Below are 72,089 nucleotides of genomic sequence, written 5' to 3' on the forward strand. Positions count from 1 at the left end.
CAACTTACCTCGGTATACAAAAAGTGGACGACTATTTGGATTTAGCCTACTTGCTTGGCCTTTCCCTAGTCTAGGTTCAGATTTCGTATTTCTTGATCTAGAATGATAAAAATTCACTAATTTAAATATCATATTAATCAATGCATTTCATAATTCATAATTTGGAAAAAATGATCATTTTGCCCCTAGACTTTCACAAAATTACTATTTTACCCATAAGCTCGTAAATCAATTTTTATTGAATTTTCTCACTACCCAAGATTAGCTGAATTCTTTTTATACTAGAAGCAACTCAAAATTCTCATTATTTCACACATTTACCACATAATTTATAACTTATGCAAAATGGTCCTTAGTTAGGGTTTCCATGAAAACTACTTCACAAAAGTTGTTTGTTTAACAACCAAGATTCATTTTCTTCCATAAAAATTCAGAAATCAACATGAATACTCTCATGGAAAAAACCTAGACTCCCAACCATTTTGCAAAATAGTCCCCTCTTTAGTTAGCTTATGCTACAAGGGTCCCAAAAGTACAAAAATTATCAATAAAAGTCATCAAAATCACTTACTTATGAGAGAACTTAATAGCTGAAAATTTCAAGCTTTCAAGACCCCTTCCTTGTTGAAACTTTTGGTGGAGAAGAGAAGAAGAGAAAAAAAGATGATAGCTTTTCTTTATTTTATTTTATACCAGTCAAATTGGTCACCAAATTTCACCTAATTTTGACCTTTTTGATTTTCTTGTCCCTATGGTCGGCCATGCCATTAATAAAGGCCTATTTGCTCTTTAAAAACCCTTAATTTTGATTTTTTAGCTATTTGACACCTTTAGCTAATGAAATTAAACTTTTTTCCCTTATGCGATTTAGTCTTTTTTCGCAATTGAGCATGCAATCGCTAAAATTATTTCACCAAAATTTTCATGCACTCATATAATCATGCTATAACACATAAAATAATATTAAAAATAATTTCTCCGACCTCGGGTTAGTGGTTCCGAAACCACTATTCTGACTAGGCCCAAATTCGGGTTGTTACATCAAGTATATTAACAATAACATGGATAATAGGCTTATTTAGTCACTTACCTCGAATACAAAAACGGCTAATTATTCCATTTTTGTCCTAAACCACGTACTTTCTCGATTTAAATCTGAATCTCGATTTTCTTGATCTAAAATAATAAAATTTACTCATTTAATCATCACATTAAATTAAGCGTTCCACAATTCATACTTTGACAAAATGACCATTTTACCCTTAGACTTTCACAAAAATTACGATTTTGCCTCTAGGCTCGTAAAATGATTTTTATCAAATTTCCTCATTAGCCAAGCCTAGCCCAAGCTTTATTACTCTTGTAGCAACTCAAAATTCCAATTATTTCACACAATTCTCATCCATTTAACAAACTTTACAAAATGGTCCATATTAGGTGTTTTAATGAAAATCCTTTCACAAAAGTTGCTTATTTAACAACCAAGATTCATTTTCTTCCATAAAAATTCAGCAAACAACATGAATGCTCTCATGCAAAAATCATATACTATCAACCCTTTTGCAAAATAGTCCCCTCATTAACTAGATTATGCTACAAAGGTCCCAAAAGTACAAAAATTATCAAGAAAGGCCATCAAAATCACTTGCTTGTAAGGGATATAAGTTGCTGATATTTTTGAACTTTCAAAACCCCTCTTTACTGGTATTTTCAGTGTGGAAGAAGGAAGATGAAAGATGACACCTTTTTTATTTTATTTTATTTTATTACTAGTCAAATTAGTCACCAACATTTCACCTAACTTTGACTTTACAATATTTTTGTCTCATTGATCAGCCACTAACATATTTATGGTCTATTTACTCAATAAATACCCCTAATTTAATGTTCTATAGCTATTTGACACATTTAGCTAGTAGAACGAAACTTTCGCACTTTATGCGATTTGGTCCTTTTTCAAAATTAAGCAAGCAATCACTAAAATTATTTCACCAAAATTTTCATGTACTCATATAATCATGCTATAACACATAAAATAACATTAAAAATAATTTCTCTGGCCTCAGAATAGTGGTTCCAAAACCAATGTTCTGACTAGGCCCAAAATCGGACTGTTAAGGAGAAAAATAAGAATTTCGACAACAAAAGAAAGGTGAAAACGGTAGCAAGGAAGAACAAGAGGAGAAAATCAAGAAAGACCTTTTTGGAGAAAAAGAAATAGAATTTCGGTAATGGGAAAAAAATACAATCTAATCGCGATAACTACCCCATTCCCTCAATTTACTCCTAAAAACGCTTCACCTGACTCCCCACTCATGCCACTACTTAGAATCCCATTCTACTCAAACACTCACATGACACAAGCAGCAAAACAAATCCCTTATTCACACAGGGATTCGAACTCGGGACCTCTAGGCGCATAACACTCCACTTAACCACTAGACCAGCAGGTCCATTCTGATAAACCTAATTAACATTTATTTAAAAGCCTACTAACTAAAGATAGGGGTTTATTCATTTAAAAGAAAAAGAAAATTGCCCAAGCCAAGGCTTGAACCCAAGACTTCTCAGACACTCCCATAACACATAACCACTGAAGCAGATACACACTTGTGCTAAATTTTAATAGAACCAAAAATATAAAGTTTGGGGTGTTTCATTTACTACTCACTAAAATGATTAGTGGTAGTGGTTATGTTTGGTAGATGATTAGTCAAGCTTATTCTCAAGTTACTAGGCTATAGTGGGATTTTCTGACCCTTCCACTAAGCTTTGTCCCTGTTGTTTGTGCTATATAAGGATACTGATAACTGACATGTTTCACCTTTTCTTTTCTCTGATTTCTTCTCGAAGTCTATGGAAATTTTTAAGTTATCTTCGCTAGAGAAGACGAGGAAGGTATCCGTAGCTAGTAAATGTCTTTGATACATACCAACTTACTGGTAATTTTTGGAAAGCCCTTAAGTTGTTGTTAAGGGGATTTACGTTCTTGCATTAGTGCATGCATGATTAAATTTTAGTAGGAATGGTCTGATCATTATAATTTTTTCTTAATTATCTCAAGAAGCTAGTGAAGGTCCGAGCGACTGAGGCAAAGAACCAGTAAAGTAAATTTTATTCTAAAGTTTTCTGGTGAGTTCCTTCTTATTTCCTTTGAGTTATTAAAAATTTTATAATATGTAAGTTGTGTAAGGTAAGTTGTCTCTACTAAAGATGGGTTGATGTGTTGTAAAATGATGTATGTGTAATAAATCAGTGTTGTATGTATGAGCATGGCTATGGTCAAGGTGAAAATACCCATCTTGTGTGCAAGTCCAGTACCAAATTATTTGTGACATGTGAAAATGTGGAAAGAAGCTTTATTTTTTATGCCTCCGGTAAGGAAGCTTTATTTCAAACCAGACATGCAGATCACGGCTCGACCTTGAAAGAGAACATGTGATCAATTTAACAAGGAACATGGATATAAATATGATTATGGCTGATGTACGATTTTGATCTCTAAAATATGGGTCTGAGGCTGGCACAAGGTTCGATCATAGGTAAAGATACATGATTAAGACAAGTATGTATGAGTTGGTGGTATGTGTGCACCGGGGATACTATGTGTTATATTGGTGAAGTATGGTTGCTAAAGAATTGTACTAGCAACTTAACGTAAGGTGTCTATAAGCCTGAGTCTCAAAAATGTCTTTATTTTTAGGTTAACTATGAGTAACTTAATAATCATTTTGTGATTATTTGGAACTCACTAAGTTCAATTGAACTTACTTCGTTACTTTTATTTCTCAAGCGTTTGATTAGTAGAAGGGGACTATGCTAGAGCTACGTTTGCGAGTGAGCTATTTGTCTATTTTTCTGTCATGCATGGCTATTTGGTGGATGGCTTATACATACGTTTTGTAATTAACTTTTTCTTTTATCTTGTAGTTGTATTGTTTTGTCTTAAAAAGAGAATTTACCCTTTATTATAAAAGTGTACACCAAACTTCCTTGATTTGCAGTTTATGAACTCCTTTATATGTATTCTCCATTAATGGCAGCGGATGATTAATAGACTATATATTATAACCCCTATTGTTTTCTCCTTTAAAGATGCATTATTGATTTGGAGAAAAGAATAATGGTTTGTAACTAAAATGGGGGACTCTTCATAACTATTTGCTCAAAAATTTAAGTGAAACCAATGAATTTTGAATCCATCAATAACACTCCAATCCTTTGGGTGGTATGTTTGGCTGAATGATGTACACCAAGTCTTACTAACGAATTAAGGGGTGTTACACAAACATAACTTTCGATCTAAAGCTTCATATTGAAATCTAATTTCAAAATCTGTAACACCCCAAACCCAGCCTAGACATTATGGCCTAATTCGGGAGTGTTACGAAGAAAAGGTTTAGAAATCAATCTTGTTATGTCAAATTCCTTGTATTTAATTGTTGCTAAGAAGAATTCATATTTTATCAAACATATTATTATTCTTGTTATGAAAATGTTTTTAATTTACTCTTTCAGAAAACTTATTTTGCAACGGAAGTTTGATATTATCAGAGTGGAAAACTGAGTTTGTGTTTTTAGAAAATCATTTGTTTGCGTAAAACCGTGATGTTGTCAAACTTTTCAGTATTCAAGTCTAAACACAATCAAAACCAAATTTAAAACCAAACAGTCCAAAGAGTCCTAAAAATTACAAACTCTTAAAATAATCCAGAATTAAAATAAAACTTTTAAATAAATAAGTTCGTGAACTAGTGGTCACCGTTAAGACTCCGTCGCACCGATCCATCTATGTTGGAGAATTACCTGAACAGAACAGATAAAAAGATGTGAGTTTTTGGAAACTTAATGTGTAACCCAATAGAGATAGTCATGCAAATATACATAGAAACTCATATGCAGAACAAATACAAATACAAACTTAAGTCCTTAACATAAACAGATGTCAGAATCAAATAATCAGAACAAATATACAGAATCCTACCCCCATCCTTTATACACTATCTTTGACCATCCCATCACACCATGTGGGGTATAAAACATCCACTCATCCTTACACACCATATAGTGTCCATACGACATATAACAGAATAGTATGTAACCAAGCTGCCAAAAAAATAGGCGAAAGGTTGCCGTACAAAACACTTCCTCCAAATGTATGAATCCTGTAATACCCCGTACCCGAGACCGTCGCCAGAGTCGAACACGAGATGTTAACGGACTTAATTCATTACTTAAACAGCTCAATCAATTTATTTTTAAAATTTCCAGTCAAGCTAGCAATATGCATCACAGTCGCTTAAAAATTCATATCTTGAGTTTCGAAACTCGAAATCCAATTCGTTAAATTTTTCCTGAAACTATACTCATATATCTATTTACTAATTTTTTTCAAGAATTTTTGGTTGAGCAAATTAGTACATTTTATTAGTTAAAATCTCCCATGTTTTAGTGTTGGACTACTCTGACCCCTATGTATTACGAATCAGATATCTCCCTGTAAAGAGTTCAATGACTATGACGTTTGTTTCGTATAAAACTAGATTCAATAAGGATTTCATAAATGTAAGATAAAACTCCTAATTGTTTTTGTACAATTTATAATTAATTTTTAAAGTCAGAACAGGGGATACAGAGATCATTCTGACCTTGTTCCACCAAAACTTATATATCTACAAAATATAACTCATATACCTGTTTTATTCCATCCATATGAAAATAGACTCATCAAGATTAAATTTCATAACTTAATCATCATTTAATTCCATTTATACTATTTTTAGTGATTTTTCAAATTTACATCACTGCTGCTGTCAAATTCTGTTTTATAGCAAATTTTACTTTACTATAGATTTTCATGGACTAAATAGCATTTTAAACATACATAAAATCAAATATGACTTAGATTGGCCATTCCAATGGCTAATCATTTATAAACCCTTTTCTTACCAAACCATAGCCATATCATATGATCATTTACACAAAGTGAGTATTTTGCCATACATGCCACATTCAAAACACACAAGCTATTTTACCAATTTAGGCCTTCGAATAGTGTGAACGAGTCTTCGACCTATCCCGATTCTCAAGCCGGCTTCTGAACAACTAAAATGAATGAAAATAAGGGGGTAAGCATAAATGCTTAGTAAGTTCACATGCAAATAGCAAGTAACATAATCATGAAATTCCACATAAAACATCATTTGCATAAACAACACCAAGACATTCATTTTCATTTGCATTTAATATCTTTCTACGATTTCATCATACCAAGTTCTCAACCCGAGGATTTAAGCACATACCTGTCAAATTTTCTCATTCATCACACTTACCAATATGTCACCTTCGTTTTAGGCATTCTTCTCATTTACTTAAGATTCACCCGTTGAACACATCGGAATATAATTCGAATACGCGGATTTCATGAACGTAAGTGCCATACCCACAACTAGACAAACTCAATAGCCTGCAGAACTTATGTAGCCAAGCTACCATGTAACCCGCCCATAAGTGAACTCAGACTCAACTCAACGAGGTCGGGAGTTCGCATCCATAAGTGAACTCGGACTCAACTCAACGAGTTCGGATGCCTAGTTACATCTCACGAACTCGGACTCAACTCAACGAGTTTGGAACTCAAGTATCCTAGTGACATGTCACTTGTATTCTAATCTATTCCTAAGGTTCAAACGGCCGCTTTCCTTGATCACACATCTTTGCCGTCTTCCACGGAATATCGAAATTGATACTTCGGTGATAGTTCAAACTCATCAAGTAATTCACATAATTACATATTATTCAACAATAACCACAAAACATAACAATTCATGATAATAATAAGCATCATATCATATAAACAACATTAAATTGCTCAAAATGACAATTATGCTACTACATTTACACATGAACTTACCTCGATACAAAATATTAGCAATCGAGCCTATTCTTCGTAAACTTTGTTTTTCCCTCGATCGCGACTTGAATCTCTTTTCTCTTGATCTATAATACCAAATTAATCTTATTTAATACATACATTCATCAAAATAGTCTTTAATATGAACTTTGGAAAAATTACATTTTTACCCCTAAACTTTTGCATAATTACACTTTGCCCCTAGGCTCGGGAATTAAACATCATCCCTTATTCTTATGTTTTATGACATGCTGATCATTTTTCCCTTCTATGGCAACATCAAATTCACACTCTAACATGTACTTATGACTATTAGATATTTTTACCGATTAAGCCCTTTTACTCGTTTTCGCTTAAAACCGAGTAGTACAAGTTGTCTAACATAATTTAAAACCTCATATTCTATCATAAAACACCAAAATACACAAATTTCACCTATGGTTATTTTTCCAAATATGAACCCTAGGTTGAATTATTGCTAGCATAAGCTTAATCGAGCTACCAGGATTCCAAAAACGTAAAGAACATTAAAAACGGGGCTTGGAATCACTTACTATGGAGCTTGGAAGCTTGAAACAAACCCTAGCTATGGAGAACCCTTGAAATTTCGGCCTAATGAAGAAGATGGACAAAAATTGGCTTTTAATTTTGTTTTTAATTCATTTTAATAACTAAATGACCAAAATGCCCTTACAACTAAACTTTCCAAAAATTCCATCCATGTCCAATTTTTGTCCATAGACTTAGAAATTGGTCAAATTTCTATTTAAGACCTCCTCATTAATATTCCAAAGCAATTTCATACTAAAAACTCCTAGAATGCAAGTTTTGCAAATTATTCGATTTAGTCCCTAATTTCAATTTAAGCACTTTAGGCATAGGATTTCATCATGAAATTTTCACACAATCATGCAATCATATCATAAACATCAAAATAATTATAAAACAATTATTTCGTGGTCACGAAACCACTATTCCGATTAGGCCCTAATTCGGGATATTACAACTCTCCCCTCCCCTTTAAGGATTTTCATCCTCGAAAATCTTACCGGTAAACAGGTGTGGGTATTGGTTTCTCATAGTTTCTTCAGGTTCCCATGTAGTCTCTTCTACCCTGTGCTTTTGCCACAATACTTTCACGAGAGCGACACTTTTATTTCTTAATTGTTTGACTTCTCGAGCTAAAATCTTAATCGGTTCTTCTTCGTAAGTCATATCCGGTCGTAGTTCAATTTCTGTCGGTGAAATTATATGTGAAGGATCCGAACGATACTGATGTAACATAGATACGTGGAACACATCATGAATCTTATCTAATCCAGGTGGTAATGCTAGCCGATATGCTACCGGTCCAACTTTTTCAATTATTTCATATGGTCCAATAAAACGCGGAATTAACTTGCCCTTCCGTCCAAATCTAAGGACTTTCTTCCATGGAGACACTTTTAAAAATACCTTATCACCAACTTGAAACTCGATTTCCCTTCGTTTCAAATCCGCATAAGATTTCTGTCTATCTGAAGCAGCTTTCAAACAATCTCGAATCACTTTCACCTTTTCTTCGGTTTCTTTTATTAGATCAACTCCATAAATTTGATTTTCCTTGAGTTCAGTCCAATACAATGGCGTCCGACATTTACGACCATACAATGCTTTATAAGATGCCATCTTCAAACTAGTCTGACAACTATTATTATAAACAAATTCTACCAACGGTAAGTATCTTTCCCAACTACCTTGAAATTCCAATACGCAACATCTGAGCATGTCTTCAAGAATCTGAATTACTCTCTCTGATTGTCCATCAGTTTATGGATGAAAGGCAGTGCTGAAATTTAACTTTGTACCTAATGTCTCTTGCAACTTTTTCCAAAACCGTGAAGTAAATCTCGGATCTCTATCCGAAATGATTGACAAAGGTATTCCATGAAGTCTAACAATCTCAAGGATATACAATTCAGCCAACTTATTAAGAGAATAATCCGTACGTACCGGAATAAAATGAGCCGATTTAGTCAGTCTGTCAACTATTACCCAGATGGCATTTTTCTTCCCCGGAGTTAACGACAACCTTGATATAAAATCCATAGTAATTCGATCCCATTTCCATTCAGGAACCATGATAGGCTGGAGTAATCCCGAAGGTACTTGGTGTTCAGCTTTCACTTGTTGACAAACTAAGCACTTTGATACAAACTCGGAAATATCTCTTTTCATTCCACTCCACCAGTACATTTTCTTCAAGTCATTATACATTTTCGTACTGCCTAGATGAACCGCCAAACAACCATTATGTGCTTCATGCAAAATCTTTTGACTCAACTCATCATTTTTCGGTACACAAATCCGATTTTTAAACATCAAGCAACCATCAGATCCAATTCTGAAATCTGATCCCGTATCAGCTTCACACTGCTTTCTCTTGGCTTGCAAATCTTGATCATTTTTCTGAGCTTCACAAATCTCTTGTAAAAACATCAGTCTTGCTCTTAACTCTACTAGAACCGAACCATCATTTGATATCTTTAATTGAGTGTTCATAGTTCTCAAAGCAAATAGCAATTTTCTGCTTAAAGCATCGGCAACCACATTCGCTTTTCCCGGATGGTAATCAATAACAAGCTCGTAATCTTTCAATAACTCCAACCATCTTCGCTGTCTCAAATTCAAGTCTTTTTGTGACATCAAGTACTTAAGACTTTTGTGGTCGGTATATACTCGGCACTTTTCACCATACAAATAATGTCGCCAAATCTTCAAAGCAAATACTATAGCAGCCAATTTCAAATCATGAGTCGGATAATTCCTTTCGTGAGATTTTAACTGCCTCGAAGCATAAGCCACCACTTTTCCTTCTTGCATAAGTACGCATCCTAAGCCATTTCGAGAAGCATCACTATACACCACAAATTCTTTACCTGATTCGGGTTGTACCAACACTGGTGCTTCAGTTAATAACTTTTTCAATTCTTCAAAACTCAGTTGACATTCTTCCGTCCATTCAAATTTAACATTCTTTCGGAGTAGTCTAGTCATAGAAGCAGCAATTATAGAAAATCCATTTTCAAACTGCCGATAATACCCAGCTAGCCCCAAGAAAATTCTAACCTCAGTTACATTTTTCGGTGGTTTCCAATCAACAATGGCTGAAATCTTACTAGGATCAACTCGTATACCATCACCCAAAACAATATGACCCAAAAATCTAACTTCCCGGAGCCAAAATTCACTTTTACTAAACTTTGTATACAACTGCTTATCTCTCAAAATTTGCAAAACTATCCTCAAGTGCTCAGCATGTTCTGTCTCATCTTTTGAATAAATTAAAATATCATCTATAAACACCACAACAAATTTGTCCAAGTATGGCCGAAATATGATATTCATTAAATCCATAAACACAGCAGGAGCATTTGTCAACCCGAATGGCATAACTAAAAATTCATAATGACCGTACTTTGTTCTAAAAGCAGTTTTAGGCACATCCGACTCTTTTACTCGCAGCTGGTAGTACCCAGATCTCAAGTCAATCTTTGAAAACCATGTCGCTCCTTTTAGCTGATCAAACAAATCATCAATTCTTGGCAACGGATACTTGTTTTTTATTGTCACCTTGTTTAATTGCCGATAGTCAACACACAATCTCACAGAACCACCCTTCTTTTTCACAAATAACACGGGAGCACCCCAAGGTGAAAAACTCGGTCTCCCAAAGCCTTTATCAGTCAACTCTTGCAACTGCGACTTTAATTCTTTCAACTCTGCTGGTGCCATTCTATACGGAGCAATCAAGATCGAGTGTTCCTGTATCAAATCAATACCAAATTCTACTTCCCGATCGGAGGCAAACCCAAGCAACTCTTCCGAAATACGTCCGCAAATTCACACACAACCGGCACTATTCAACTTTCTTTTCAACTTCTTTTGTATTAATTACATACGCCAAATAAGCTTCATAACCCTTTTTCAAATATCTTTGAGCCGACATCGAAGAAATCATACTAGATAATGCCTCTGATTTATCTGGTTCAACCCGCAGAATTTCACCACTTCACACTTTAATTCTATAACCTTTTCTTTGCAATTTACTATAGCATCATGCAATGTCAACCAATCCATACCCAAAATAACATCAAATTCATCAAACGGCAACAACATCAAGTCGGCCAGAAAGTAATGACCCCAAATCATTAAAGGGCATTTCTTGCATACTTTATCAACTATCACACATTTGCCTAACGGATTCAACACTCTAATCATAAATTCTGTGTTCTCAACAGGTATATTCATACTAGACACCAGTTTCATGCATACATATGAATGAGTAGAACCGGGATCAATCAACGCAATAACATTAACATCATAAAGAGAAAATATACTAGTAATCACGTCGGGTGATGAAGCATCTTCACGTGCCTTTATAGCATATGTTCTAGCTGGAGTCCTTACTTCAGATTTAGCTGCTGAATCTCTGGCTACGTTCTTGCTGCTTGCTTCATTTCCAGCTTTTCTCGAATATCTTCCCCTCGAGTCTGCACCACTAACTTTTACACTCTAAAATTTTTCTTTCTCAACTCTCTCTGGGCAGTCTCTAATAAAATGATTCAGAGACCCACACAGAAAACGTTCATTCGCTCTATATGGGCCAAAATGATTTCTGACACACCGTTGGCTACATGGGCCAAAATGATGTCTGCCACACCGCTGGCTCTCGGGCTTAACAAATCTCGTATTTCCCACACTAGCCGCAGAAGTAGTCTGAGATTTAGGACCCATATTTTGCTTCTTAAAATTTCCATATGATCGTCCAGTCGAAATCTGTGAACGAGGATTCATATTTCTAGATTTTCTAGATTACTGTGAGAATGAACTGCTCATCGGTCTTTTCTTCCAATTTCAAGTCTCAGCCTCTACTTTTTTCTTCTCTTTAAGTAGTTCTTCAGCCTTGCAAGCTCGATCAACCAGTACTACCATTTCTTTTAATTCAAGAATCCCAACAAATACTTTGATGTCTTCATTGAGTTTGTTTTCAAATCGTCTGCACATTTTAGCTTCTGTAGGAATATATTCTCTAGCATACTTACTCAACCTGACAAACTCCCTTTCGTATTCAGTAACTGTCATGTTCCCCTGCTTTAATTCAAGAAACTCTTTACGCTTTTGATCAATAAATCTTTCACTGATATATTTCTTCCGAAATTCTTCTTGAAAGAACTCCCAAGTTACTTTCTCTTTCGGTACTACTGAAGTCAATGTCTTCCACCGTTGATAAGCTGAATCCCTCAACAATGATATAGCACATTTCAAGCATTCCTCAGGTGTACAAGACAATTATCAAATACTCGAATAGAATTCTCGAGCCAAAACTCTACTTCCTCGGCATCATCATCAATATTTGCCCTGAATTCTTCGGCCCCTTGTTTACGGATTCTGTCAACTGGAGTTCTGTGAAATTTCATCAGATCTACACCTTGTGGCATAGGAGGTACAGGTTGAGGAATCGGGGGAGGTGGGGCAGGTTGCGCATTCGGGTTCGTACGAACGAAATCAGTATACCAGGCACTCATCATCTGGAGAAAGGCTTCCGAGCCCTTCTCCTCCTCCTTGACCAACAGAGGGAGGTGGATTTTCAGTTAACCTTGCCCTTCAAATGAGCTGGTGCATTACTCTCTACATCATCAGCCGTAACTGGATCGGGATCCATTTATTATATAAAAAAATTTATTTAAAAGGTCAGAAGTCGTCACGCTATCACAATATATATATGGCATATATAGCAAAACCCGTACATCCAACACATTAGTCCGAGAACCGACTAAACCTACTCTGATACCACCAAATGTAACGCCTCATACCTGAGACCATCGCCGGATTCAAACACGAGATGTTAACAGACTTAATTCATTACTTAAACAACTCAAACAATTTATTTTTAAAATTTCCAGTCAAGCTAGCAATTTGCGTCACAGTCGCTTAAAAATTCATATCTTTAGTTTCGAAACTCGAAATCCAATTCCTTAAATTTTCCCTGAAACTATACTCATATATCTATTTACTAATTTTTTTCTAGAATTTTTGGTTGAGCAAATTAGTACAGTTTATTAGTTAAAATCTCCCATGTTTCAGGGTTCGACTACTCTGACCCCTATGTATTATGAATCAGATATCTCCCTGTACAGAGTTTCAATGACTATGAAGTTTGTTTCTTATAAACCTAGATTCAATAAGTATTTCATAAATGTAAGATAAAACTTTCAATTTTTTTTGTACAATTTATAGTAAATTTTTAAAGTCAGAACAGGGGATACAGAGATTACTCTGACCCTGTTCCACCAAAACTTATATATCTCACAAAATATAACTAATATACCTGATTTATTCCATCCATATGAAAATAGACTCATCAAGATTAAATTTCATAACTCACTCATCATTTAATTCTATTTATACTATTTTTAGTGATTTTTCAAATTTACATCACTGCTGCTGTCAAATTCTGTTTTATGGCAAATTTTACTTTACTATAGATTGTCATGGACTAAATAGCATTTTAAACATACATAACATCACATATGACTTAGATTGGCCATTCCAATGGCTAATCATTTATAAACCCTTTTCTTACCAAACCATAGCCATATCATATGATCATTTACACAAAGTGAGTATTTTGCCATACATGCCACATTCAAAACAGACAAGCCATTTTACCAATTTAGGCCTTCGGATAGTGTGAACGAGTCTTTGACCTATCCCGATTCTCAAGCCGGCTTGTCAACAACTACAATGAATGAAAAGAAGAGGGTAAGCATAAATGCTTAGTAATTTCACATGCAAATACCAAGTAACATAATCATGAAATTTCACATAAAACATCATTTGCATAAAAAACACCAAGACATTCATTTTCATTTGCATTTAATATCTTTCTACGATTTCATCATACCAAGTTCTCAACCCGAGGATTTAAGCACATACCTGTCAAATTTTCTCATTCATCACACTTACCAATATGTCACCTTCGTTTTAGGCATTCTGCTCATTCACTTAAGATTCACCCGTTGAACACATCGGAATATAATTCGAATACGCGGATTTCATGAACGTAAGTGCCATACCCGCAGCTAGACAAACTCAATAGCCTATGGAACTTATGTAGCCAAGCTACCATGTAACCCGCCCATAAGTGAACTCGGACTCAACTCAACGAGCTCGGGCGTTCACATCCATAAGTGAACTCGGACTCAACTCAACGAGTTCGGATGCCTAGTTACATCTCACGAACTCGGACTCAACTCAACGAGTTTGGAACTCAAGTATCCTAGTGACATGTCACTTGTATTCTAATCTATTCCTAAGGTTCAAATGGACGTTTTCCTCGATCACACATTTTTGCCGTCTTCCATGGAATATCGAAATCGATACTTCGGTGATAGTTCATACTCATCAAGTAATTCACATAATTACATATTATTCAACAATAACCACAAAACATAACAATCCATGATAATAATAAGCATCATTTCATATAAACAACATTAAATTGCTCAAAATGACAATTATGTTACTACATTTAGACATGAACTTACCTCGACACAAAATATTAGCAATCGAGCCTATTCTTCGTAAACTTTGTTTTTCCCTCGATTGTGACTTGAATCTCGTTTCTCTTGATCTATAATACCAAATTAATCTCATTTAATATATACATTCATCAAAAAAGTCTTTAACACAAACTTTAGAAAATTACATTTTTGCCCCTAAACTTTTTTATAATTACACTTTGCCCCTAGGCTCGGGAATTAAACTTCATCCCTTATTCTTATGTTTTATGACATGCTGATCATTTTTCCCTTCTATGGAAACATCAAATTCACACTCTAACATGTACTTATGACTATTAGGTATTTTTACCGATTAAGCCATTTTACTCGTTTTCGCTTAAAACCGAGTAGTACAAGTTGTCTAACATAATTTAAAACCTCATATTCTATCATAAAACACCAAAATACACAAATTTCACCTATGGGTATTTTTCCAAATATGAACCCTAGGTTGAATTATTGCTAGCATAAGCTTAATCGAGCTACCGGGATTCCAAAAACGTAAAGAACATTAAAAATGGGGCTTGGAATCACTTACTATGGAGCTTGGAAGCTTGAAACAAACCCTAGCTATGGAGAACCCTTGAAATTTCGGCCTAATGAAGAAGATGGACAAAATTGGCTTTTAATTTTGTTTTAATTCATTTTAATAACTAAATGACCAAAATGCCCTTACTACTAAACTTTCCAAAATTCCATCCATGTCCAATTTTGTCCATAGACTTAGAAATTGGTCAAATTTCTATTTAAGACCTCCTCATTAATATTCCAAAGCAATTTCATACTAAAAACTCCTAGAATGTAAGTTTTGCAAATTATTCGATTTAGTCCCTAATTTCAATTTAAGCACTTTAGGCATAGGATTTCATCACGAAATTTTCACACAATCATGTAATCATATCATAAACATCAAAATAATTATAAAATAATTATTTCTATCTCAGATTTGTGGTCACGAAACCACTATTCTGATTAGGCCCTAATTCGGGATATTACAAATCTTACCCCATATACAAATACAGATATCAAATAACAGATATACATAAATAACATGTATCGCATGTTCATGTGTAGATATCATACATGTTTATACAGAATAATCAGACATACATATTAGTTTTTCCTATTCAGTTTAGTCTATCAGGATAATAGATCACAGGCATTAGGGTTTGGTTAGTTTTTACCTACCCTACGGAAGGCCCACGGTCAATTGGAGCGACTCTTGCAACCCTAAGGAAAATTTTAAAACTTTGAGCCCACATGCCCATGTGGCCTACCCGTATGGGCCCACACGCCCAAATTGGCCTTGCCCGTGTGGCCCACACGACCCTACACTCGCCTGTCACACGACCGTGCTCGTACACGCTCGTGTAGTGTCGATAGGCCCCCTTTTTAGCTTTCGCCAAACTTCAATTTCTCGTGCTTTCATTACACACCTGGTTTGTTTTTATGCAAAAGCAATCTCGAGACCTCCAAAACATAAAAATAGAATACCGAGCACCGTTTTAAGAGTATAATTAATGAATTAGTCAACAAAAATTCTTCGACCATGAACTCGAATTATCGCCGATGAAAACTTCGCTAACCCCGTTTGGGCCTTTGAAGGGACACCCCCTGCTTCACAGCCTTCTCCTGCATGATATTTCGCAGAGATCAAATCCCCTAACTACATTATTACATTACTACAAAAAGGATTAACCCAATAGCTTACAGAAGCTGAAACCTACCACCAAGTGAAACCCCACTTACCCGAATCGTACGGCGAATAACGAAATTCTAGAATGTAACAAGGAGAAAAAAAGAGTGCAAACGAAAATTGAAAGGGAAAAAAATGAAAAACGGTGCAGAGAAGGGAAAGGGAAAAAAAGTCAGAAAAATTTGGGGAGAAGAGAGAAAAAGGGATAAGGCTAGGATAAAAATTACCAGAATTTTCCAGAGAGTATGACTTGAACCCAAGACCTCATATACACATTTAGAAGACTTAACCATTAAAGTAGATACACATTTTGTGTTAAAATTCACAAAAAACAAAGCTAAAGAAATTTAGGGCGTTACACAATTACTCATTAGGAACTTCCTATTTTCTATTCCTATTGAAATTTAATGATAGAATTACATTTTATTAAATTTGATCTCTAATGTACAAAACTAACATTTAAGTTTTACAATTTAGTCCTTTTCTTAAACTACACCTAATTCTTCAAGAAATCACCAATGGCAACTTTTTATAACTTTAACAGTTTCACAAATTAGTACATGAACTAGTTAAATCAAGCTCCTATGATCTTAAATCTATAAAAATTACTAGAAAAGGACTTGATTGCACTTAACAATTTAATGGTCAAATACCTATGGTTTTGAAAGCTTTTTTTTAGGTTTTTCTTTCTTATTGGATGGTGAATGAACGAAATGAAGGAGATGATACTATTCTCTCCACTAACTTTTAGATTTTATATTAGGGTTAATTTGTAAATTAATCTTAATTTACTTAATTAACTATTTTTAGTTAAATAAATCTTTAATTACTTAAATTAATCCACAAACATCATTATTGTCCACTAACACATGTTTAAAAATGGTTTATTAATAATTTTGGTCCTTTAGATAATTTCAATTTAAGCCCTCAAGTTATTTCCTAATTAAAAATCTATAATGATTGGACTTTACAATTTCGTCCTTGTAACCACAATTTCGACTAAATTGACAATCCAAATTTCAATTCATCTATATATTAACTTTGTACATATCCTTATTTAATATTTACGAACTCAATTTATAAAAACGAGGTCCCGAAACTGCAATTCTCAATATCACTGAAAATTGAATCATTACATGTTAGATTGTACTGTACCTTTAACACTTAACCACATATACAACTTATCACTTTCCCTAATGTCACTCCATCTTTTTCACTTTAAAATGTTTTGTTTATTTATAATTAAAAAAAATTGTTGGCATTTGTGTATGTTACAAAATCTTATATGTGAGATATAGAAAATTATTATAATTATAGCAAATAATAAAATTAATGACATGGATTAATTGTCCTAAAATCTTCAATTATGCAATTTGACTTTGATTTTTTACTTGATTCAAACAAAATATGATTATCGCAGTTGTTTCATATTGTTAAGAATCATTAACAATGCAATGGAAAATAATATTAATTTTGGCCAGACAATGAAATCATCTTTCAAAAGAGAATAGTAGGGGAGAGACTTTTTTTTTTTCTGAATGAGTCTCTTTTAAATAAAAAATAAAAAGACTACCTTTTCATCTCAAGTTTCTGAGTGTCACCACTAAAAACATGGGATATCACCATTTGAAACTTCCATATTTGACAAGGATTGATATTTTAATTTATTAATAAAATCTTTACAAAATATTATATTGCAATAAAAAAAGGTTTATTCACAATTTGACTCTTGAACTATATTATTTTTCTCACTTTGGTACCTAAAATATTTTTTGCTCACTTTGGTTCTTAAAGTTTCATTTTATTCACTGATTTAGTCCTTAGAATTAACGACATTAAAAAGAATATCAGGAGTCCTTGTGGAGCCTATCAAAATGCACCACATGACACTTTTGTCTATGTTAGGGATGACATGGCATCCACATTGATTAAAATTCTAAAATTTCAAAAACTATATAAATAAAAGAATAGACAATTTTTAAAAAATTCAAAATTCAAAATGAAATTAAAAGAATATATAACTTTTAAAATATTAAATTTCAAATTATTTTAAAATTTTAAAATTAAAAATATTGTCATAACTATTATCTTAATAGCAACCAAACACTAATCGATCACAATTACATATTTCACTTGTGTCACATTCAAAATTCATCATGAATAAGTTGATAACAATGACTATTAGATATGTTTTCACTATTACATCATTTCCTAGAAAAAATAATTTGATGCCAATTTTTAGTTTTTCATTACTAATAATTGGTGGTAACTAGTGGATTTGGTATCAATTATACACTTCCAACAACGATTTATTTGTGATGTAATTTAAACCATCACAATTACATCATTATAAAAAGTAAATTGTATAGTGACGATATAATGATTAATAATAGTCACTACTAGATATATTGTCACAATTACATCATTTTTTGGGAAAAAGAAACCTTGGCATCAATTTTTAACATTTCATTTGTAACAAATTGATACTAACGAATGGATTTGGTAACAATCATACGCTTATAGTGATGATTTACTTATCATATAAGTTTGTCATAGTAATAATAAAATATTAATTAATCAAATTACTTATTTTATCCGTGTCAAATACAAAATTCACCATACTATATGTGACCAAATTCTTTATTGTCACAATTGCATCATCCCTAGACTACAAGAAAACAGACTTTTAGCGGCGTTTTTTTTAGCCTTTAGTGGCGTTTTCCTAAGCGTCGCAAAAAATGCCTCTAAAGGTAATGCCGCAAAATTTAGCGGCGTTTTTCTGAAAAAACGCCACAAAAGATCAAGATTTTTAGCAGCGTTTGTGGGAAAAGCGCCGCTAAAGTCGTGGCTTTTAGCGGTGTTTTTTTCACAAACGCCGCTAATTTTGGTAGATTTGAAATGTTCATTTTTATCCAATATCCAACCCTTCCTGCATTAAATCGAACCAAAAACAGAAAATATAGCATGAAATCCAACCAAAAACAGCAAATGTCGCATAAAAAATACAATAAAAAACATTAAATCTAAATGATACTTCAAGTTTAATGAAAGATCTATGATGTAAATTAATAAATTAAGTATAACTCAAAACATTCTTACAATAATGTTAAATGTGACAATGTTAAAAACGTTCTTACAAGGAGAAAACTAATGTCTAAGATGGCAGCTTTTGCAACTGCTGAAACATCTGCATCATTTGCTGAAGCTGCAGCTGGAGCTCATCGTACTTTCTGCTCTGCTCTACTGCCATCGCTGCTGCCTCTGCCTCTCTTGCTACTGCCGCTACCTCCCTCGCTGCTGCTGCTGGCTCTGCTCTAAGTTGTTGCTGGAGTTCTTCATATTTTCTTTGAACCTCGGCAATTTGCTCAACTGTGCTCGCTTGCATCTGAGCTATCTGGTCTCTTAACCTCTGAACTTCAGCTTGAGCTTGACTCCAGGAAGGCATGTATTGCTGGGAGCCAGATCTAAAATATTGGGTCGGGGTAACACCAGATCCTTGAAATCGAACTCGACCGTACCTTTCAGGACCCAAAACTTCAGTGATAATTCTGTTATCAATGTTCTCAAGATTAACAGAACTATCAGTCGAAGCAATCGCTTCGTACTCTGCCTTCTTCTCCTTTAGTTTCTCCTAATAAATTAATTAAAGAGTTAGAAACGAAATATATAATAAAAAAGAATGCAACATAACTTAACATTATTTAAAACTACTAACGACGAATTAAACCATTATAATTAAACATTATAAATATTTATAATAAATCAAATTTTATTAAGTAAATATACCATAATTTCTCTAGCTTCGGATGTCATAGGAGATCCATCTTTCTTATGCGTAATCTTAAAAAGCTGAAGGCGACCAACTTTTTGACCTAACGAGACTTCCTACAATATAGTAGTAAAAATATTATTTAATAGTGGAAAGTCAGTAATATTTGACAGAATTAATAAATTCATAATACCTCGACCTCAGCTACAGAAGCAAAACTTCTCGACCCTGCCGTGTACGTGAATTTTTGTTTTTGCCTGCTACTTGTTCCAACTCGCTCACAGTCCTACATAATGAAATTATTATTACGTATATAGTAAACACTATATATAAGAGTTTGGAAATGCATAATACCTCTCCTTTCTTTGAATTCCAGAATCTAACCGCATCTTCCCGTTAGTACCTCAGCATTCCCGGCGGGACATTTCTCAATTTTTCCTCAAGGCTTATGTCTTTCTTAAAATATAGTTTTTTCAAAGGGCTTTTATGGTCTCTCCATTTTTTACCCAATGCCTTCTTGATATAATCATCGGAGACCTCTAACGCAAATCTCTCCAAAAAAAACACAAGTTTAGAATGTAAATATAAATGAAAGTTAAACCGAAGTATTATAAATTACTTTAATGTTTTGTTACCTTAATATTATCGAGAGCCTGATTTTTGTTGCTATTAGGCATGTGATGCCATGATTCGTAGTTGATGGGCAACATATTAGCATTTCGTGCTATAATGCCCAAATAGCCTGCTAAAAGTCGAGCTTCAGATCCAACAGGTTGACCATGACTGTTTCTACTTACTTTGACTCGCTCAACAAGATTTAATTCGTATAAATCTTTAAGTAGTGTACGTCCTCGACCTCTGCACGTCCCACCACTTTCAGCTAAAAAAAAATATATTATTATTATATTAAAATTGAAAAATAAATCAATAATAAAAGTCAACACACATGTAAAATAAACTTCACATTACTTTGAATTTCTACATACTCGTCAAGTGTCTCCGGCACATTTGAAGATCCAACAACTATCTGCTGTTCACTATTTGCTTCTTCCGAATTTGGAGTAATCTGGACAATACTTAAATCTCGTAATCTTCTTCTACGCATTTTTCCTGCAATACACATAAAATGATTGAAATTTTAGTAACAAATTACAACAATAATAGTACATGTAAAATAGTTAAATTATATAACATGACCAAGATTAAAATTATAATATTACATATAATTAAAAAATCATAAAATCTTACTACATCATTATTCGTAAATATCTTCATCCACATCATGTCGAACCCATTGATGTTGTGTACTAGTACTAGGGATATTTTCATCTAAGTTTTTTTCTAGTAAAGGTAATGTTTCTGATCTTTCGACGATGTCATCTCTACTTCCATTACCCATGTCAAACAAGTCTCTAGGGGTGTTTCAGAGTACAATATACCAACCCTCATCAGTTGGATCTTTTGAATAAAAAACTTGTTTCACTTGAGAGGAAAATACATATAGCTCGTCCATCAATTGTTGTCCACTGTGAATCAAGCGAGAGAAATTAACCATTGTAAAACCAAATTGATCTTTTTAATTCATGAGCGATATTAACATCAGCCCAATCACACCGAAATAAGACAACTTTCCATCTGCCATAGTAATCCAACTCAATAATGTCAGTAAGAAGTCAGTAATACTCCATATTACCCTCAATCGAATTACTGTCTCTAGCACTAGAATAACTCGTAATTGAAGAATTAACAACAATTCCACAATTTTGAGTTCTCCTCATTCTCTCGCGATATTTTGTATGAAATCTATATCCATTGATGAGGAAGGCACTATATCTTTTTATTACTCTGTTCGGACCTTGTGAAAGCCATTTAACTTCGTCATTGACGTCCTTCCCACTCCAAACCTATTGAATCGAAAGTAAATTGAGTAATTATAAATGTATTATGTAAAAACATTCTTATTTGATTAACTAAATTTTGCGGTTATATGTAACTTATTAACTTCAGTTACATACCGTTTAACTTAACCATTCATGAAAAGATTCTATGAATAACTTATTAATCTCTTGATGTTGTAATCTTCGAGAGCGTGCACGAGATCTCAAAATTTGTTTGTACTCACTATGTTAAAAACAAGTTTAATTGGTTAGAAGATAAACAAATCAAAACGACGAATATGTGAGGAAATTTTAGAACTTACTTGCGTAATGGTTCAATTGAATCGTGGTGAAAAAGTACGTATCGATGTGCTTGTATCCACGATATATCATCTAATTCTGCAATTTCAACTTTGCTGATTGGTTCTCCTTAACTTTGGAATAAATAAGTTTCCGCCAAGTTATGATCATTGAGCCCAGCATTTCTACTAGGTCTATTCAATCGTGTTTCAGCATCTTCTAAATATCTAGAACAGAAGGTCATGCATTGCAACATCCTGATTTTGGGCTTAGTCAGAACAGTGGTTTCAGGACCACAAATTCGACGAGGAAAATTTCATTTTTATTATTTTTTATGGTCTACGATTTCACGGAATGATTTCGTGAAAATTTCGTTCAAAAATATCGACGTTTGGGCACTCAATTTCGTCAAAAGGACTAAATTGTAAAAAGTGCAAAAGTTGAGTTTTACATGTTAGAAGTGTTTAATTGTTATGAGTTTTTAAATCAAAGGTCCTTAAATGGTAATTAGACCATTTTGAAGTTTGTGGAAAAAAATTGGACATGGATGGAATTTTGGTCATTTGTATATTAAATGAAATAAAATGGGAAAAATAACACAAAATGGTCATCTTCTCCATATGGAGGCCGAAATTAGCATGGGGGAAGCCATGGATAGGGTTTTCAAGCTTTCCAAGCTCAATAGTAAGTCCATTCTAGCCCCGTTTTTCAAGTTCTTTACGTTTTTGGAATCCCGGTAACTTGCTTAAGCTTATGCTAGCAATAATTCAACCTAGGGTTCGTATTTGGAAAAATACCCATAGGTGAAATTTGTGTATTTATGATAGAATATGAGGTTTTAAATTATGTTAGACAACTTGTGCTACTCGGTTTTAAGTGAAAACGAGTAAAAGGGCTTAATCGGTAAAAATACCTAATAGTCATAAGTGCATGTTAGAGTGAGAATTTGATGTTGTCATAGAAGGGAAAAATGATCAGCATGTCATAAAACATAAGAATAAGGGATGAAGTTTAATTCTCGAGCCTAGGGGCAAAAGTGTAATTATGCAAAAGTTTAGGGGCAAAATGGTAATTTTGCCAAACTTTGTATTAAAGGCTGTTTTGATGAATGTATGTATTAAATAAATTAATTTGGTATTATAGATCAAGAGAAACGAGATTTAAGTCGTGATCGAGGGAAAAACAAAGTTTACAAGGAATAGGCTCGATTGCTAATATTTTGTATCGAGGTAAGTTCGTATGATAATAATAATACAATGTTATGTTTGAATTATATTTCTTACTATTATTGCATATATTGTATGATTTAATATATTGGAAAAGTTGATGGAATGGTGTTTATGATGTGGAAATATGACATGAAAGAATGTTACATTGAATGCAAGAAAATGATGATACATGGCAAGTGATATATGAAATATGTGATATATGTTATGTAAATTCTTAAAAGCTAATTTGCTATTTGAGTTGTGTCTTATTATACTATGAATGGACAATTGGTACTATGGATAGTGAGATCGACACTTCAAGTAAGTTCGTATATAAATAATCTATCGGTTCTTTTTATGTTAATATATTTTGATATCATATGAAATGTGGCTGCCTATCAAATGGTTATTCGATGTAAATTATGAATTTAAATTGATTACGGACAATTTAATAAAATGTTGAAAAGTGAGGAATTCCTCGATTGAACCTTCGGAATAGAAACGATACAAATGAGCTATTGTGAGGTCACGTGTGTAGTACTAAGTGTAGGCTACTACGTGTACCAGATTGTTGGTCGCATGTGTAGTACTAAGTGCAGGCTAGTATGCGTACCTAATAACTTCGATCATGTGTGTAGTACTAAGTGCAGGCTACTACGTGTACCGGATAATTGGTCCCATGTGTAGTACTAAGTGCAGGCTACTATGCGTACCAGATAGCTTCAAGTACAAGTGTGGAAATGAGAAAATGTGCAGGCAATTGTGTATCTGTTATTATTCCGATGAGTTCAACGGGAAATCGATTAAGTGAAAATAAATGTGAAAGTGATTATGTGATGAACAAGTGCAAGTATATGTTTATTTAAATTTATGAGCAATATGCTCGATATTTGAGCGAACCTCGGTAAAATGGAATGGATTAAGTGAAATTGTGCAAAAGTGAACTTTAGTAGTAAAAGCAGTGTTGGACAGCAGAAGGCATGAATTTGAAAATTTACCAAAAATTGTGGAAGTTGAATTAAATTTCAAATAAAATATGTAATTAAATTTTATTGAGTCTATTTTCACATAAAAGAAACAAGGAAGCAAAAGAATTCCATATTATGTGATATTTGTATTCTTGTGAGACGATTATCGAATGAATTCGAGATCCCTGCTCGAATTGGAAAATTGTTAAAAATTATATAAAAATAATTTTGGGGTATAATTTATATTAATAGAATATTGGATGAGTCTAATTTTAATAAAAACAAACGATAACATCATCTAAGTTTTGTACTATGAGATAAATAAATTTTAGTGAAGAAAGTTCGAAGCTGTTAAACAGCAAAACAGGGGATACTTTGAATAATAAAATGTACTTATTGGCTGGACCAAAATTCTGAAAATTTTATGGTGGAAATATATATGAGTCTAGTTTTGGGAAAATTTACGGATCTTAATTTGGAGTTCCGTAGCTCTAGATATAAATGATTTAGTGACTATTACTCAAGAAAACAGCTTAACCAGAACATGTGTAAATATACAAATGAGTTAGTTTTATTGTGGGAAGCATGTTAGTAAATTGCTTATTATTATTTCATGTGAGCTTACTAAGCATAAAGCTTACCCCCTCCTTTCCATTTCTTTTAGTGTTGTCAGGTTAGCTCAGGGTTAGAGACCGTCGGAGGCAGCATCACACTATCAAGCCAACACCTTGACAGTATAAACACATATGCTAGAATTATCAAGTGAATGGCATGTATAGGGACCTAATTTTATAACATGTGTTATTATAACTTGGACAAATATATTGGTATTTAGTCAGCTAATGATTCTGACTTATAAATCTAGTTATTTATGTTATGTTTGATATTGGTGATGTGCATATGCTTGGTTGTCATGCATGGTTGGTAATAAGTTGTTTAAGTTGTTTAATTGATGAATTAAGTTTAGTAATACTTCGTGTTCAACTCCGGCGATGGTCTCGGGTACAGGGGCGTTACATTTAGTGGTATCAAAGCTATGGTTTAGTCGGTTCTCGGACTAATCTAGCATGTGGAAAAGTCCAACTATACATGTCACCAATCCGTGATAGTGTGATGTCTCCCGACGCGTATGAGAGCCATTTTTTTTAGACAAAGGTACTCTCTAGCCGAGCTATACCAATCATGTTGAATGTGATGCTAAAATATTCGAGTAAAGTATAGTCATGACGAACTGAAACTTGGAAAGGTACGAATGAGGATTCATGAAATGTGTACATGGTGAAATAAGTTTATTTATGATTAATAGATAATTCCATGATGTATATGATCGATTTATTTGAACAAATGCATGTGTTTGAGTAACTTATCAAAAATATTGATAAGACGAATATTCATGTATATTGGTTGGGATGATTATGATTGGTAAGCTTGTATAACTTGAGTAAATGTATTAAATTGCTTGGATTGATATATATAATTGAATGATATGTATATGATGATGTGTAAGATAAAAGTTTAGACTGTAATATACTTATCCATGTTTATTTGGCCCTTATATGATATTATGTGCTTGACTTGTCTGATTTAATGAATGCATAAGTAATATTATCTAGGAAACATTGAAATACATGTATAAGTACACTTGTTTAAATGAGATAACTAAAAAGTGAGTGTAAAGTCAATATTAATGTTAGTTACTCGAAATGAATGACATGATTGAAATATGATTGCTATGATGAAAACTGTGTTACATTTGTATATGAGAGTTGGGTCAGAGGCCCTACGACCCCTCCCCCTTACCAAAGTGGTATTTTATAAGGGAACTCCTGAGATTTATGTTGAATGAGTTTCCAGGTGAGAAACCAAAGAGTTCAATGATGGAATGGTTATAAGCATGATTAGAGATTGAGAATGGGTTGATAAGTACAGACATGAGCTAGAAAGATATCGGATTGATCGAAAGATTGTTTAATTTTCGCAACATCGCAGTTAGCGGAAAAGTTAATTTTGGTATAACGATCTATCCTGGTATGATGTCGAGAAATGTATTGATTGAAATTCCCCCATGAACTGGTTTTCTTAGTGAAGGGAATATTATGGAACTTGGGATGGTAGAAATAGTTAAAGGAATAATATTCGAAATAAGGAAATGTTCCCTGATCTTAACGTTAGATGAATGTGTTGTTAGTCTAATTGAATTATAATCTGCATGGTTCTATTTTTCTCTGGTATTTTGTTATATTCCGCCTGTTGGGAATCAATGAGAAATTGTGTATGGTGCCATGATTCTATTTCTATCGATCATTGCTCTGATTGATTTTATATATATACGAGAAGCATATAGTTCCGGTTGTATTTGTTGTCAGTGGTTTGGAATGATGTTAATCTAGATTTCTTTTCTTTAAAAAAAAACTATTGGGGACTTTCATATTTTTATGAGTTTGGTTCTCGGTCTTCTGATGCAGTGCTGTAAAGTAGATTTTCGTATCATGGATTTTTTTATCTTGGATTTCTTTATTCTTGGCTTCTTTGTTTCAGATTTCTCTATCTTGGTTTTTCTGGATATTTTATCTTGTAACTTGTTGATCATGGCTTGCATTTAGAGCATGACTTTCAGCTTGTGATTGATGTATATAAAGAACAAATATGACTATACCTCTGAATTGATCCTGATAATGTGGTGAAATTTCAAGTCCCAATGTGTATGGTGAATTTCCTTTCTCAAGTAAGTTAATCAGAGTTAATGTATTTAGTTGAGGTATCAGTATTACTTATGCTAATGCATTTGTTATGGTCTTCGAGTAGCATGATGAGTGAATTTGGAATGATGCATGTTGAACCGTTCTGTTGATTAGAAGAGAGAATTTCTTGAAATATCAATTACAGATGAATAAGGTCGACTTGATTGTTCAATCTGTATGGAGTATATGTCTAGAACTTAATGAGATGTGCATACTTGAGAATAAGAAGATCTGGTATTGATAATATGAAGATAATCTGGGTATAAAAAAAATGCTGAAACGATCATTGTTTATCTTTGAGTACAAATTCTTGAAATGTTAAAAGTTTAAATATGTATAGGAAGAATCATCAGAATTATTTTTGTCGTCTGGGAATTAGAATGGAAATAGAAAAGGTTAATATGGATTTTCTTGTCTGAGTCGTTCCTATCCTTGAAAGAGGAAAGTAATATGTAGTTTTGTTAAACGTTATGAGATATGCAAATTATCTTGGTATACCCAAATGTCTACTCAATGATTTATAGGATTTCATGTCTTTATGAATGTTAGATATCATGGAATTTTAATCTCCACCAATCGGATTGAGATTCGAGTTTCATATCATGATTTCTTTGGAAAGCCAGAAGAGGTTTGAAATAAAAAGTAACTGAGGGTTGAATTGACAAATAATTGGACTGTGTGAAATTATAAAGAGTATGAGGCCGAGATGAATTGACTAGTTTTGCTATTTGAATCCGAAAAGATTCTGGTACGAATGTATATGTAACATGATGGTATGGATCGGACTTTTGAGTACATAAGTTTTTTAGTAGAGATTAAGTTTCAGAAAAAGTATTGTAAAGTGAATACCACTTACGATTTTTGTTTGTAAAATTTAAAGAGAGAGGTAGTAAAAGTTTAGCCTGAGTGAAAGTTCTTTGACATCGACTATAGGATTGAGGAATCCAATTGAAAAACCAAAACCGCTTTTCTGGTAAGATTTTCGGGGACAAAAATCCCTAAAGGGGGAGAAATGTAACATCCTGATTTTGGGCTTAGTCGGAACAAGTGGTTTCAGGACCACAAATTTGATGAGGAAAATTTCATTTTTATTATATTTTATGGTCTACGATTTCACGAAATGATTTCGTGAAAATTTCGTTCAAAAATTTCGACGTTTGGGCACTCAATTTCGTCAAAAGGACTAAATTGTAAAAAGTGCAAAAGTTGAGTTTTACATGTTAAAAGTGTTTAATTGTTATGAGTTTTTAAATCAAAGGTCCTTAAATGGTAATTAGACCATTTTGAAGTTTGTGGAAAAAAATTGGACATGGATGGAATTTTTTTGAAAGTTTAGTAGTAAGGGCATTTTGGTCATTTGTATATTAAATGAAATAAAATGGGAAAAATAACACAAAATGGTCATCTTCTCCATATGGAGGCCGAAATTAGCATGGGGGAAGCCATGGCTAGGGTTTTCAAGCTTTCCAAGCTCAATAGTAAGTCCATTCTAGCCCTGTTTTTCAAGTTCTTTACGTTTTTGGAATCCCGGTAACTTGATTAAGCTTATGCTAGCAATAATTCAACCTAGGGTTCGTATTTGGAAAAATACCCATAGGTGAAATTTGTGTATTTATGATAGAATATGAGGTTTTAAATTATGTTAGACAACTTGTGCTACTCGGTTTTAAGTGAAAACGAGTAAAAGGGCTTAATCGGTAAAAATACCTAATAGTCATAAGTGCATGTTAGAGTGAGAATTTGATGTTGTCATAGAAGGGAAAAATGATCAGCATGTCATAAAACATAAGAATAAGGGATGAAGTTTAATTCTCGAGCCTAGGGGAAAAAGTGTAATTATGCAAAAGTTTAAGGGCAAAATGGTAATTTTGCCAAACTTCGTATTAAAGGCTGTTTTAATGAATGTATGTATTAAATAAATTAATTTGGTATTATAGATCAAGAGAAACGAGATTTAAGTCGTGATCGAGGGAAAAACAAAGTTTACAAGGAATAGGCTCGATTGCTAATATTTTGTATCGAGGTAAGTTCGTATGATAATAATAATACAATGTTATGTTTGAATTATATTTCTTACTATTATTGCATATATTGTATGATTTAATATATTGGAAAAGTTGATGGAATGGTGTTTATGATGTGGAAATATGACATGAAAGAATGTTACATTGAATGCAAGAAAATGATGGTACATGACAAGTGATATATGAAATATGTGATATATGTTATGTAAATTCTTAAAAGCTGATTTGCTATTTGAGTTGTGTCTTATTATACTATGAATGGATAATTGGTACTATGGATAGTGAGATCGACACTTCAAGTAAGTTCGTATATAAATAATCTATCGATTCTTTTTATGTTAATATATTTTGATATCATATGAAATGTGGCTGCCTATCAAATGGTTATTCGATGTAAATTATGAATTTAAATTGATTACAGACAATTTAATAAAATGTTAAAAAGTGAGGAATTCCCCGATTGAACCTTCGGAATAGAAACGATACAAATGAGCTATTGTGAGGTCACGTGTGTAGTACTAAGTGTAGGCTACTACGTGTACCAGATTGTTGGTCGCATGTGTAGTACTAAGTGTAGGCTACTATGCGTACCTGATAACTTCGATCACGTGTGTAGTACTAAGTGCAGGCTACTACATGTATCAGATGGTTAGGTCACGTGTGTAGTACTAAGTGCAGGCTACTACGTGTACCGGATAATTGGTCGCATGTGTAGTACTAAGTGCAGGCTACTATGCATACCAGATAGCTTCGGCTACAAGTGTGGAAATGAGAAAATGTGCAGGCAATTGTGTATCTGTTATTATTCCGATGAGTTGAACGAGAAATCGATTAAGTGAAAATAAATGTGAAAGTGATTATGTGATGAACAAGTGCAAGTATATTTTTATTTAAATTTATGAGCAATATGCTCGATATTTAAGCGAACCTCGGTAAAATGGAATGGATTAAGTGAAATTGTGCAAAAGTGAACTTTAGTAGTAAAACAGTATTGGACAGCAGCAGTGCATGAATTTGAAAATTTACCAAAAATTGTGGAAGTTGAATTAAATTTCAAATAAAATATGTAATTAAATTTTATTGAGTCTATTTTCACATAAAAGAAACAAGGGAAGCAAAAGAATTCCATATTATGTGATATTTGAATTCTTGTGAGACAGTGTCTGAATGAATTCGAGATCCCCTGTTCTGACTTGGAAAAATTGTTAAAAATTATATAAAAATAATTTTTGGGTATAATTTATATGCCTATAATCTTGAATGAGTCTAATTTTAATAAAAACAAACAAGAGCATCATCCGAGTTTTGTAATATGAGATAAATAAATTTTAGTGAAGAAAGGTCAAAGCTGTTAAACAGCAAAACAGGGGATACTTTGAATAATAAACTGTACTTATTGGCTGGATCAAAAATTCTGAAAATTTTATGGTAGAAATATATATGAGTCTAGTTTTGGGAAAATTTACGGATCTTAATTTGGAGTTCCGTAGCTCTAGATATAAATGATTTAGTGACTATTACTCAAGAAAACAGCTTAACCAGAACATGTGTAAATGTACTAATGAGTTAGTTTTATTGTGGGAAGCATGTTAGTAAATTGCTTATTATTATTTCACGTGAGCTTACTAAGCATAAAGCTTACCCCCTCCTTTCCATTTCTTTTAGTTTTGTCAGGTTAGCTCAGGGTTAGAGACCGTCGGAGGCAGCATCACACTATCAAGCCAACACCTTGACAGTATAAACACATATGCTAGAATTATCAAGTGAGTGGCATGTATAGGGACCTAATTTTATAACATGTGTTATTATAATTTGGCCAAATATATTGGTCTTTAGTGAGCTAATGATTCTGATTTATAAATCTAGTTATTTATGTTATGTTTGATATTGGTGATGTGCATATGCTTGGTTGTCATGCATGGTTGGTAATAAGTTGTTTAAGTTGTTTAATTGATGAATTAAGCTTAGTAACACTTCGTGCTCGACTCCGGCGATGGTCTCGGGTACGATGGCCTTACATGTATTCCTTTGCCAAGTAGCCTTCAGCAATTAATCCTTCTGGATAACGCTTATTGCGACAATACGACTTCAATTTGCTTAGGAACCTAAACACGATATACAATATTTATCAAAAGCTATAACTAAATTTATAGAGGTGAATGAATGAATATTTGACAAATAAATTAGCACCTTTCTATATGATACATTCATCGATAAAAATCCGGTCCACCAAGTATTGCTTCGTGAGGTAGATGGATTACCAAGTGCACCATAATAGTGAAGAAGGAAGGTGGAAAGATCTTCTCCAAATTGCATAAAGTCAAAGCAGCTCCATCCTGTACTTTCTCAAGTTCTTCAACATCCAAAACTTTGCCACAAATAGCTTTCATTATATTGGATAGTTGAATTATACAGGACGTCACATTTTTTGACATACAGCACTATAAAGCAACTGGGAGTAAATCTTGCATCAAGATGTGGTAATCATGTGATTTTAATGAATATAATCTTCGATCTTTAAGACTCACACATTGATATATATTTGATGCGTACTCATCTGGGACCTTTATATCCTTCAACACCATGCAGAACACTTATTTCTCTTCCTTTGACATTGAAAAAATAGAAGGCGGCAACCGATACTTCCCATTCGGAAGTACTTGAGGATGAAGATCACGCCGAATTCTCATGTCAACTAAATCAATTTGACTCTGAAGATTGTCTTTTGATTTTCCATTAACATTCAAAATTGTCCCAATTATGTTCTCGCAAACATTCTTCTCAATATGCATGACATCAAGATTGTGGCGTAAAATGTTGTGCTCCCAATAAGGCAACTCAAAAAAATACTCATTTTTTTTCCACAAATCCGCCTCATTAGGATCATCCTCTTTGTCGATTCATCATCAGATTCATCCCTCAATCTTCTCTTTGTTTGTGTGTTAGGTGGTTGATTCATCTTCCCATAACTAAAGTTGATATCTTTTAACATAAACAAGATTTCAAATCCAACGGTCTGCTCAGGAGCTCCTCTGTACTCTTCAGTACCGTCAAATAGAGTCCTCTGAAATTTAAATTTATGATTTCCATCTAACCACCGACGATGGCCCATGTAAGAGAACTTCTTCCCATTGTAAAACCACTTCGAACAAGTTTATGCAGCACAACAAGGACAAGCATAATGTCCTTTAGTACTCCAACCCGATAAATTAGCATAAGCCGAAAAATCATTAATTGTCCACAACAAAGCTGCACATAAATTAAAGTTCTTCTTTCTCAATACATCATATGTCTCAACACCAGACCATAATTGTTTTAGCTCTTCAATAAGTGGCTTCAAATAGATGTCAATATCATTTCCGGGACCTTTCTCTCCAGAAATAATCATTGGTAAAATAAACGAAGATTGCTTCATGCAAATCCATGGAGGTAAATTGTAACGAACAAGCACTATAGGCCAAGTACTGTACGAAGTACTCATGATTTTAAATGTATTAAAGCCGTCAGCTGCTAGCCCAAGCCTCACATTTCGAGGATCGCTTGCAAAACTTGGAAATTTACTGTCAAATGATTTCCAAGCTAAAGAATCCGCAGGATGTTTTAATAATCCATCATCGGTCCGTTGATCATTATGCCACTTCATAGATTCGGACGTCTTTGATGACATGAAAAGCCTTTGAAGTCTTGGTATTAGGGAAAAATATTGCAAAACCTTGACTGGCTTCTTTCTTAACTGTGCCCCACCTTCATCCGCATTCACATCTTCTGTATTCCCATTCATCCAACGAGACTTACCGCAAACATTACAACACTGTTGGTTCTTCTGATCACCCAAGTACAACATGCAGTCATTTGGGCAACTATGAATTTTGTCGTACCCAAGGCCCAAATCTTTTATTAGTCTCTTCATATCTTGACAAGATTGGGGGATTTTTGCAAAAGGAAACATCTCTCTCAGAAACTCTAGCAGCATTGTAAAAGAGTTTCCAGTCCACCCTCCCAAACATTTTAAGTGAAATAAACGAATACAGAAGGACAATTTCGAATATTTTGATCCCTCGTAAAGCTCTTTGTTCATTTCATTAAGTAAATTGTAGAACTTCGCCGCTTCTTCATTTGGCTCATCATCAGGTGCACTTGTTCCCATTTCGCAAAAAACATTTCCACCAATATTACAATCATCGGATGCAATAAAGTCAGGTGGAAACGATTGATCACCATGACTGTGCATATTAAATGTATCCCGCAACATACCTTCCATGTCATCTTGTCTAACATACTGGTGGTAATCAGTATCAGGATAAGTCGGATTAATCATTGAAGAAGTTCCAGTAGATGTACACTCTCCATGGAAAATCTATTTTTTATACCCCCGAATAAAGCCATCAACAATTAGATGTTCGTAGACAACTTCATGAATATGCCAATTGATGTTGTCACACTTCTTACACGGGCAAAGAATCATATTCTCTTGGCTTGCATTTTGAAATGCAAAATTCAGAAAAGTTTGTACTCCATTTCGATAGGCTTTGCTTACCCTTGACAATTTCATCCAACTCCTATCCATTTCGTAGTTTTTGAATTCTAAAGTTGACAATAAATTACACGGGTAAGTTGTTTATTTATAATTCTAATTAAGTTATGTAAGTTTTGATATGATATATATTTATGTATTATGTAAGTTATGTAAATTATGTAAGTTATCCAAATTATGTAAATTATGTAAGATATGATATATATTTATGTATTATGTAAGTTATGTAAATTATGTAAAATATGATATATATTTATGTTGATGGGATTGTGATTGTGTTGATGGGAAAACACAAGGGAAGTGAAGAATTGGTTATTAGAATAAATTTACAAGTTTAGAGTTAATTATTTATTTTGAATTATGTCTATCATGTGTGCTCAATTATGGTTATTTTTATTGAGTCACATGGTTAATTATTTACAAGTTTTTTCGTGATTAAAATAAAATAAAACAAAACTTTAAATATAATTTAATTTATTTAGGTAATTTAAAAATAAAATAAAAGTAGACAAAAGTTTTTCCTGATTAAAATAAAATAAAATGAAACTTTAAATACAATTTACTTTAATTAGACAATTTAAAAATAAAATAAAAGTAGACAAAGGTTTTTTCGTGATTAAAATAAAATAAAATAAAATAAAATAAAACTTTAAATACAATTTAATTTAATTAGGTAATTTAAAAATAAAATAAAAGTAGACAAGTTTTTCTGATTAAAATAAAATAAAATAAAAATTTAAATACAATTTACTTTAATTAGGTAATTTAAAAATAAAATAAAAGTAGACAAGTTTTTCCTGATTAAAATAAAATAAAATATAATAAAAATTTAAATACAATTTACTTTAATTAGGTAATTTAAAAATAAAATAAAATTTGACAAAAAAATTTCGTGATTAAAATGAAATAAAACTTTAAATACAATTTAATTTAATTAGGTAATTTAAAAATAAAATAAAAGTAGACAAAATATTTTAAACATTGTTAAGTCTTTCTTTTAATTTGCATTTATTAATTTGTTAATTTAAAATTAGGTAATTTAAAAATAAAATAAAATATTTAAATTAATGATATTAAACTTGTTAAGTCTTTCTTTTAATTTGCATTTATTAATTTGTTAATTTAAAAATTAGGTAATATAAAAATAAAATAAAATATTTACATTAATGATATTAAACTTGCTAAGTCTTTCTTTTAATTTGCATTTATTAATTTAAGTAAACATTGTTCTTTTGGTAACGGCAAGTTTATGCTTAAAAGCTATGATTTATTTTGAATAAAAATTTTAATTTAAATGATAAAAGAATGATAATATTTGTGATAAAACGGACGAGAATATTTCAATAATATTTAATAATTTAATAAAAATCGTGATAGAAATATAGAAATATTAAATCACAAATTAAAAGGTTGAAAATTGAGCGAAAATGATCCCTTCTGCAGAATTAATCTCAAGGCCGATAGCATAACAGCATAACAAGTTCTGTACTTGATCACTTGTAAATTTGGGTATTATTATATCTATGTATTGTAGAGGAAAACAATGACAAACAGTTCATCGACAACATAACAAGTCTCTGACGATAAACAGTATAAACAAATTTAAAAAATAATCCAAGGATAAACAGAATAAGTTAAAAGCATGATCCATTAAAAATTAATCTAAGGATAAACAAGAATAGCAATTTAAAAAACGAAAGAAAAAAAGAAAGTAAAAGATTAACTAACCTTCAACTTATCTAGCCTTTCTGTGTATTTGAGTAGTATTTGTAGTTTTTCTTTCTCTTTCTTAGATCTCAAGTGGTAACTGATAAAGCAGTTGAAAGCTTCGGCTCTTTTTCCTATTGCTGGTCTGATACTGCCCAATCAAAAAAAATTCCACTATTACACTATACGCAATTACACTATTCCACTATTCCACTATTATCATAATCACAAAAGCATTCTTAGCATGACAATGCCATGCACCATTTCAACTTTGAAATTTAGATTTCAAACTATTACCGGGCTACTGGAGTCGTGAAGAAAAGACAGATATTATGAATAAGTTTATATTGTAATTAAAGAAAATAATAAATGATAATTTCATCAAAGCCAAAACATATCTTTAAAAATAAAAATAAAAATAAAAAGAAAGGAAAACAAACTAATTTAACAACCTTTACATACAAAAGATAATTTCAGCATATCAGTATAGAAAAAATGAATTATCAAGTCACCTACTCTAACAATTTGATAAGGGCTTAGTGATTCAGATATAAGAGAAAAAATGTCCAGAAGCAAACTTCATGTTATCTAATTGAAACATGAATATGATCTACAATAAACAAAAGAAATAAATAAAATATAGCAGCTGAAGAACTCACTCTTTGAACTCCTTCAGATCCTCGTATGAAAGATTTTGATAGTCATCGGGATATTGAACTCGAGAGCTCACCTGTGAAGAAAAAAGCTTTAGGATTTGTTCTAAATCTAAAAAGATCCCAAAAAAGAAATTTAGACAGATATTGGGAAAAATTATTTGAATAATAATAATAATAATGTTTATTAATTGTTTTTATAGATAAATGCTGAAAACCATTGTGATGACAAGCTCAATCACCTTAATCAGTACACTATGGGCAAAAGAATAATGAAAGAACCCTAATTAAGTGGGTAAATATCTCAATCATGCATGTATATATATATAAATGTCAACTATGTATGATTATACTAATTTGAAATAGGTTAAATTTTGTTTTAATCCTTCTATTATGTTTAAATTTGAAATTTAATCTTTATCTAGTTTTATGATGTAATTATTTACTCCAAAGTGTTTAACTAAAAACATAGATTTTTCTTTGAAACATCTGTCCAATACCAAACATTTTAGCATGATAAATGAGAAAGGTATTTTAAGAAAAATTTATGTTCGCATTAATTAAAATAGTTAATTTTGTTAACTACTTAGATTAATCGATGGAATTATAAAAATAATACTAATTATGCTAAATTAAAATATAGGGATACTAACAAGTGTTGGGGTTGTGGTCATTGCACTTCCAATTTCATGAACTTAGGTTCGAACTCTAAAAGTGACACCGTTGGAAGAGGCAATAGTAAATCCTAAAAGGATTAGTTTTCATGGATTGTAAATCGAGCATAAAAGATACCTTGGTCAAACCAAAAAAAATAAAGGACAAGTATAAAATCTAAATATGAGCATAGTAGAAGGATCAAACCTAAATTTGACCTTTAAAGCAATATTTTTGCTTGGATTTCTTAGGGGACATGGCAGAAGCTCATTTGACATACTAAACAACAGTTGCTTCAGATGAGACAAAGTAGTCAATTTTTGTGTTGAATTTCTTGATGATTCGTCTAATAAATTCAGAAGTGCAAAAAGTGTTCTATTTCCACCTTATCACAACAGGTTCTATTTCTACCCTATCTTAAGAGAAACAAGTATCATGCAGCAAATGGGTACCGAAATTTACCGACTAATTGCAGAAGCGGAGAGCGACGACGACGGGACGCAGAAGAGACGACGGCGGACGACGATGAGTAGGTGGTCGGTCGACTGAGATGCCTAGGGATTTTGGGGGAAATTAAGGGATTAGGGGAAATCTATTTTGGTGTTTTGGGGGAGAAGTCTGAGACTGTCGGGCATGAAAGAAGGACTTAACATTAGAAATGAAAACGACGCCATTTTGAAAAAAAAATTCATTGTTTGCGGCACTTATGAAAAGCGCCGCTAAAAGCAATCTATTGCAGTGTTTCCAGGTAAGCGCCGCTAATCTCCAAACAAAACGACGCTGTTTTTGTTAAGCACTAATGTTTTTTGCGGCGTTTATTTAAAAAACACCGCTAATCCCTATATATTCAACTAAAACGACGATGTGTACAGTAGACTTTAATTATTTTGCGGCGTTTTTAAAAGCGCCACTAATACCCTCATATACTAAAACGGCATCGTTTTCTTTAAACTAAACTGTCTTTTGTGGCGTTTTCTATAAAAACGCCGCTAATCCCCTATATTTTCAACTAAAATGATGACGCTTCCAGTACACTTTACTTCTGTTGCGGCGTTTTTCAAAACGCCACTAATACTCTATCCAACTAAAACGACGCCGTTTTCTTTCAGCTATACTGTTTTTTTTGCGTTTTTTAAAAAAGCATAGCGATCTCTTAATTTTTATATTTCATTTTATTTGTTATAATTTGGTAGCCATAATATTTAACTTATGATAGTCAATAGTTAATAATATATCTATATTGCATGATAACTTTGAAATTTTAAGTTTAAATTTCACTTATATAAATTAAGTGTAGAGGAATTAATTTGAATTGAATTCTTTGTTCAATTAACTGTTTAGATTAATAATTTTAATTATTAATACTAATGATGATAAATGTTAATATGATGATAATTAGTTATAATTTATCCTAATATTATGAATTAAAGTTTAAAAGATTTATGATCTCTTCACGATATATGGTACATACTAATTTTTTTTTTTACATTTTACGAAGTAGATAATTTTCAGTTTTTATCTTTTAAGCCCCGATCCATGAACCCACAAAATCCTTCAAATTGTATCTGATTCAACCCAGGTATTGTAGACATTTCCCCATTTTCATCCCCGAGCAATATGCTTAATATTTAATCCTTATATTTTAATTTCTATGGTTTCTATGTGTTTATAATGTTATTAAGTAGATATAGTATCTATCCATATCTTTTAAAAGCATCAATTGATTGTATAAAATTTCATCATCAATTTAACAAATTTCAAGTAAACCACTTAAATCCTAAACCTTTTAATATATATAAAGTTTATAATTTTAATAATTTAAACTATAATCATATATAATTTTAATATATTAAGATAAATATTATATACCTCTTTTACAATTATATAAGAAATCATTTAATATATAAATTAAAAATGATAATTAATCAAAACCCTAAACCTCTAACCCCTATTTGGCCTTAAAATCCTAAACCCTAAACTTGATACCCTAAATTTCACAATACACACATATCTAATTAAACTCTAACCCCTAAACCATAAGCCCTTAACCCTAAACCCCTAACCCCTAACCCGACCCTAATCATTAACCCCTAACACTTAAATCTTAAACTCTAATTGTTAAACCCTAAATCAATACCTTAAACTACATAATTGTAACCCTTAAATTTGTAACTCCTACACCTTAAACCCGAACCATATACCCTAAATCATAAACCCTAAACTATAATGATAATTAATTCAATATTTTAAAATTAATACTATCTCTTTTACAATTATATAAGAAAATATTTAATATATAAATATAAAACAATTAGTCATATACCAAAAACTTTAAAATTATTTTAAATAATAATATTTTAATTTATTTCATTTTAATAAATATTTTCCTATGTTTTACTTTTAAAATTATTCTACGTGTCATTATTTTCTTTTAAGAATTTAAATATACAATTAAAAATAAATTATACTTTTAGCGGCACTTGCTAAAAATGCCGTTAATACTGACTTTTAGCGGCGTGAAAAACGCCGCTATAGATCGATCTTTTGCGGCGCTTTTTTGAAAAACGCTGCTATAAGTCAGTATTAGCGGCGTTTTTAGCAAGCGCCGCTAAAGCCACTAAATCTCAACAAAAAATGACGTTGTGTGTATTTTTTTGCCGCTTTTTCTCCAAGGCGCCGCTAATGGTCAAGCTATAGCATCGTTTCTCATGTAAGCGCCGCTAATTCTCAACATATAGCGGCGTTTCCTTATAAGCGCTGTTAATGCTCGTTTTTTAGTGGCGTTTTTGTGGAAGCGCCGCTAATGCTCTTTTTTAGTGACGTTTTTTGTTAAAACACCGCTAAAAATACTGTTTTCTTGTAGTGCTAACAATCTTAATCACATAGGTTTTTACTTGTGATTTTATTGTTTTTGATAATTGACCTTTTATTCACCCAAACCAACAAACTTTTGCTACAAAGAAGAAATCATCACAACCAACATTTCAAAAAAAACAAGACTAGTGAAAACCTACCTTCCTATGATTCAATAACCTTGCACAACTAGCTCTCTTGATCAGCAAAAATAGAACCTGAACCTACTTAGAAGGTTTTCCATGCAACCTACTATTCAAAGGAAATACATAAAAGCACACAGCCAATCTGATTACAGTAGAAAGCAATGACCTTCCTTTCTCATGCTATAAAACCCAACCAATCATTTGCTGCCAAATACCATGCACCACCAACCACTCTAAATATCATGATAATACCCTCAACCTTGAGCTTCAAGAGTCGTTTGTTTATGTTTGTTTCTACGTAATATTGTGGAAACTAGGAGTTGATGAAAAAATTGGGATTTTGCTATATTCGAACATCTCTAGAAAGAAAATTTCAACTTATTTTTTTGGGATTAACGCTCATGTAGTGTTGCATTGGGTGTTTTTATGGTGAGTGAAAATGAAACCAAGTTGATCCAGCCACACAAATAAAAGTCACAAGTCATTAATTTCACTAAACCTAATGGTTTGTTTCTTTGTAAGAATTTGGATGATGTGTTGATGACAAATTATTGGAATACCCTCTAGGGAATAAAACAGCTTCCAAATGTAAGTAGTGGCTTTTATTGAAATTAAAAAGAAAACAAGTTTATCCAGCTACCAGAATGCCCATATTAGAAGAAACCATTGCTTGAAAAATTCTAAGCCTGTAGTTTTGTTTTTGTTTTTTTGGTTACAACCATAGATTGATTAATGTCAAACATTGGTAATTTAGCTGATTAGTTGTGATGAATGTATTTTAGCTTTCATCTTCAATTCTTAATTCATCAAACAAATTAGACTATCTTGTAGTTGAATTGCATATTGTCTCTAAAATAAGACAAAAATCCCCCCAAAAAATAAAATAAATGTTTATGGTAATTAGGTTATGAAAGTAAGTGATCACCTCTGTCTTTCAATTTGAGAAGAAAAAACAAAATTCTTTTCTCACTACAAAACTAACATTTTATTCACCTTTATGTGCAAATTTTGACCCATTTCTTGTTTAAACTATATATATATTTCTGATTAAATATTTTAATTTCAGAAATAATTTATTGTTAATTAAATAAAAGGACACAATTTAACTTTTTTTCTTATTAAAAAGTTTTGAAATTATAAATAGAAGTAAGTATTTTATTAATTTTTTGTCTATTTTATTTACTTTTATTTTTAAAAAATTTATAAAGATAATTTAGGTGGATGTGATTATTTGAATACTTTAATCACAAACCGTCCATGATGAATTTGAGGCTTAACTAGTTATTTTTAGGAGGAGATTTAATATCCACTTCATAATCTATACTTTTTCTTATTCCTAACTATACTTCATACTTAAAAACTCTATCCTAATCTTTTGTTGATGAAATTAAGTAAAAAAAAAACCCATTTCTTATAATAATATATTTATATAAAATTTATATTAATTAAGTTAAATTTTAAAACTTAGTTTATTCTAATTTCAAATAGTATTATTTTATTTTAAAATAAGAAACAACAAAACACACCCATATTAAAAAATATTTTAATATTCTCTTAATCTAATTGGTGTTTTGATGGATTGTAATACAAACTCAATCGAGAATTAATATAAATAATAGATTATGTGAGTCAAGAGGTAGATAAAAAATATATATTTATACAAAAATTTATGTAAATAATAATTAAAATTTTAGTTAAATGTTAACATAAAAATACTAAAAATTATATAGACTTCAGTTTAATATGCATAAATTTTTCTATATAAAAAACCCTTAAAATAATACTAATTATTTTGTAAATAAGGATACAACTAAGTTAATTAATAAAGAATAGATAGATATAGAGGTGTGCATGGGCGGGCCCACAAAAATTTCAGGCCGTTTTCTCGCCTGGGTCCGGCCCGAAATATGGGCCTAAAATTTGCCTAAGCCCGCCCGAAATAAAATTATTAAGCTTGAGCCCAGCTCATTGACCCATATTAAATTTTTTAACTTATTTTATTAAATAAAAATTTTAAAATATATTAAATAATCAAATACATTTAAAACAAATATTAAAATAAGAAACAAATAAAAATATATTAAAACAATTCTTAAAACAATACACAATTTGAAAAATATAATAAAAATTGATTATATTAAAATTAAAATTAAAATATAAATATAATTAAAAATAAAAAAATATATATTTATTATATAATTTGGGCCGGGCCAGGCTTAGGGCAAAAAATTTTTACCTGAGCCCGGCCCATTTTCTAAACGGGCCTCGTTTTTGTGCCCAAACCCATATTTCGGACCTATATTTTTACCCAAACTCTCCCATTTTTCGGGCAGGTCTTCGGGCAGGGCCGGGTAACCCTGCCCATGCACACCTCTAGATAGATAGATGAATTAAACTAAGTTAATTAATATAGGTAGATTCATTAAGAAGCTAACATCAAGCATTTAATTGATTGACAATAATATAAGCAAGATGCATTATTATAAAGGTGATTGCTTACCAGTTGCTAATCACATTTCATAATTTTCTCCTTCCCATTCTCTGTTTTCTTTTCCTTTTTTTCACAAATTATTTTCTAATGCAAATTCAAATGGAAAATGGAATAGGGAAAAATGGACATGTATAAGAAATCTTCTATAAATACCACCTTCTCCTTCGTTTCATTTCCAGACTTTACCTACACATTTTACAAGGCACAGGATTTCTGGGATTTTTCTGTATGTTTTAAACTCTCTTTCTTTTATTGCTTCTTCTTCTTGATTGTTTTGTTCTCTAATGTTGTGCTGAAAAAAGTTGGAGAAGATAACCACCCATTGCAGTATCTTGATTTTTCTTAGAAACTTAAATAACAAAGAATGAATTTTCTTGTACATTCAGTTTATATTAATTCTTTTCATTTCATATAGCAGCCAAAAACCAAGAAAAAACACTACGTTTTTCCATCTGTTCTTCATTGGAAACCAAGCTATCTTTTCTTACACCTTATTGGGGTTTTTTCCATCTGTTCTTCATTCAAAACCAAACTATCTTTTCTTACACCTTATTGGGGTTTTTTCAGACCTTCATATAACACTTTTTTCAATTCAGCGCGTATTGTTTTTCATTGCATATTAGGTTTTTTTTTTTTTTTGAGTTGCTTCATTACACCCGAGTTCGAGTAATGTAATTCGATTCTACTTGTTTTAACACAACAACTTTCATCACCTCAATTTGGGATTGTAAGTGAGCATCATATTCCTCTTTAATCTCAAGGCAAATTGGAAGAAAGATAAAGATGGCAAGAACAAGAATTACCATCTTTTTTATGGGACTAGTGCTTTGGTGTTGCTTGACAAAAGCGGAATACATGAAATATAAAGATCCGAAACAGGCGGTACATGTTCGAACCCGGGACCTGTTGGATCGAATGACATTGGAGGAAAAGATCGGACAAATGGTCCAGATCGAACGCAGCGTTGCTTCGGCCGACGTGATGAACAAGTATTTCATTGGTGAGAGTGAGACACCACCATAATTGTATCAAATGTAGCAACTTTTGTGTGTCATATTAATGGATACAGAGGATATCGATTTTACTTTTGGCAGGGAGTGTATTGAGTGGAGGAGGGAGTGCCCCTTCTCCACAAGCTTCTCCAGAGGCTTGGATAAACATGATCAATGACTTTCAGAAGGGTAGTTTAGCAACCCGAATGCAGATCCCCATGATTTACGGGATTGATGCTGTTCATGGCAACAACAATGTTTACAAGGCAACAATTTTTCCTCACAACATTGGTCTAGGTGCTACCAGGCATGTTGCTTCACTTAAATCACATTACAATAGTACTGCGTTACTACATTGTTCTTTAAGTTTCTTAGTACATGTTACTCAGGGACCCTAAACTGGTTAAGAAAATTGGGGCTGCAACAGCACTTGAATCTAGAGCAACTGGCATTCCATATGTTTTCGCACCTTGTATAGCGGTAGCTTTATTTTCAATTTTGTTTTCCTGTTTGTTTCCCGGAATTCATTTCGAGTTTGAAATATTGATCTTTGCACAAATCCACAGTCTGTTCTTAACTACTGATTCCTTCCACAGGTTTGCCGAGATCCGAGATGGGGCCGATGTTACGAAAGTTACAGCGAAGATCCCCATCTTGTTGACGCAATGACAGAGATTGTACCAGGATTACAAGGAGACATACCTGCTAAATCTTCTAAAGGCATTCCATTTGTTGCTGGAAAGTGAGCAATTCCATGGTTTACTATACATAACACGAATTCGACTATATAACTTTTCGAAACATAAAGATACAACTTTCTATTAATGGTTTTTCGATGTCCAGTAAAAATGTTGCAGCTTGTGCTAAGCACTACGTAGGAGATGGTGGAACAACCAAGGGCATAAATGAGAACAACACAGTGATCAACTGGCACGATTTGCTTAGCATTCATATGCCAGGCTACTACTCTTCGATTATCAAAGGTGTTTCAACGGTCATGGTTTCGTATTCTAGTTGGAACGGCGTTAAAATGCATGCTAATCGTGATTTAGTCACTGGTTTCCTCAAGAACAAACTTCGATTCAGAGTAATGTTTCCACACTCACAAGCATAACATACAAAAGAACCTTAGGAAACATAACACCAGATTTTGCACCATTGTTGCAGGGCTTCGTCATCTCAGATTGGGAAGGCATTGACCGGATCACTTATCCACCTCATGCTAACTATACCTACTCGATTCAAGCAGCAATCGGATCTGGCATTGACATGGTTAGAGCTTATATTTTATACTTAATTTTATGTGTTTGATCTTCTTACTATATTTTCATCTCTGCAGGTCATGGTTCCATACAACTATTCCTCGTTCATCCACGGGCTAACTTTCCTTGTCAAAAGCAATTTCATCCCCATGAGCCGCATTGATGATGCAGTGAAGAGAATTTTGAGAGTTAAATTTGCAATGGGTCTATTTGAGAACCCATTAGCAGATAACAGCTTAGTTGACCAACTTGGCAGTCAGGTCAGTTTATCCATTGCATGACACGGACCTGAAACAGAAAAAAATAACTATAACCCAACATGACATACCCGAATCTATATCATACGGATTATTAACGAAAACATTAAACAGGAACATAGAGAGTTGGCTAGAGAAGCAGTGAGAAAATCACTTGTTTTGCTAAAGAATGGGCACTCTGCCGATCAGCCATTGCTTCCCTTACCTAAGAAGACATCAAAAATACTTGTTGCTGGTAGTCATGCAGACAATTTGGGTTATCAATGTGGTGGATGGACTATTGAGTGGCAAGGGTTCAGTGGCAACGACCTTACAAATGGTAAAACAAGCAATTTACCCCCTGTTTTAGTGTTTTTAACTATGTTGTTCCGACTCTTGTATGTATCTCCCATTTTCCAATATGCAAATAGCCATCAAGACTGTCCTTATGATCTCAGGTACAACAGTCCTAAAAGCTATCAAAAACACAGTTGATTCAAGCACGAATGTTGTGTATGAGGAGAATCCGGATCCCAAATTCGTCAAGTCCAACAACTTCTCCTGTGCCATTGTGGTAGTAGGGGAGCATCCATATGTCGAAACAAAAGGTGACAGCATGAATCTAACGATTCCAGAACCTGGTCCAACCACAATCAGAAATGTATGTGGAGCTTTGAAATGTGTTGTCATCTTAATGTCGGGTCGCCCCGTTGTGATAGAACCTGATATTGACTCCATGGATGCTCTGGTTGCGGCATGGTTGCCAGGAAGCGAGGGTCATGGTGTGGCTGATGTTCTATTTGGTGACTATGGTTTTTCAGGCAAGCTTCCTCGTACTTGGTTTAAAACAGTTGATCAACTGCCGATGAATGTTGGGGATCCACATTATGATCCACTCTTCCCCTTTGGATTCGGCCTCACTACTGAACCAACTAAAGCTTACTAAGCTATGTCATGTTGGGGATCCAAAACTTTTTTTTGTTTATAAAAGAATGAAAGAAAGAGATGTGATTGTTATAAAGAAGACACAACATTTGTGCATGCTACAGCCTTTTTTATTATGTCAACTTTAATAACTTTTTTGCTTACTTTTTCAAAAAAAAAAATTAATTAACTTCCTTTGCAAAAATAATTAACAGTTTGTTAGTTAATCGTTTTGATGCTAACGTAGCACTGTTACATCAGTCAGAAATAAAAATAAAAAATTTATTAAAATTACAAATTTTATTTAAAATGTAAAAAATAAAAAATAAAACTGGGAAATATTCAAAATTGTGAAAGTTTTAAATATATATATATAAATTATAAATAAAGGCATGTAGATGAACCAAGAAGAGAGAATTATTCTCTCTTATATTTCCTTTGCTCTCTTGTTTTTACTAGAGTTTCCTTTAAGCGTGAAAGTAAAAAAGAGAAAATGGGGATTCTTTTCCTTTGTTTTTATTAACTTTGTGTTTTTACTATAGTTTCCATTGCTTAGACAGTTTTTTTTTTTAATAATAATAAAAAGTGAATACCATTTACTCTCTTTTGAATTAGAGGGAAAATCTAGGAAACAAAATTGATGTTTTCTTTAAGAAGCAAAATACCATTTTATCCTATTAACATTTTAGGTAAGTTATTTTATAATTGAAAATATTATTACAAATAATCATTTCCTTTTACCTTTCCACAATTTCTTCACTTTCTCTGGTTTTACTCCACTTTTTAATACCCCAATTTTGGAGAAAATAAGAAGAAAGAAAATATAAACAACTTTACAATATTAACATCACAATACTTATTCAAAATTATAATTATATCGCTTTTCAATTTTTTCTCATCTAATGAAAATTGTCAACTTCATATTTGATGATTCATCTTAATGCGTTATAGTAAAACATAAAATAGATATTACACATTCAAATATTTTAGATGAAATCTATTAGTTTATAAATGAAAATCAATTCGATGAGACAAATATTTCTTACATATTGGCCTTGATGCAAATAAAACTACATGCTTATTGTAAAGCTATTCTTATATTAATGGTTAAGCAATTAAATGGAGGCATAGTTTTACTAACCATTAAGTATAACATATATAGGCATAGGCAACTTAATATTATCTAAACTAAAACTACGAAAATCAAGTCTACGATATAGTGCACTAGTGTTGTTAGAACAAATTGTATACTATAGAAATTGTTATAGAAATTGTGCACGATCAAATTATTTCTAGAAATAATATCGCAAACTTTGGGTTGCATACATGTGATATAGGGGCTCATAGATTATTTGGTTATCATCCAAAAAACAATCGACCTCTAACTTTAGCTGGTGCTAGTTCAATATGTTGTCAAAATAACTAGTATTGATGAAAATTATTAACATACAACTTTTAATTCTTCAATAAAAGGACATAAATTTTCGTCAAATTGTTTTGCATCATCATTGACTTGGGATGGTCTAACCAGTCATATCAACACTATGAACTTCTTTTCATTATCTCATATGTCAATCATATACATGTAATGTATTCCTTCATGGAATATTTATCATACAAAAACATGAGTATCTCATGTCATTTCTATCCATGGTTTTAATGTAAAACACATAAAGATTACCTTCAGCATATATCTTCTTGATCTAAAAAAAATAATATTATGTTTACAAAATTTTGCATCATACGGAGGTGCAAAATTAGCTCTTCTAGAGCTTTGACAATCTAATGCAATATTAATTAGCTCTTCAGGAGCATATAATAAAATATTATTTTATTATATAATATTAGTAAATGTGTAATTTATTTTTAAAAATATATGCAATTTTGCAATTCTTTTCAATATGGATGATAAAAATTTCAAATCTTAAATTTTTTATTTTTCATATAAAAGAAAATATATTTTATATAAAGAATAAATAAAAATAAAACATATATTAAACATAGTAAAGAATAAGTTCATATCACTAATCAATCACTTTAAGAAGCATGCAGTTAGATACATTGTTTTATATACCATAACACAATAAGATACAAAATATTATAAGGTCGAATAAGATATTAAAGCTACAACTATAGAGGTTTAAAATCAAAATTTTCTAACCTCCACCTCCTATAGCATAATGTCAATTCAAATTTCATTATCATACATTACGGAACATCTCTTTTTATTTATAAGAACTAGTAGAATTATAATGTCAATATAAATTGTGATAATTGATAATTTCATTGTCATTCATTTTATCTAGTATCCACATATAAGTAACATTATGACATTTACTACTAGAAATGTCTAAACCAATGAGAGGTCAATAATATCATTATTTCAACAAAAGAAATATATTTTTATAAAAGTATATGCAATATTTACTTTAGGGAATATGTTGAAATTTTCAAATATCCAAAATTAGTTCAATGATCAAAAGTGATCATTCCAAACTAATCATTAATTTGATAAATTACACAAATAATAATTGCATATAATACACATTTACAATAGACAAGAACAGATAAGAACAATCATATAATTTAAACAAAATTAAAACTGAACCAATAAATTTTAAAAATAACAAATATATATATCCACATAGAAAGCACAACAAATAAACTTGAGAATGAATTTATAAGTTCATAGAGACACAAATAGAGAATTATATAAATTAAACTTATTAATAGAAATCGAATCAAATTTCAAAAAATGATTAGACCTACTTAGATAATTGTGGATGATAAGTAGAGACTATGAGCGTTCCTTACAGTGAAGAGAAAGTGATCATCCTCAAGTAAATCTCCAGCAACCACTCACAATTTTTTTTAACCAAACAATTAAATTTCAATACTAGGAGCACAACAAAATTTTGACGTAAGTTAAGGACCTATCACTCTTGAATAAAATCATGCTGATAATGTCTCATAAAATAATAATAATAATAACAATAATAATAATAATGCAAAAAACACAATAATAATAGATGAGAATAAAGGGAGATTTCTTATAACAGCCCGATTTTGGGGCTAGTCGGAATAGTGGCCTCGGGACCACAAATCTGAAGTTGTAGAAACTATTTTATTATCAAAATAGAGTCATAGCATGGTTATTATAGTGCATGAAAAAATTGTTAGATTAATTTTAACGTTTGTAAGCCTAATTGCAAAAAAGGACTAAATCGCATAAAGTGGAAAAGTCTTAAATTGATAGCTAAAGATGTCAAATAGCTAGAGGATAAAATTTGGGGGTCTTTAAAGAGAAATTAGACCCTTAGAGACTAGGGTGGCCGGCCATAGGAGACAATTTGATTGGAAAGTCAAAATTAGGTGATGTTTGGTCACCAATTTTGACTAGTTTTAAATTAAACAAAACAAAGGCCACATCCCTTTTATTTTTCTTCTTCTTCACTGATTTTTACTAGCCATAGGAGAGTTTTGAACTTCAAAATTTTCAGCAACTTGAGGCACTCACAAGTAAGTGATTTCCATATCCTTTGTTGATAATTTTTGTTTTTTTTTTTTTTGAGACCCTTGAAGCATTAGCTTTCAAATGAGGGGTGTCCATACCAATTTTTGCCCGGGCCCCAACAAGCCCAAAACTAAACCTACCCAACAGCCCAAAACCCAACCTATCCTAACCCAATTACATTAGCCCAAATACTTAACCCTAGCCTAAATAGAAAAAAAATGAGAAGAAAAATTAGATTTTTCAAACCCTAGGTGCGCCGCACCTAGGGCATTCGGCCAACTGTCCTATCCCATCGCCCATACCGCCTGCAGCACCGCCCCCGTCACATCCACCACCCTCCACTTACACCTGCAAAATAAATGAAGAAGGGACACTAAATAATAATAAAAAGGGGCATGTAAATGGCTATAAAAAGCCAAACCTAAATCCATTGTAGGATTCGACATTTTTTTTGTAATACAAAGTATTCGATATTTAAACGGAAGCAAAAAAGGGACTTTTGCAATATCCAAGCACGAGAATAGCACCAAATCAGGCAATCAAAATACCAAAAACGAAATCGAAAACCTAAGGTGAAATTTTTTTATTTTTTCATTTTTGTCTTATTTTCAAATCCACTCCCTCACATATATACATATTAAAAGCATATAAAATAATAATAATAATAATAATAAAATACCTTTTTTGAAATTTCCACGGTGGTTTATGACGGCCAATGATGGAGGTGCATGGCCCACCATGGTGAATTCAGGTTTACCCAAGGAGAGGGGAGAGCATTCAAACCCTTTTAAAAAAAAAACCTGAAAAATGAAAAATTTAGAAAAAAAAATTCAATTTTATAAGCTTCATGAAACAGCGCCGTTTTGGACTTAATCCCCAGTGCTAAAACGACATCGTTTTATCCCTTTGCCTATGCACCGACCCGATTCGACCCGACCCACCTCAGGATCTGCGTGTTTTTTAAACGGAAGGGCTAATTGCGCTTTTAGCCCTTCCACTTTTTTGTTACTTTGAAATTGAGTTTTTTTTAAATTTTAATTTCTCCCGGAATTCATGCTTGGACTTCAATTAGATCCTACTCGATCCTACGCGTTTTAGAGGGAGGGTTTATTGCCCGATCTGGTCCCTCTTCTTTGTTTGTGTGCTTGATTTAGTCCTTTTATTCTTTATTAATTTTCAAATTGGCCCCGAACTTTTACTTTAAGTTTAATTTAGTCCTTTTTTTGTTATTTTCGATATTTTAATTAAATTAATTAATCTAAGATGTTATTATTACTCTTATTTTCATTATTATTATTATTATTATTATTATTATTATTATTATTATTATTATTAGTATATTACTGTTTTTATTATCATTACCCTTAGTAATATATTATTATTATTATTTTTTTACTATTATTATTAGTGATCTATTATTATTCTTATTAGTGTATTGTTATTTCTTATTTTTCATATTATTGTTGTTATTAGTATATATTATTATTATTTCCTATTATTATTATTACTACTAATATCACTATTATCATTTTTTACTATTATTATTTTTTTTTTGTATAATATATTATTATACCTTTTTATTATTATTACTATTGTATTATTACTATTATTATTATTATATTTTCTTTTTTATTACTATTACTATATTATTTTTATTTTTATTTTCTATTATTATTATCATTATTATTAATACTAATATTAATATTCTTATTATTACTTTTATTATTATCATTAGTATTATTATTTTTACTACTATTATTATTATCAATATTATTATTACTACTATCGTTTTGTTATCATTGTCATTTTATTTTGTCATGTTTTATATATATATTTTATGTACTTATGTATTTGCTTATTTCATTTTCTTTATGCATTTGTTTTATATTTTTCTTATTACTAGCCTTGCTTTTATTTCATCTTTTATAATTGCTCATATTATTGTTATTGATATTGTCGCACCTATTATCATGTTATTATATGTATTAGTACCATAATTTGCTTTTATATTTTACTATAAATCACGTCATATTTTTTCTCAATACATTAAAATAATTCTTTCATAAAAACAATATTCCATATTTAGAAATTTGAGAAAATCGTTCCCTAACTTACTGGGTTTCGATTTTTCTCATTTAATCTAAATAATGGAATATTCTTTTAAAATCGCAACACGGGTTTTGAATAAAATGCTTATTCTCGGAGATACGAGGTGTTATGTCCTAACTTACTGGATATGATATCTTGATACATCGAGATAAGATTTTTGCAAACAAAGGCAATATTCGGTATTTAAAAATTTAAGATATCGTGCCCTAACTTACTGGGTTTCGATTTTTCTCGTTTACTCTAAATAATCGAATACCTTTTTAATAGGTTAAAATACACAAATTTTAAATAAAAGGCAAGCTCGTTCTCGAAAATTCAAGATGTTGTGTCCTAACTTACTGGATGTGACATTTTATTATTTCGAGACAAAAAGGTCTTTATCATTCAAGTGTTTCTACAAAAAGAGGGATCGTATTTTAAAGTATTTCAAGTTTTCAAAGTTTCGACACTAAGACACTAATTAATCAACTAGGTACCAATTTTTGGGCGTCACGAGGGTTCTAATCCTTCCTCGTACGTAACCGACTCCCGAACTCATTTTCTGATTCTCGTAGACCAAAAATTATCATTTTAGTAAGTCTTAACTTTTATTAAAATAATTAATTTAAGGTGACCCAATCACACCTCATCAAAAAGGATTGGTGGCGACTCTCATTGTTTGTTTTTATTTTCAAAACCAAAGTCGACCCCATTTTTCAGAAAATGGTTTCGACAGCTTGGCGACTCCACTGGTGACTGTCACTTAAGAGAGTCAAGCCATAAGTTGATTAACTTTTGTGTTTTTGTCGAAAATCAGAAATTTGGTTTTGATATACGATCCTTTCATTGAATTTCATCTGTTTTGTGCTACAATCTTCATCATTATGGTTTATAATTGCTGCATTGGTTTAAATTTTGGTATCTTTTGCACATTGCATTGCATAATCGGTTGATCTTACCCTTTTAAGTAGGAGTGAGAAACTATTCCTTCGTAAGGTTTTCACCTCCGTGCAGGATAGTGGATTACTTTCGGGATACATCTGTACCTATGTCTTCGTGAGATTTTCATCTCCGTGCAGCCATAGGGAAATGTATTCCCCTGAACTGAACTCGGTCTATATGAGCCTATAATAGGTGAGGATTGAGGAATCTGTTAGTTCAGGTACGTTTACTTTAGAATCGAGCCTCATATAGCAAGCCTTAAGAGCCCACCCTAGGTAGAGCCACTCCGAACCCCTAGTGGTCACTCAGATAGGTACTCTATTTTGTTTATTTCTCCTGTGCTAACATGTTTTCTCGTGTTTTGATTGCATTGCATTTTCATTATAGAAAGGAGGTGTTGATTCATATTTGATTGCTAAATAGAATAGCTTGTCATGGAAAATAGATTTCTTGATAAAATGAATTATAATACGGTTGTTCGAATAGGGTCTGAGTAAACAACAAGAGAAGGCTGATAGTCCATGAAGGAATACGCGACTTTGCTTTATTGCCTGAGGATTCAAGCCAACAAAGATTATTCGAGAGCCGTCATGTCTTAAAGAAGTTGATGAGCATCGCGGGGATAAGTGAGCAATGGGTCGCGGTCCGGATCGAGCAGAAAGGAGATAATAGAGACATTTTTTGGAAAATTCGCAAGATTTGACCATAAAATCCGGATATGAAGAAAAAGATCGGTGCCTTTGCTTGGAATATGAAGGCGAGGCTACATATGTAATCCGTTTTATGTAAAGAAATTTATTTTCTAGAAAAGTTATTCTAATGGGATTGAATTCTGAATTAACGCCTCTCTTTCTTTTTGCATTTATTCCATGCACTTGCATTGCATTTCATCACATTTTTACAAAAAGGACCCTGATTAGGTAAAATTATTTCAGTTAACCTGGGAACCGACAAAAGTCAACTGACTAGGCATCTTTATGGTACAAGAGGAAAAACTAAAGCAATGGACCAAAGGTTGAAGAGGTTGGAACAAATGTAAAAAGAGATGCAGGATCACCTACAAACACATATGCAAGAACAGTTGGCCAAAATCCAGTAAGATATGGGGGACCAGATGCTAGAGTCCCAAAGAAGTATGATGGATCAATTAACACGACTACTGGCTGGCGGATTAGAAAAAGGAAAAAGCCCCATGACCAATGCGGGAGATGATAACGAAAATCCTCTTTACTCTCTGGGTTTTACCCCAACGAATGTTCAGACACAACCCAATGTGTACCCACGAAGGACATCTGTCACAATTAGGCCCCAACAATTTCAGGCTGGTGTTTCAGTGCCGATGAACTACCAAGCTGGCTCAGGCTCTAATCCGAGGGATAACCCAACTAACCCCGTTGTCCCCGATCTTGATGATGTGATAGAAATAGAAAAGACAAGGGTAGAGCTCCCAAAAGAACTCGAAGAACGGTGTAGATGGTTAGAAGAAAAATTTAAAGTAATAAAAAACACTGACTATCGTGGTGGAATCGATGCTAAGGAATTAAGCTTGGTTCCAAACATGGTGCTTCTCCCCAAGTTCAAAACTCTAGAATTTGAGAAGTATAACGAGACTAGCTGTCCCGAAGCTCACATCACCATGTTCTACAAATGATGGCGGGCTATGTCAATAATGACCAACTATTGATTCACTGCTTCCAAGACAGTCTGATCGGGTCAACTGCTAAATGGTACAACCAACTGAGCCGTGCCCAAATTGGTTTATGGAAAGACTTGGCTCAAGCTTTCATGAAACAATATGGCCACGTGACAGACATAGCACCCGATAGAATTACACTATAAAACATGGAAAAGAAACCTAATGAGAGCTTCAGGCAGTATGCCCAAAGATGGAGAGAGGTGGCAACACAAGTCCAGCCGCCTCTTCTGGAAAAAGTGACCATGATGCTTTTCATCAATACTCTGAAAGCTCCGTTCATTAACCATATGTTGGGAAGCACTACTCTAAGCTTTTCAGATATAGTGATGTCCGGTGAGATGATTGAAAATGCGGTAAGAAGTGGGAAGATAGATGCGGGAGAAAGCGCTAAAAGGTCAACCCCGATAAATAAAGAAAATGAAGTGAACATCGTGAGCACGTCTTCCAAATTAGTCAATGTAGGCCAGCCGAGGGCTGTAACCACTAGATATCAAGGCCCTTTCAGGAAAGAATCCAACTCGAGGCCAAACACAGAAAAACTCCAGTTTACACCCATCCCGATGTCATATAAGGAGTTGTATCAGAATCTTTTTGATGTGCATGTGGTGTCTCCGTTCTACTCGAAACCCGTGCAACCTTCGTTCCAAAAATGGTATAATGAGAATGCTCAATGCGAGTACCACACGGGAATAACAGGACACTCAATCGAAAACTGCACTACATTTAAAAAGTTGGTCGAAAGGTTCATTGAAATGGGAATTGTGAAGTTTGACGATTCCTTAGAACCTAATCGCTTTGACAATGCAGTAAATGCGACATTTTAAAATGGGGGCAAAAGAGTTGTGATGTCTTGAACAAGTCAAAAGCCTGGAAAGAATATCGGGGAATCCGAATGACATATCTGAAGAGGGAACCGGGGAATAAAAGTTTCCCAAACCCTTTCATACTTGAGAATGTTTTGAACAATGGGGCTGTGGAAGAGATCCCCGTATTTTTAAAGCTAATCTAGAGTAGCTTGGTGCTTTAAGCCTAGAAGCAATAAGAATCCTTTTGTGAAATAGGCTTATGTCCAAAATCTTTATTTCAATAAAATGCATCCTCTTGAGCAAATATTCTTTTATTTATTTTTTTCATTTCATACTTTACAAATATTTGTTTATAGATTCCTTTGTTCTTTGGAATTTCTTTCAAAAATTTATTTATTCTTCATTCATGATCATATCATACAAATAATCACCCTTAGAATCATTTATTTTTTGGAATCTGCCTTCAGCAGGTCCCTAGATATCAGTGACGTGAGCAATACTGTCACTGACCCCGAGTCTCTTTTTGAGTAAGATATGTGTCTAGAGGGATCTCAAGACCTTGAAGATGATAAAGATTGTAGCCTATCTCCTGAGTTGTCAATGATGGTAGAACAAGATGAGAAATAGATCCTACCTTACAAAGGGGCAATTGACATTGCAAACTCAAGAGAAGAGAAAGAGGTAAAGATTGGAGTGTATACCACCACAGAGACAAAGCGAGATGTCAAGAATACAAAGATATTTTCACATGATCGTATCAAGATATGTTTGGGCTACTAAGGCCTGTGGATGCTAAAAAGGGTCCATATGAGTGTCAGAAGGACACATGCTAATGGTTTTACGTTAGCCAGGCCAATCATGAGGTTCGAGTACTGCTGATCCACCATGGAAGGGGATTGTATTAGTCAAGCCATGAATGTCAAACTGAGGAAGACAAGACTTTTATGCCTCCTCAATTTCTTCACAGATTTTCTATATGTGGAGCATGGATATTATGAGGCTAATCTCATCAAAAGCTTCTAACCAATACTAATTCATCTTTGGGGTCGTCGATTACTTCGCGAGAAGGGTGAAAGTCATTTCATATGCCAATGTCACTAAGTCGACAATCATCAAATTCTAAAAAAAAAATAAAAAATAAAAAAAAGGGTGCCAATAAAGAATGCCAGAAAGGATCATGTCTAACACAACTGCACAATGTTAAAAGTTTGCAGTCTATTCAAAGATTGGGTGCTATATTGCAAAAAAAAAAAAACTAAAAACTAAAAAACTAAAAACAAAAAAAAAAGAAAAAGAAAAAACAAAAACAACAAATTAAGGATCATGGGGAAGATGACCGAGACTTGTAAAGATTGGCATAAAAAAGTTACCGTTTACCCTCTACGCTCATCGAATGTCAGCCAAAACCTTCGTTGGGGCAATACCTTTCTCACTAGTTTATTGGAAATAGTTTTGCCCATTGAAGTTGAGATTTCTTCTCTCTAAGCTTCAATTGAGTCAAGAATTGGATAAAGCAGAATGGGTCAAGTTTCAATATGATCAAGTGAACCTGATCTATCATGGTCAAATGTATCAAAAACGAATGATGCAAGTTTATGGCAAGAAGACTTGCCCCAGAGAATCCCACGAGAATGACTTAGTTTTGAAAAGGAAATGACCTCAAAGGAAAATGGATGCTGAATCAGGAAGGACCTTACGTGATAAAAAAAGGTCTTCTCTAGAAAATCATTAATTTTGACCGAGATGGATGGCAAGAACCTGCCCAATCCCATAAATCCGGATTTAGTCATCAATTTAAAAAAAACAAAAAAAATAAGAAGAAAAATAAGAAAAGGAAAGGCCAAGGCGAAAACCCACAAAGGGCGCCTTGAGACCAAAAGAGATTTGAGTTGAAAACCCAAAAAGGGCGGCTCAAATTTGGATCAAAGTGGGGCATACAGTAGTCTTGCTATGCCTAAATTAACAATGAAGAAGTATACTACATCTTGGGGCATCGATAAAGTACTCCGGATCCCCTAAGCACTTATTGAGCTCAGAAGGGTCCTCAAGAAGTTGGTACAGAGAAGCTCAAGCTGCGATATCTGGGGCACCTAGTTTTCCATTCTACCCATTTTGAATTTGCTATATTTGATTAACTTATTCATTTTGAATTAATTTCCTTAATTATATTTGCTATCCTTGATTAACTTATTTGTTTCGAGCCATGCTCTCAATTAATTTCCTTCCAGTCCTTTGTTATGATCTTTTTCAAGCATTTTGCATTTGAAATAATAATTAGTAGACTAATAATACTTTCATAAAAGGAGTTTTGCATATTACTTTAGAAGCTTCTAAATAATACAAGAACCTGAAACAAGACTATTGTTTAGAACTCACCAAGCCTAAAGAGAAAGATGATTATCTCTTTAAACTTTTATTAGTTGAACAAAAAGACAAAACATTTCGTCGGTGATACAACCTTGACAAATAACGAGCAATATCAACCCAAGTGTAAAAGGGGATCATTACACCCAGAGAATGGTGTAACAGATCGAACCGATAGAAGATAATACAAATCCTATACCTCTGAGTTGCAGCAGAATGGATGAATGAAACTAAATGTTATTCCCCTAAAGTTTCAATGGGAGGTACAAACTTTATGTCCCAGAAGGTATAGTAGAAGGGACTCTGCAATTACAGCAGGGCAAGCTTGCTGAACAGAATCTAATTGTTTCTTAGGGTTTTTCATCAAGAATACCAGTTGAACAAGGTGGCAGCATAATACGTCAGTGATAAGGCCCTGATGAACAACGAGCAATGATACCTTAAGCCTTCTAAAAAGGATCATTCACATTTTTGCATTCATATATCATTCATGACACATCTAGTTAGGAGTATTGGATTTATTTCGATCATAGCGTCCTAATTATTTGACATAAGCATCACATCTAGTTAGGAGCATTTGATTCATTTCAATCATCGTATCGTAATTATTTGGCATAAGTAGATACATGAAACTGATCCTATAGGTCATGTCCCTAGATCAGTGAATTTACTAGCCTTAGGGTAACAGGCTGAATTACAGATCTTATCTCCCTAAGCAGTAGCGGAGTAGATCGAAGACGGTGAGCCTTAACCCCTTAAGCAGCAGGGTAACAGGTCGAATTACAGATCTTGTCTCCCTAAGCAGTAGTGGAGCAGATTGAAGGCAGTGAGCCTTAACCCCCTAAACAGTAGGGTAATAGGCCGAATTACAGATCTTGTCTCCCTAAGCAGTAGTGGAGCAGATCGAAGACGGTAAGCCTTTACCTCCTAAGCAGTAGGGTAATAGGCCGAATTACAGATCTTGTCTCCCTAAGCAGCAGTGGAGCAGATCGAAGACGGTGAGCCTTAAACCCTTAAGTAGTAGGGTAATAGGCCGAATTACATATATTGTCTCCCTAAGCAGTAGTAGAGCAGATCGAAGACGGTGAGCCTTAACCCCCTAAGCAGTAGGGTAACAGGCCGAATTACAGATCTTGTCTCCCTAAGCAGTAGCGGAGCAGATCGAAGACAGTAAGCCTTGACCCCCTAAGTAGTAAGGTAACAGGCTAAAAATTACAGATCTTATCACCCTAAGCAGTAGGGAAACAGATCAAATTCACTAGCCTTAACCCCCTAAGCAATAGGATAACAGGCAGAAGATTACAGATCTCATCTCCCTAAGCAGTAGCGGAGCAGATCGAAGATAGTAAGCCTTGATCCCCTAAGCAGTAGGGTAACAGGCAGAAAATTACAGATCTCATCTCCCTAAGCAGCAGTGGAGCAGATCAAAGAGAGCTAGCCTTAACCCCTTAAGCAGTAAGGTAACATGCTAGAAATTACTGATCTTATCTCTCTGAAGTTACAGTAGAGCAGATCAAAGCAAATCTTATCTCCTTAAAGTTGTAGGGGAACAGATTGAAGCTATAAATCACAGATCTTATCTCATTGAAGTTGCAATGGAGCAAACTGAGGATAGCGAATCTTATTTCCCTGAAGTTGCAATTTAGCAGATTGAAGCTATAAATAAACAGATCTTATTTCTCTAAAGTTACAGTGGAGCAGTTAAAAGATACAAGTAGTCGTAGTGAACTAGGTCAAAGCAACAGTTCCTATACCTTTGAAGGTGCAGTGGATTAGAATGAAGATACTTGGAGAAGAGGAGCACCAAAGAAGTCAAGACTCGGCGTGACCGGCCAAAATTGGTCTTTCTTGAAAGTCTTTGCTCTATTCTCGTTACACGACAACGAGCAAAGAGGGGCAGCTATCCACACCAATTTTTGCCCAGGCCCCAACAAGCCCAAAACTAAACCTACCCAACAACCCAAAACCCAACCTATCCTAACCCAATTCCACCAGCCCAAATACCTAACCCTTGTGACAGCCTTAAAACGACCCTAGTCGGAATGTGGTTTCGGGACCACAAAACCGAGGCATAAAAATAATTTAATATTTATTTTATTTCTTATAATGTGTGTTAACTCATGTGTGACATTTTTGATGTTTTGATTTAGAGCTATAAATGTGAATTTCACTAGAAATGACCTAGTAGTAAACTTTGAAAGTATGATGGGGAAATGTGTGATGACTAATTAAAGCATGCATGCAAAACAATGGACTTTCATGTCAAATTTCCCCCCCCCAATAGCTAGTGGCCGGCCATGACAAGGAATTATGGGCAAAATCATGTCATGAAACATGTTTGGTAAGTGGGTTATGTTGGAATGAATAAAATAAGGAGTATGGAAAAAAAATGTGTGTGTGAAGGCTTCTCTCCCTCCCCATTGCCGTGTAGGTAGGAAAGAAAACAAAAAAATTTTGTTCATCCATTTCACTCTCTTTTTGGCCGAAAATACTAAGGATAAGGAAGGAGTTTTGCTTCATGCTTGGTTTGGAAGAGGATTAGGAAGGGGTTTGGCTATACTTGCATCAAGATTAAGGTATGTTTGATGTTGTGCCATGAGATTCATGCATGTTTTTGGTTGCTAACTAGATGTTCTTATTAGCCCATGGTTCAAATCTTTGTTATATCATGGGGATGGTATTTGGCCAAGGTGGATTTTGAGTTAATGCCATTGCATGTTAAATATGAAGCTTGATGATGATACATGTGATGGTGGATTGAGGACTCTTAGATTTTCTTTAAGCATTTTTGAATGAGATACTAAGTTCTTTGTGTAATCATGACCAAAATTATGGTGTCGTGATGTATTCGGCCATGGTACATCCATAAGTGTGATTTATGCTCATTGCATGGAAAGTAAGATTTGTGTTTCGAAATCATGTTCATGTTTAGTTACAATCAACTTGAGATTCGGCTCTAGCATAAATATATGTATATATGTTTGAGCATGATGTATTGGTATGACATATATATACTATCTCAAGGTATATACTTACTTATGATGATGTTTGGTTATGAAGGAAATGATAGATGTGTATTGAGTTACAATATGGAATGCATTAGTTAGTAAAATGTATGCTGTTTTTGTGTGGTAATAAGTGTATAATTGGCCTCAACATGGACATGCATATTCGGCCACATGAGGGAAATTGGTGTGCATGCATTCGGTTAGAGGCAAGCATATTGATGCCTATTCTTGGCTTAGAAAATTCGCTAAGAGGAATATTAACTAATGTGTTGAGTTCGATTCATGATTCGTACATATGCGACTTTGATGCCTAATGAGTATATATATTGGCTAAGTACCTTGAATTCCTCTTCGATGCTCAAATGATTAAATCAATTTATTTGTCAAATTAAGCTCAAGAGCAAAGGGGAGCTAAATCCGATAAAGGGAAGGAAAAAGTAGTCGAGTAGCCGTCGAAATCACTTGACAACATCCAAGGTAAGTACTTGAGTAATAGAGCTTAAATTCTGAATTGATTAGATCATGTTTAAAGCAAATTAAAATCATGCTCTTTGTGTGTGGCTATTGAGCCGAAATTTCAAGTGTGAATAGTGCCTTGTGTTTGAGTTTTGCTAATGAAAATGAAATACGAATGTGTCATAATTTATTGATAATTGTGCTCGGTTATTCGAATGATGTCCGGGCTAAGTCCCGAAGGCTTTGTGCTAAGTGACTATATCCGGACTAGGATCCGAAGGCATTCGTGTGAGTTAATAAATCCGGGCTAAGCCCGAAGGCATTTGTGCAAGTTACTAAACCGGGTTAAGTCCGAAGGCATTCGGCGAGTCACTATAACCGGCTTCGTCCGAAGGCATTTGAGCGAGTCGTTATATCCGGTTAAATTCAAGGTACGTGATTCAAGAATGAGCGATCTTGCTATAAAATTTTCAGTTAATACGCTTGAAAAATTCCAGCAATGAGGTATGTTCGTATGTGCTTGAATTAGTTGATTTCCTTCGAATAATATTCGCTCGATCGAGTAATGGGTTTCGGTATTTGGCTAAGATGATCCCTTATGTATGAACATAGGGGTTGGAATGTGAAATGAGTATGATATTGAGAATTTGTGCATATGAAATTATCCGTTAGCTTTATGAATGCTATGCTTTTGTTGTGCTGGAATCTCTTGCTCAAACTTACTAAGCATAAATTGCTTACTCCGTCTTCTCTGTTTCTCTGTTTATAGATTTTGCTCATTAGCTATCGGATTCGGGATCATCAAGTCGAAGTCATCCACACTATCAAAGCCCCCATTTTGGTACAATTTTGGTTGAACTTTGAAATGGCATGTATAGGACTACCCTTTTGTTGAAGGTCATGTACCTTTCGGTTTTGTGTAAACTTGGATGGCCATGCGAAAATGGCTTATATCGTTTTTAGCCTAGTACCATAATCGTTTGTTTGTTGATCATTATGAGGTATGGAATTGTTTTGAAACGATTAGCCATTGGGATGGTTAATCATGATCACACTTTGTGCTATGTATGCAAAAGGGCCAATTGAATCATGGAAATCATTAAATAGGTAAAGCCTACCTTAAAGGCAGATGCTGACAGCAGCAGTGATGTGGATGTGAAAAATCACTAAAAATAGTAGGAATGGTATTAAATAGTGAATAAATTATGTAAATTAACTTTGATGAATCTACTTTCATGTGGAAGAAACGAAACGGTCATATGAGTTATATGTTAAGAGATATTAAAGTTCTCGTGAAACAGGGCCAGAACGGTTTCTGGATCCCCTGTTCCGACTTTGGAAATTCATTATAAATTAACCAGAGATAATTAGGAGTCATGCCATATATGTATAGATTCCACTCTGAGTCTAGTTTCTATAGAAACAAACGGCATCAGTATTAAAGCCCTGTACAAGGAGATATTCAATTCGTAACGCACAAAGGTCAGTGTAGTCGAACCCTGGGATAGGGGAGACTTTAACTAATAAACTGTACTAATTGGCTTGACCAAAAATTCTAGAAAAAAATCTGTAGATGGACATATGAGTCTAGTTTCAGGGAAAAATTATGAAACAAATTTTCGAGCTTTGAAACTCAAGATATGATTTTTAAGGCGACAGTGACGCAGTGACCAGCTAGTCTAGAAATTTCTAAATGGACTGTGAAAATAGTTAAGTCTGTGTGCACCTTGTGTCCGATTCCGGTAACGGACTCGGGTACGGGGTGTTACAACCCTAGCCTAAACAGAAAACAAAAAAGGGGAAGAAAAATCAGATTTTTCAAACCCAGGTGCGCCGCACTTAGGGCGTTCGGCCAACTGCCTTGTCCTATCGTCCATACCGCCTGCAGCACCGCCTCCGTCACATCCATCGCCCTCCACTTGCACCAACAAAATAAATGAAGAATGGACACTAAATAATAAAAAAAAAGGGGCATGTAAATGGCTATAAAAAGCCAAGCCTAAATCCATTGTAGGATTCGATATTTTTTTTGTAATACAAAGTATTCGATATTTAAACGGAAGCAAAAAGGGGACTTTTGAAATATCCAAGCACGAGAATAGCACCAAATCAGGCAATCAAAATACCAAAAACGAAATCGAAAACCTAAGGTGAAATTTTTTTTATTTTTTCATTTTTGTCTTATTTTCAAATCCACTCCCTCACATATATACATAATAAAAGCATATAAAATAATAATAATAATAATAATAATAATAATAATAATAATAATAATAAACCCTTTTTTGAAATTTCGACAGTGGCCGACGACGGCTAGCAGCAGAGGTGCGGTGGCCCACCTGGCCGAATTCTGGGTTTACCCAAGGAGATGGGAGAGCATTCAAACCCTTTTTTTAAAAAAAACACCTAAAAAATGAAAATTTTAGAAAAAAAATTCAATTTTATAAGCTTCATGAAACGGCGCCGTTTTGGACTTAATCCCTAGTGCCAAAACAACGTCGTTTTATCTCTTTGCCCATGCATCGACCTGATTCAACCCGACCCGCCTCAGGATCCGCGTGTTTTTTAAACGGAAGGGCTAATTGCGCTTTTAGCCCTTCCGCTTTTTTGTTACTTTGAAATTGAGTTTTTTTCTAAATTTTAATTTCTCCCTGAATTCATGCTTGGACTTCAATTAGATCCTACTCGATGCTGCGCGTTTTAGAGGGAGGGTTTATTGCCCGATCTGGTCCCTCTTCTTTGTTTGTGTGCTTGATTTAGTCCTTTTCTTCTTTATTAATTTTCAAATTGGCCCCGAACTTTTACTTTAAGTTCAATTTAGTCCTTTTTTTGTTATTTTTGATATTTTAATTAAATTAATTAATCTAAGATGTTATTATTACTCTTATTTTCATTATTATTATTATTATTATTATTATTATTATTATTATTAGTATATTACTGTTTTTATTATCATTACCCTTAGTAATATATTATTATTATTATTATTTTCTATTATTATTAGTGATCTATTACTATTCTTATTAGTGTATTGTTATTTCTTATTTTTCATATTATTGTTGTTATTAGTATATATTATTATTATTATTTCCTATTATTATTATTAATACTAATATCAGTATTATCATTTTTATTACTATTATTTTTTTACTATCTAATATATTACTATACCTTTTTATTATTATTACTATTGTATTATTACTATTATTATTATATTTTCTTTTTTATTACTATTACTATATTATTTTTATTTTTATTTTCTATTATTATTATCATTATTATTAATACTAATATTAATATTCTTATTTTTACTTTTATTATTATCATTAGTATTATTATTTTTACTACTACTATTATTATTATCAATATTATTATTATTACTATTATTTTTGTTATCATTGTCATTTTTATTTTGTCATGTTATATATATATATATATTTTATGTACTTATGTATTTGCTTATTTCATTTTCTTTATGCATTTGTTTTATATTTTTCTTATTACTAGCCTTGCTTTTATTTCATCTTTTATAATTGCTCATATTATTGTTATTGATATTGTCGCAACTATTATCATGTTATTATACGTATTAGTACCATAATTTGCTTTTATATTTCACTATAAATCACGTCATATTTTTTCTCGATACATTAAAATAATTCTTTCATAAAAACAATATTCCATATTTAGAAATTCGAGAAAATCGTGCCCTAACTTACTGGGTTTCGATTTTTCTCATTTAATCTAAATAATGGAATATTCTTTAAAATCGCAACACGAGTTTTGAATAAAATGCTTATTCTTGGAGATACAAGGTGTTGTGTTCTAACTTACTGGATATGATATCTTTATACTTCGAGATAAGATTTTTGCAAACAAAGGCAATATTCGGTATTTAGAAATTCAAGATATCGTGCCTTAACTTACTGGGTTTCAATTTTTCTCGTTTTCTCTAAATAATCGAATACCCTTTTAATAGGTTAAAATACACAAATTTTAAATAAAAGGTAAGCTCGTTCTCGAAAATTCAAGATGTTGTGTCTTAACTTACTGGATGTGACATTTTATTATTTCGAGACGAGAAGGTCTTTATCATTCAAGTGTTTCTGCAAAAAGAGGGATCGTATTTTAAAGTATTTCAAGTTTTCAAAGTTTCGACACTAAGACACTAATTAATCAACTAGATACCAATTTTTGGGCGTCACGAGGGTGCTAATCCTTCCTCGTATGTAACCGACTCCCGAACTCATTTTCTGATTCTTGTAGACCAAAAATTAGCGTTTTAGTAAATCTTAACTTTTATTAAAATGATTAATTTAAGGTGACCCGATCACACCTCTTCAAAAAGGATTGGTGGCGGCTCTTATTGTTTGTTTTCATTTTCAAAACCAAAGTCGACCCCGTTTTTTCAAAAAATGGTTTCGACAAGGGGTATATCTTGCAAAATGGTTAAAGGTCTAGAGTTTTGTCATGAGAGAATTTAGGGTTTTTTTTGAAATTTTATGGAAGAATATGAGTCTTAGTTGTGTAATAGACAACTTTTGTAAAAGGTGTTACCATGAAAACACCTAAAGGGATTATTTTGTACAAGTTATAAAATAGTTGATAAATGCGTGAAATATGATGTATTCAGAGTTGCTATAAGAGTAAAAAGAGTTCAGCTAAGCTTAAGATGTAAAGAAATTCGATAAAAATTGATTTTCGAGCATAGGAATAAAATAGTCATTTTTACCAAAGTCTAGAGGCAAAATGGTCATTTTACCGAAGATGTGAATTTTGATTTGTCTAATTGAATTTAATGACTAAATGAGTGTATTTTGCTAATATAGATCAAGAATCATCAAACCTGAACCTAGACCAGGGGAAAGCCAAGCAAATCGACTAAACCGACTAGTCGTATACATTTTGTAATTGTATGTAAATACTACAACTACATTGTTAATTTATGTATTGAATTGTATTGAGTTAACATAGCATGAGTTGTTTGGTTGTGAAATTGAGAATGCATAATGATAATTGAGATAGTGGAAATTCTGTTGTAACCTAAAGAAGTAAATCGGATATTCATGCCATGACGTTTGGGTCATTTGTTTGTGAGCTAGTGTAAGATTGAATCAGTACCAATGGTTTGTGAGTTTACAAATGTGTTTCTAGAAGAATTACTCAGATTGCCTCCGGTAAGGGAAATAGAATTTGGAATTGAGTTAGTCCCCGATACGACACCTATTTCTATTGCTCTGTATAGAATGGCCCCGACAAAGTTGAAAGAGTTGAAAGTACAGCTGCAAGTGTTAATAGATAAAGGTTTTGCGAGACATAGTTATTCACCATGGGACGCACCAGTGTTGTTTGTGAAAAAGAAAGACGGGTTGATGACATTATGTATTGACTATAGACAACTCAATAAGGTAACTGTGAAGAACAAATATCCTTTGCCAAGGATAGATGATTTATTCGATTAGTTGAAGGGAGCAACAGTGTTCTTCAAGATAGACTTGAGGTCTGGTTATTATCAGTTGATAATTAATGAGCAAGATGTATCGAAGACTACTTTTCGGACAATATATAGGCATTATGAATTTATCGTCATGCCCTTTGGTTTGACTAATACCCCAATGGTGTTTATAGATTTGATGAACCATAGTTTTTGGCCGTATTTGGACAAGTTCGTAATGGTTTTTATTGATGACAAACTGATTTACTCACGAGATGAGAATGAACACGCGGAGTATTTGAGAACTGTGTTACAGACTTTGAGAGATAAACAGCTTTACGTGAAGTTTAGTAAGAGTGAATTTTGGCTTAAAGAGGTTGAAATTTTAGGGCACATTGTGTCAGGTGACGGGATCAAAGTTGACCCAAGCAAGATCTCGGCTATTATTGAGTGGAAATTGCCGAGGAATGTAATTGAGGTTCAAAGCTTTTTAGGTTTAGTTGGATATTATAGATGGTTTGTAAATGGATTCTCTATGATAGCTATGCCGATGACAAGGCTGCTGCAAAAGGATGTCAAATTTGAATGGACAAAAAAGTGCCAACAGAGTTTCAAGAAATTAAAGGCTTTGTTGACCGAAGCCCCAGTGTTAGTGCAACCGGAGTTGGGCAAGGAGTTTGTGGTATATAGCGACGCCTCCTTAAATGGTTTGGGGTGCGAGCTTATGCAAGAAGGCAAGGTCATAGCTTATGCTTCAAGACAATTAAAGCCACATGAGAAAAATTACCCTACACATGATTTAGAGTTAGCTGTCATAGTATTCGCGTTGAAAATTTGGAGACACCATCTAGATGGCGAGAAGTGTCGGGTGTTCACTGATCACAAGAGCCTTAAGTACTTGATGACTCAAAAGGAGTTGAACCTAAGGAAACGACGATGGTAAGAGTTATTAAAGGATTACGAGTTGATTATCGACTACCACCCGGGAAAATCGAACGTGGTTATCGATACGTTGAGTAAAAAATCATTATTTGCGCTGAGAGCAATGAATGTCAGTATGGATTTGTCTGATGATGGTTCGGTTGTAGCAGAGTTGGGAGCTAGATCAACGTTTCTTCAAGAAATCCTAGAAGCTTAGAAAGGTGATGAGAAATTGCAAGCCAAGAAAACTCAGTGTGAGTCGGGAGTTGAATCAGATTTTCGTATTAGTACCGATGGATGTATAATGTTTAAAGACAGAGTTTGTGTACCCAAAAACAATGAGCTTATTCAGAAGATTTTGAGAGAGGCATATAGTGGTTGTTTATCCGTCCACCCGAGCAGTGTAAAAATGTACAACAACCTTAATAAAATGTATTGGTGGTCGGTATGAAAAGAGACATTTCAGAGTTTGTGACTAAATACCTAGTGTGTCAGCAAGTGAAGGCTGAGCACCAAGTACCTTCGGGTCTACCTCAGCCTATCATGGTCCCCTAGTGGAAGTGGGATCGGATCACTATGGATTTTGTGACGGGTTTGCAAGTAACCCCGAAGAAAAAGGATGCTATTTGGGTTATTGTGGATAGGCTAACAAAGTCGGCACACTTTATACTTGTGCATACCAACTACTTCCTTGAAAGATTAGCCGACTTGTATGTTTTCGAGATTGTGAGACTACACGAGGTGCCCATATCGATTATTTCAGATAGAGACCCGAGATTTACCTCGAGATTTTGAAAAAAGTTACAAGAGGCATTGCGAACAAAGTTGAGTTTTAACACAGTTTTCCATCCGCAAACCAACAGTCAATCAGAGAGAGTAATACAAATATTAGAGGACACGTTATGGTGTTGCGTCCTTGAGTTCCAAGGTAGTTGAGAAAAGTATCTACCGTTGGTTGAATTCACCTATAATAATAGTTATCAGACAATTTTGAAAGTGGCACCTTATGAGGCTTTGTATGGGTGAAAGTTTCGAACGCCCTTATATTGGACAGAGCTCAGAGAGAGTCAGGTTCACGGGGTCGATTTAGTCAGAGAGACTGAAGAGAAAGTTAAAGTAATTCGTGACTGCTTGAAGGCCGCCTCGGATAGACAAAAATCCTACGTGGATTTGAAATGAAAGGAAATTGAATTTCAAGTCGGTGATAAGGTATTTTTGAAAGTGTCCCTGTGGAGGAAAGTCCTCAGGTTTGGTAGAAAAGGCAAGCTGAGTCCTCGTTTTATAGGGCTCTATGAGGTTATTGAGAGAGTAAGACCGGTTGCCTACCGATTAGACTTGCCACCTGAATTTGAAAAGATTCACGATGTGTTTCATGTATCCATACTACGTCGATATAGATCAGACCCTTCGTATGTGATTTCGCCGTCAGAGGTTGAGATTCATTCGGACATGACTTATGGTGAAGAGTCGGGCAAGATTTTAGCTCGGGAAGTAAAACAGTTGAGAAATAAGAGTATAGCATTTGTGAAAGTTTTGTGGAATAGACATGGAGTCGAGGAAGCCACATAGGAACCCGAAGAGACTGTGAGAGACCAGTACCAGAACTTGTTCACCGGTAGGATTTTCGAGAACGAAAATCCCTAAGGGGGAGAAATGTAACAGTCTGATTTTGGGGCTAGTCGGAATAGTGGTCTCGGGACCACAAATTTGAAGTTAGAGAAACTATTTTATTATCAAAATAGAGTCATAGCATGGTTATTATAGTGCACGAAAATTTTGGTAGATTAATTTTAACGTTTATAAGCCCAATTGCGAAAATGGACTAAATAACAGAAAGTGCATAAGTCTTAAATTGATAGCTAAAGATGTCAAATAGCTAGAGGATAAAATTTGGAGGTCTTTAAAGAGCAATTAGACCCTTAGAGACTAGGGTGACAGGCCATAGGAGACAATTTGATAGGAAAGTCAAAATTAGGTGGTGTTTGGTCACCAATTTTGACTAGTTTTAAATTAAAAAAAAAACAAAGGCCACATCCTTTTTAGTTTTCTTCTCTTCACTGATTTTTATCAGCCATAGGAGGGTTTTGAACTTTAAAATTTTCAGCAACTTGGGGCACTCACAAGTAAGTGATTTCCATGTCCTTTGTTGATGATTTTTGTATTTTTTAGACTTTTGAAGCATGAGCTTTCAAATGAGGGGTATATCTTGCAAAATGGTTGAAGGTTTAGGGTTTTTCCATGAGAGAATTTAGGGTGTTTTCTGAAATTTTATGGAAGAATATGAGTCTTAGTTGTGTAATAGACAACTTTTGTGAAAGGTGTTACCATGAAAACACCTAAAGGGACTATTTTGCACAAGTTGTAAAATAGTTGATAAATGTGTGAAATATGATTACTTTGGAGTTGCTATAAGAGTAAAAAGAGTTCAGCTAAACTTAAGATGTAAAGAAATTCGATAAAAATAGATTTTCGAGCATAGGGGTAAAATAGTAATTTTTGCCAAAGTCTAGAGGCAAAATGATCATTTTACTGAAGATGTGAATTTTGATTTGCCTAATTGAATTTAGTGACTAAATGAGTGTATTTTGCTAATATAGATCAAGAATTGTCAAATCTGAACCTAGACCGGAGGAAAGCCAAACAAATCGACTAAACCAACTAGTCGTATACATTTTGTAATCCGAGGTAAGTTATATGTAAATAATACAACTACATTTTTAATGTATGTATTGAATTGTATTGAGTTAACATAGCATGAATTGTTTGGTTGTGAAATTGAGAATGCATAATGATAATTGAGATAGTGGAAATTTCGTTGTAACTTGAAGAAGTAAATCGAATATTCATGCGATGACGTTTGGGTCATTTGTTTGTGAGCTAGTGTAAGACATGTCTGGGACATTCATCGGCCACATTATGGGAGCCAGTGTAAGACCATATGTGGGACATGGGTTCGACATTAAGACGAGAGCTAGTGTAAGACATGCCTGGGACATGCATTGGCCTCGAGACGTATGCCAGTGTAAGATATGTCTGGGACATGCATCGGCTACGAGATGATAGTCAGTGTAAGACCATGTTTGGGATATGGCATCAACTTGAGATATGAACTAGTGTAAGACCATGTCTAGGACATGGCATCGACACCTTACCCACGTTTGAGGCTTAATAAATATCCGGTAGTGTTCCAAATGGTTCAACAATGAACGTTATGTTCTTAAGCTAATGAGTAAAGTATAATCGTGTTGTGAATGGTACAGGTACCTAATTGGTACGTATGAGATATGAGCTCAGTATATATATAATAGGTGACTTGTATGGATGGTATTGAGTAAGTTACACTTATGCATACTTTGGTGTTATGAGCATGTTGATTATGGATAAATTATTGTTGTATACTTATTTATATACAACTTACTAAGCTTGATGTTTACTCCCTTTCCTTTCCATTTCCTTACAGGGTCGCCTATCTAGCTCAAGGATTCCAAAAGTCAGAGATATCGATCACACTATCAATCGAAGCATTCGGTATAGTTGGATTTATATTTTTGAATATGGCATGTATAGGACTCAGATATTATTATTTTGTGTTATTGAGGCTTGGCCATATGTGTTGGCTTGGGTTGGAAACCCTTCAATTTGTATTAAGCCTTGAATGATGGCTAACATTCATTTTAAATTTACACAAGATGCATCCTAATGGTTGAATAAATGTCTATTGTGGCTGATTTAGTTATAGGAGTTATACTTGTTTCGATATTGGTTGGTATTTGTATGGAACTATATATGTAAGGGTGGCAATGAGGCTTGGTAAATAGCCTTATACTGTCCACAAGAGTAGGCACGCGGACGTGTGTCTAGGCCGTGTGTGACACACGGTCTGCCCTATGGGTGTGTGGTTCGGCCATGAGTCCCCTGCACGTAAAATTTTCAAGTCAGTATGCATGGTAATAAACACAAGGGCAGAGACACGGCCGTGTGGAGGGTATGGCTTAGCACACGGGCGTGTGCATTGGCTGTGTGACATCATGAGCATGCGAACGTCAGAAACAGAATATCCATGTTTTTGCACATAGGTTAAGACACAGGCGTGTCGTGACCGTGTGAGGGACACGGGCCAATGACACGGGCGTGTGTCTGGCCATGTGAAAACCACTGTAGGTGTGGATTAGAAATTAATTCTAAACGGGTGTGGGACACGGGCGTCTCCCAGAGTGCTTAGGTCGTGTGAGTCACACGGGTCATCATCACAACCATGTCAAAATGGTCACACAGGCGTGTTACCCATCCATACAGGCGTGTGTCCCTGCGTTAAGTGACAATTTTCTATAGTTGGAAAAAAAGAGGGCCTGAAATGGTCCCGAATGATTTACGATGTGTGTTTTGGGCCTCGTAAACCCATATTCAGGATATGTTGTTAAGTTTTAAAATTGAACAGAGTTTCGATAACTCGGAAATGAATGAAAGGTTGAGTTTAAAGTTGGGTAATGCCTCGTATTCCGCCACGGTTTAGGATACGGGTATAGGGTGTTACATTTCTATTGCATTTTCTTCTATTTCCATCATCTTTACAAGTAGTATACTCCTATATATATAGGGAAATTAGGCTTCTCATTTTCTAATACATAAATAAATAAAAAAGAGTTACAAGAAGATAAAATGTTGAGTATCCACTAAATAGCATTTATAACATTAAAAGTTTAATCTTTTGAAATTTATAAGTATCGTGTGTATGCTTTCATGTAGTAGTATCTCATACTTGTAACATGTAGGAAATGTTATAACCTATACATTCATTTATGATATTATTAATAAGATTCATTAACAAATTAAAAAATAATTTAATGAATATATAAAATTATGTATAGATATATAATTACCAAATTTTCCTAAATATCAAATAGGTTAATTTTCATTATACAAAATATTCATTTTAATCTAATGTCTCCATCTTACAATAATTCATCTCATTATGGTTTACCATCAAAATACATATTTTAATCCTAATGGATACTCAATTCCATCGTTATTTTTAATTTTAGCCTCCATCCGAATGGATCTTTGAGAGGCCTAACATAAATTTTCTATTTAGCTCACTCTTTTAGAATCAAAAGTAGGTGTAAGAAAAATAGTTTTCAATTTGAAAAATAATTTAATTTTTCTTTCAATTTTGAATTAATCAATTTGAGTTATTTGTTTTCCTAATCAACTCAAATAAGTAATTTTGTTTTTCAAATTTAAGTCAAGTTGAATTTTACAACTTAAATAACTCAAATGAAAATTAATGATTTAAATACCTTGTGGGTTA

The 72,089-nt window shown here is 33.3% G+C and overlaps 1 protein-coding gene across 2 annotated transcripts; it reads left to right on the forward strand.

Annotated features, from left to right (window-relative positions):
• Positions 1-42,107: 42,107 nt before the first annotated feature.
• LOC108489524 (uncharacterized) lies at positions 42,108-45,659 on the forward strand. Of its 2 annotated transcripts, none has more exons than XM_053024127.1 (10): positions 42,108-42,364; positions 42,871-43,138; positions 43,233-43,437; positions 43,520-43,610; positions 43,727-43,872; positions 43,974-44,217; positions 44,298-44,402; positions 44,470-44,652; positions 44,764-44,968; positions 45,087-45,659. In XM_053024127.1, exons 2-10 carry the CDS (start codon positions 42,922-42,924, stop codon positions 45,572-45,574), a joined length of 1,884 nt encoding a protein of 627 aa, XP_052880087.1. In that variant the 5' UTR covers positions 42,108-42,364; positions 42,871-42,921; the 3' UTR covers positions 45,575-45,659. The 2 variants fall into 2 exon arrangements, with proteins under 2 accessions (XP_052880087.1, XP_017649633.1); XM_017794144.2 differs by having other exon boundaries at positions 42,109-42,364; positions 42,900-43,138.
• The last annotated feature ends 26,430 nt before the right edge of the window (positions 45,660-72,089 follow it).

The sequence above is a fragment of the Gossypium arboreum genome, chromosome 13, assembly GCF_025698485.1.
Source record: "Gossypium arboreum isolate Shixiya-1 chromosome 13, ASM2569848v2, whole genome shotgun sequence".
In the NCBI taxonomy this organism is placed as follows: Eukaryota; Viridiplantae; Streptophyta; class Magnoliopsida; order Malvales; family Malvaceae; genus Gossypium; species Gossypium arboreum.

What these genes read in the sequence shown, in the direction of transcription:
- LOC108489524 (XM_053024127.1), top strand. Translation starts at nt 42,922, where the DNA reads ATGGCAAGAACAAGAATTACCATCTTTTTTATGGGACTAGTGCTTTGG. An exon ending in ATTCCATTTGTTGCTGGAAA is followed by an intron (nt 43,873 to 43,973) that starts GTGAGCAATTCC and finishes TTCGATGTCCAG; the next exon opens with TAAAAATGTTGCAGCTTGTG. An exon ending in TGGCAACGACCTTACAAATG is followed by an intron (nt 44,969 to 45,086) that starts GTAAAACAAGCA and finishes TTATGATCTCAG; the next exon opens with GTACAACAGTCCTAAAAGCT.